General features: G+C 36.5%; 3 pseudogenes across 2 annotated transcripts; 1 reads left to right on the forward strand and 2 right to left on the reverse strand.

Moving 5' to 3' along the window:
* Positions 1-19,332: 19,332 nt before the first annotated feature.
* Positions 19,333-19,607, forward strand: LOC143617452 (18S ribosomal RNA; annotated as a pseudogene).
* A 980-nt stretch (positions 19,608-20,587) lies between these two features.
* LOC143617450 (GDSL esterase/lipase CPRD49-like) lies at positions 20,588-36,249 on the reverse strand (annotated as a pseudogene). Its single transcript, XR_013150838.1, has 6 exons — positions 36,140-36,249; positions 28,444-28,521; positions 21,862-22,002; positions 21,394-21,461; positions 21,168-21,311; positions 20,588-20,817 (listed from the first exon to the last, which is right to left on the reverse strand). The product of XR_013150838.1 is annotated as a GDSL esterase/lipase CPRD49-like (transcript).
* A 9,340-nt stretch (positions 36,250-45,589) lies between these two features.
* Positions 45,590-55,757, reverse strand: LOC143617448 (putative ABC1 protein At2g40090; annotated as a pseudogene). Its single transcript, XR_013150837.1, has 13 exons — positions 55,487-55,757; positions 51,226-51,368; positions 51,028-51,153; positions 50,849-50,944; positions 50,754-50,764; positions 48,240-48,329; positions 48,032-48,068; positions 47,749-47,967; positions 47,536-47,647; positions 46,598-46,689; positions 46,344-46,511; positions 46,017-46,128; positions 45,590-45,929 (listed from the first exon to the last, which is right to left on the reverse strand). The product of XR_013150837.1 is annotated as a putative ABC1 protein At2g40090 (transcript).
* Between the last annotated feature and the right edge of the window lie 16,332 nt (positions 55,758-72,089).

Genomic DNA, 72,089 nt, shown 5'->3' on the forward strand with positions numbered 1-72,089 from the left:
GCTTGCTTCTATCCCTCTTTTGGTGACCATGTATCCAAGGAATTTTCCTGCTTTGACCCCAAAGTGACACTTGGCTGGATTCAACTTCATGTTTTATTCATCCAGGATATCAAATGTTGTTGCCAAGTCTTCGAGATGATCCTCGGCCTTCTTTGACTTTACCACCATGTCATCTATATAGACTTCCATTGTGTCCCCCAGTTGGTCTTTGAACATCATGTTGACTAGCCTCTGGTACGTTCCACCTGCATTTTTTAGTCCAAAAGTCATTGCAATATAACAGTATATACCTGTGAGAGTCATGAAGGCTGTATCTTCTTGATCCAAAGGCTCCATTTGAATTTGTTGAAATCCTGAGGATGCGTCCATGAAGGTTAGCAGTTCATGGCCAGCAGTTGCATCCACCATTGAGTCAATGTGTGGGAGTGGAAATGGGTCTTTTGGACATGCCTTATTCAGGTCTATGAAGTCCACACACACTCTCCACTTTCCATTCTTCTTCTGGACTACAACTAGATTGTCCAACCATCTAGGATAGTGGACCTCTCTTATCATTTTGGTCATGAGCAGCTTCTGCACTTCTTCTTGTATGATAGTATTTCTCTCAGGAGTAAACTTCCTTCGCTTTTGATGTACCGGCCTGAAAGATTTATCTATACCAAGTTTATAAATAATTATAGATTTAGAGATACCTGTCATATCTTCATGCTTCCAGGCGAAGGTAGAAGCTCTTTTCTTTAGGAAGGATATCAACTCCATCTCAATATCCTCAGGAATACTTGATCCTAATAATACTTTAATCTCAGTATCCTGAGGATCCAAAGATACTTCCTTTACATCCTTCTCTCTTGCTTGCAGGACCTTCCCCGGCTGTTTCTGTAATTGCTATGCTTGAGTAGGCTTTGTAGTCTACTTCATTGATGAAGCATAACACTCCTTGGCATCTTGCTGATCACTTTTAATTTTGATAACTCCCCAAGGACTTGGGAGTTTACACATTGATGATATGTTGAGGGTACTGCCTTCATGCTGTGGATCCAGTGCCTGCCTAATATCACATTACAACAAGACAATGAGTCAATAACACAAAACTTTTGTAGAGAGTTGGTTCCTTCAATATATATTGGAAGTTTGATTTCTCCCAACGTATCCTTGGTCTTGCCACTGAATCCTACAAGGACTGAGGATTTTGGGATAATCTCTGTTTCCGGGATATCCATCTTCTTCAAGGCATCCATTTGGATAATGTTCACTGAGCTTCCTCCATCGACGAGTATCCTGCACACAAAACAGTTAGCTATACATAAAGTGATTACCAAACCATCATGGTTGGGATCCACAAGATCACATCGATCCTCCTCATCGAAGGATATGATCCTTTGAGTTGTTAAAGTGGAAGTGCGGAGAGGTTTTTCTCCGTTTTCCATATTTGTCTCTCTGGAACGCTTCTTAGCTGCTGAATACGAGGTCCCGCAGATGTCAGATCCTCCCGAGATAAAGGATACAACCTTAACTCCGGGAGGTGGAGAAGGTGCCCTTTCAAGTATCTTGACAGGATCCTGATTCTTTTTCTTGTTTCTTCCAAACAGTTCCTTCAAGTATCCTTTGTTGAGAAGGTATTGTGACATTTGAGCCAAAACAAGGTACACCTCGGTACGTATTTACTGATTAAGCAAATAAACGTCTTTTGCGTAACAAACGAACTATTTACAAACGGGTCGGGTTATGACCCAGATATCTCGGGGGGGGCATCTATAAGTGTTATACGATCTATGCAAGCTAAAATATTAGTAATATGGCCTTAGTTCGATAGCAAACAAGTTAAACGAAAACATGCTCGTTTAACTACCCGCTATAGATTTAAACGCGAAAGATAGTTACAAACCAAGCATTGTATCATCCGTTAAGCCGAAAAAGACTTTCCAAACACTTATTTGAAATGTTTTAAACGATCCGTGAAAATATTTTTAATTTTTACAAACATATAGTATGTTTTTATAATTTTACTCAAAACTAGCCGAAAAACACTCGTTTTCACACTGTTTAACGTACCCGATAAGTTTTTCGCGCCAAAAACCGAACCCGAACTAAATTTGGACTGGGATTTTCATATTTGGGCTTGAGAAATCAGAATATTGGGCCAAAACAGCCCAAAGGGGGCCCATATGGACTTCTGATCGGCAAGCCACCCCACCCCCCCATTTTTTTTATAAAACTTGTTACCTAAGCCTTTTATTCATTTCACTTGATAAAAAACAGGAGTCCAAGCAGCTTCAAGTCATCTTTCCAGAAATCTTCCAAAACCCTAAGGTAACAACTTAAATAAGTAGCTTTTAAACTTGTTTAACCTTGATTAATACCATAAAAACATGTCTTAATTGCTAAAAATCATTCCTAACCATGTAAAAATTCTAAAAATGGTCCATAAACATGCTTTGATCATACACATGGAAAGGAACCTGTTTTGGTAATTTTTTTGGCCATAAACACGAATTAAAGGGTTGAAACGGCGTTTTTACGGTTCAAAAGTTCGTTTTTGTGCACTAGCCGAAACCCTAAATTAAAAGGCTGTTCTATTGATGAAACCTGCTTGGTTTGTGATATAGGACTTGTATCTAGCTTTCATAGAAGCACAAGAACCTGAAAACTTGATTAGAAAGTCGGAAACGAGCCAAACCCGCTAAGGTAATGTCGAAACACTCGCTTACGGGCTATTTAGGTTAAAGTTGTGATTTGCATACTGTTAGGACATGAAATTTTTCAGGGACTTCAGAGACCACGTCAATGAGTCCCTGTTCAAATTTGGTAATTTTTCGACCATCCGAGAATATTTGGCGAATTTATTACCGAATTGGGATGTTTATTTGGGAAAAATAGCTAAAATACTTCAAAAATTATTAGATTTTTCTGGGAACTCATATTTGATGTATTTTGATCATATATGAATTTTGGGATCATTTTCAGAAGATTAAAGATGTTTTGTTTATATGCATTCGTGTGAATTTTTATAGCAGAATTTAGGCCGAAAAGAATATTGCATAAGATTTTTACATTCTGTAATTGATACAGGTTGTTTTGGGACATGATTTGAATATTCAGGAATTTTGGCGGAATTTTTGGAAATTTTTTGGGATAAACGGACGATTTTCAGGCGAAATATAACTGATAAAATGAATTTTTATAAATTAATAAATCAGTAAAAAAATTCCAGAAATATTTTTATAAAAATCTACATATTTTAATTGATAAGTGGATAAATTTTCATAATTTAATAATTAACGGTTAATTAATTATGTTAATTTAAAGATTAAACAAATTTAGTTTTCATAAAAACCGGCAAGTTCGCGATTAACGAACCTGCGGGAATATCAAAACACCAAGAGTGATCAAAAATCATATTTTTGGACTAATTAAGTAAAAACGAACTTTTCTATGAGAAACCTAGACAATCCGGGTGGATTGTGCGCGTTTCTTCTTAAATCAAACTGAATAAATGGAAACGGGCCCCGTGACTAATCTGGGACCCCAGTATGTGATCCTTCTTTATAACTTAATCATTTTGTTAACCAATACATTTACCCAAGCTTATTTTCACATAACTGTTTTCTGAACGCCTAAACGAACAACTTGGCCCAGCTGGGAAAACGGGAATCTGAGCCAAGTTTAGTTTTAAGTATTAGACATTGAACAGCATCACAACCTAAGCCTATTGCCACTTTCTGGGCGTTCTAGCTATACCCAGATTAGTTATACAGCCCAATTTAGTATTGAGATTATAATAATATTAAAATATTAATATTATTATAATATTGATTATAGGAATTACTAATAGCGGACCGAACAAACCACGAGCTGATACAGTACTGATTATCTACTAAACCGTGAGTTTCATGACCCCACTTCTAAACTGTTTTACGAACTTTTAGGGTGAAAAGCATGTTTGATTTCATATACATACCTGAAACATGTATTGATGTGAATTATCTAAGTGCTAATACACGAAAGTCCTCACGATCACAGTGATTAACTTCGAGCCGGTGGCTTGTGAATGGTACTATTGGTTTGACAAACCCAAACGGAATCGACTTGGTTGCCGTGTCACATAGCGCCGTTTTCACATGACCATATTTATACAAACAGGCTATGTAGTGTTAGACATAGCTACCGGGGCACGCTGTGGGCGGAAAGGGACCACAGTGGTTGATTGAGTGTGGGAAATGGATGCACGCAGCACATACAGTCAAGGCTTCACTGTAGCTTAGCATAATTACATCATTTACATATGTACATACTTATTTCATAATTACAAGTGTTAACTTGTGAATACTCATTACTGTTTTCTTGAAACTCGTGAAACTCACCAACTCTAGTAGTTGACCCGTTTTAAACTGCTTTTCAGGTGTACCTAAATCGGAATGATTTGGTGATCTGTTACTTGCCCAAGATGTGTGGTTGATGCTATGTGAATAGAAGCAAGGGCGTTAGTAGTAAGACCGTATAGTTAACGAACTAGTTTTGTTTGTATCGCCTAGTCTGTAAAACAATGATAGAACAATGAATTGTAATATATTGTAAATTAGTTTGTAATGTTTCTTTATAAACAATGTGTTGATACCAGAGGTGTCTTTTACATTCTCGTTTTACGCTTCCGCATTGTGCTAGTTGGGGTGTGACAGGTATCCTATTTCTTTCCAAAGTGCTATGCAATCTTCAGTGCAATGGCCAAGGTCTTCATGGAATGCACACCGTTTCGACTTGTCTTTGCTGGATCCGGGTTTTTCGTTTTTCTTGGGCCATCTAGCCTTGCCACCTAAATCCTGCATGGCACATATCACACCACCAATATCAATATTAAAACAATATTCAGAGATTTTAGGATACTCTTCATCATCTTCATCTTCTTCCACGGCATTTATCCTGGAATTATCCTGTTTAGAATATGGCCTTGGCTTGGAGAACTTTTGTGAAGAGTCTAATTTCCTGTTGGTAGACTCATACTTCAGGATAACCAAGTTTCCATGAGCCTTCTTGTCATCCTCTAGCCGAATGTATCTTAACGCCATGTTTCTGACTTCATCAAGATTCCTGCATGGAGTCATGACAAGGTCGTCATAGAAAGGAGAGTGCTTCCTTAGTCCCATCTTGGAGGCTTCGACAGCTGCTGCCATGTCGAGGTTGGGGATTTCCAAAGCTTCCCTGCTAATTCTGGTTATGTAATCCCTTAAGGATTCATTGTTATGCTGAACAATTCTATATAAATCACCCGTCATTCTTTCAAAAGATCTACTACAAGAAAATTGATAATTGAACAAGTTAATCAAATGGGAAAATGAGGTAAAAGTATTGGAAGGAATACTCAATAACCATTTGAGGGCTGGCCTTGTCAATGTCAAACCAAATCCCTTGCATAGGCAAGCTTCTTTGATGTCAATGGGGATGGGGTTAATCTCCATCCTTTCTCTATACTGAGCTACGTGTTCCTCAGGATCCGTAGTGCCGTCGTACAGCTTCATGCTGGGAGTTCGGAACTTCTTGGGGATTTCTACGTCACATATAGGCCAAGTGAACCTGGATAACCTTTGGCTACCTGCGGGAACTTCAGCTATGGGACGTGTATTATCCCTGGGATATTGGAAATCATATCCTACATTTTCTGCAATTCCTGGCTATCTCGGGAGATATTCCCTTATCCTGCATAGATCCACAGTTAGTGTATAAATTTGAATTAAATAAATTGTTACCGAGATCGTGGCTAGGTCTCTAGTATCTTAAGCCTTGACGACTGGCATTTCCATTGAGGGTATCCTCATGATAAGGTGACGTTTTCATAGGGATGTCATCTCCAACATGCACTTCAGAGGATAGCATGGGAGATTCTGACGAGAGTATGCCGGCTGGCATGGTTGAACGAGGCTGCATGTTGATGAATTCTGGCCTCGTTGGTCTGGTTAACTCCGAGGATACCGGAGGATGAGTTCCCTAGTATCCTGACTGCTGCTGAGATGGAATCCTTGTTGATTGTATCCCCAAGGATCCGGGATTCTGAAGGATAGATGATCCTGGAGAATTAAAATCAAGGACCCTGGGCATGATTGGAGTAGCCTCCTGCCCCGGCTTCTTTTTGATTCCTTCAATCTCCTTGATATAAGGCTAAATATATATAAATCCCTTGTATATTATTAATTTATTTGAATATTTTAGGTTCCGGGTTTCAATCATGTCGAAAAAAGGGTGAAAAACAAGCAACATAGGAGAAGGCTCGTCGCGCGGAACTTTGGGCTTAGTTTTCTAGAATCTTCTACAAATATTAAGTCTATGGGCTCAGATTTCTAGAATCTTCTACAAATATTAAGTTTATGGGCTTAGATTTCCAGAATCTTCTACTAAATTTAAGTTTATGTACCTTGAAAGTCTATATAAACACCCATAAACTTAACCCTAATCATAGCCTGAATAACCTGAAATCCATAGAAAAAAATTTGGAGCTCAAGAGGTGATCTTTTGGAGGTTTTGAAGGCTTGGAATCATACGGTGCGTGCTTATCATCCAAGGACGAAGACCACGGGCTTTATCGCCTTTAATTTTCCGTTCTTATTTATTTTTGCCACGAATTCCTTTATTATTGTTTTGCTTGAATTTATGATGTTAGGCTAAACAGTATATACTGCCTAGGCTTATGATGAACCTATTTTGACGTTGTGTTTTGACTTGGGATTTATTTATCGTTATGATTTTTATGATTTAGTAAAATGTTTAATCATATTAAATTGATGCATTTGGATATTTAGGATTGTTTGATTGATTGTTATTATTCCATAGTTGCCTAGATTATTGTTTGTCATTATGATAGGTTGCTATTAGGCCATCTACTTTGTGTTTTTGACTATTTTATGATTGATATGCATTAAGATCATAAGAATAATAATTATTAATTAATTAAACCTAAGTGTGCTGCTAACCTAAATCTGTAAGGTGCTCGGTTATTGATAGATCTTTATTATTTGATCTTGCTAGAGTTAGTTCTTCGTAAGGAGTCCGTCTAGGTTTGATTATTTAATTATTATCTATTGAATCAATTAAATATATTAAACTGCTTTTGATTTCCGCGCTGTAAGGTAGGATTTCGTATAAAGGTACTAAGTCATAAATAATTAGGTGACCGTAAGGAAACTTGATTTTTAATACTGATGTGCGTTAAAACTTATTAGAAACTCATAGGTGTCTCTTGAGAAGGGTCAGGGGTCCTATTCGGGTTTTCTCTTAAGCGTCTATTTTACGATCCCAGTCCATAACTTAATATTTTCCCGGTTAATTCATAACTAAAATTTTGGGGATTCTAGCCTAGGTAGTTTTCTCATCATCTGATTTACTCAAACTTATGCTTTTGTTTATTTTACTTGTTTTCTTTAATTAGTCTTAAATTAGTATTTTAAATAAAACCCCCCTTTAAACAAACAAATAGTCGTGTCAGTGTTAGTTGAGTCTAATTAGCTATTTACGTAATTTAAAGAGTCATGTGGATTCGATATCTGGACTTACTTAGCTGTACTAGAGTCGACCGGTTCACTTGCCGGTTAGTAGTTTTAGTTAAGTTAAGAGTCTAAAATTTATTACTTAGTGTCTAGATTAGCGTAATTTAGTTAATAATATTAAGACTACTTTTAGCACATCGCTCCTTAAATAGCCTTAAGTTGGTCTTCTCTTGCTGCTCCATATGAGTTTTGACCTGTTTCATCAAAGCAAAAATGTCACTGTTAGAGATTACCGGATCTACCCGTGTAGAGGATCCCGCATATGGTGGAAGTTCTCCTCTAGGCAGAGCGTTCTTCGTCGGCACTGGTGGAGGTCCTGGGTTGACACTTGAAGCAGCTGTGACCACCGGAGCAAAGACAAAACTAGCTTTTGGTTGTAAGGCCATAATGAAGGGATGAATGTGGCGGTTGATGAAATAAACGGATTTGAAGGATTATAGGACCGTTAGCCCCATGGTGGGCGCCAAATTGTTTTGGTCAAAAATTGACAACTGTGATTTTACAACCAAATTAGTAAAATGGGACTAGGTGCTTGTAAAAATGGCTTAGACACAGAGATTTGTTGCGAGGAAAAAACCTGTTATCCTTAGGATAACAAGAAAAAAACCCCGAGTGGTGAAAACTATCACCACCGATTTATTAATAACAAAGTGGTTACAAGTGTGGGGCTGAAACTCGATCGTGATTACAGAGAATGCGAGTACTAGTAAGTCTCGTGTGTCTAGAGTGTGTGTGAATTGATCCGAGTGGTGCTTTATTTATAACAAAAAGAGACTAAGAATAAGGCCTATAATTAAGGAAACAAATGACTAAATCTAATCAGCCATTAATTCCCCATTAAGCGCATTTTTCTTTTTGAGCACGCCCTATTAACTGCAACTCCGGATCTTTAGGCAATCATGGCGACATCTCTTGACCGGGTAAACAAGGAAAGGCTGCGAACATATTGTTAGTTATATAACATATTTAGGATACCTGTTACCTCGGAGGATACAGTATCTTGAAGTTAACCTGAACATACTGCTCGCCTAAGATACTGAAAATCCGAGTCCTAGTAATTTATAATTGCTTTGCCTAGAAAATTTCACAACCAACGAAAAAAGTCTCACTTTCCATACATGGCGTAAAAGACTGCATTGAAAATTAAAGGTAAATATCCAAATTGTTTATTTTGACCAATCTTATTCTAAAATCGTCCATAGAAATCTCATCGGTTCAATCATGTCTATTTCAAAGCCTTTTGGTCCTCCCACTTATTTTACACTGGTAACCAAACGCCACATGTACAAAAGCTTATAAGAACATTTCCTGACGGTCACTCTGTTTTCTGACATCTGTCACCTAGTTTATTTACAAAATCTCTGCGACGCCTTGATTTTTTAAAATTTTCCCGACACCTACTTTTATATGTATATTTTTCAAGAGCCAAGACCCATATTAGTTTCCTTTTGTTAGTCCAATAATTTTGTGACCAATAGTATTTAGTTGTATACCTTGAATTAGACGTGCACAAAAAAGCCGGTTCCGTACCTGATTCGGTGGAACCGACTCAGAGCTGGTTCTGGATCATACCCGATTTACTAGTATGCAGTTTGGAACTGACCATACCCGAAAACCCTACCTGGTTCTACTATTATTTCTGATATCGGTTCCTACACGGTTCCAGTTCCACCAGGTATTGCATTTAATCAACTCAAAAGGAGCCGTTGGAACCGGTTCCAATGGCATTATGATCGTTTATGACCGTTGGAACCGGGTTTTGACCTCCTCCAAGTGTATAAAATGTGGTTGGATCAATTGGTTTAGTACCCCAGGTCAAAAACACCAAAAAAAAAAACTTCTCAGTTTACACTCGTTTTACACTCACTATTCACATGCAGGGCCATTTCCAAGGATTTAAATACCTCAGCCTAGCCGAAATAAAAAGGCCCAGAGCCTTAACGAGTAATGAAATATATAAGCTAATTTTTTAAACGATGCTTAATGTTATAACAATAAACATAGAAAAATATATTATCAAAATCAAATACCGTAATAACTAACGATTAACCAATGATCAGTGAAACTCTCATAACATTGGGAAAAAAATAGCTTGGTCCTTGGTGGCTAGCTTTGTCAAACGTGGAGGAGCATGGCGGTTAACAGTGAACCAACAGTGGTGGTCGGCTGGATTGGTCGTTGTTCATGTAACGTCCTCGTTTCAGTAATTAAATAAATAAAATATTTCGGGTTTATTTTAATTGCCGTATCGAGAGATGTCAAACAAATTAATTAAATATTTTAGAAGAACGGATAAGTTAATAGAGTCTAATAGACTTAAAGACAATTATGGACCTAAAAGTCTTTGGACTTTACCTATTTAAACCCTTAAAACCCTAATCCCTATCATTTCACCATCATTCCATTCATTATCACACCTACCATACACACAACCAACCTCCTATACACAACCAACCTCCTGTACACACATTCCATCCTTCCAATTTCCATCCAAGATTTAGTTTAATCACATTAAAAGATAAATATTATATTCATTTCGTTCATTATCTCGTTAAGATTATTAACATATAACCGAGTCAAACCAACATAAACGAACTAAGATAAACGAGTTCAATCAACGAATAGTAATAATAGTAATAGATTTGGCAAGAAGAATAAATAATACAAACGGGTCTTCAACGAGCCCCGTAACCCAACAGTTTGACCGAAGACTAAGAACCCTAATCCAAATAAGAACGAGCAACACTAAACTGATCGGCAACCCAGATCTGAACCAAGAACCCGTCCTTGTTCTCCACGCTAAACACCAACAGCCCAAATACGACCTAGATCTGAGTTCCGGCCAGGGCGGATCTCCGGCGACCAGAGAACAAACACGGAACCTGAGGTCCGATATAAATGAACCAGATCCAGACCCTTAGGCTGGCTCGTTAAACCCATGAGACCCGAACCCAACTGGAAAGAGCAAGCAGCTCCGAACCGGCTGCGACTTATTTGAAACCTGTATGCGAATCAGGCAAAAACCTCGTGCGAAGTGTTTCCAGAATTCGAGAAACCGACCCGTGCGAATCACCCCTAATGCGAAATAAGTAATTCTCACGTCATGCGAATCAATCGGCATGCGAAAAATCTCGAGCGAACCATCTACAATCCCGTGCGAATCTGAGAAGTTCGCATCACCGTGCGAATCTGAGATGTTCGCATCCTGAGCGAAATCCGTGCGAACTCCGGCATGCGAGTGGCCACTGTACGAACTCAATTCCGCCTTCTTCCTCGTAATGATGGTCGTCGGAAATGGCAGTGACGGCGGTGGAGTGGTCGCGGTTAGGGAGAGAAAGGGAAGAAGCAAAGTGGTGGTGGTGGTGTAACCATGGAGCTGCGATGAAGGAGGGGGCAAAACCAAACCCGACCCGGAACCAGGTCGCCGGAAATGAGAGAGAGAGAGAGATGGAGGAGGGGGTGGCATCTCTGGAGGGAAATGGAAAAGAAAGAGTTAGGGTGGGGTGGGGTTATTTATATCTAGGGTTTTATATAATAATAATAATAATAATAATAATAATAATAAACGATAACAATAAAAGATTTGGTTAGAATGGAAATCGATACCCGATCCGTTTGGAACCCGCAACCCGCCCTATGCTAGACTAAGGGTTCATGGAACCTGTTCAAGTAACACTTGAACATAAAAGCTCGTCATATCAACGGAGGAATTGAAATGAGTATACAGACGGATGGTGAATTATAAAATATTATATAATGCAAAGAGTGAAGACGAGGATGTAAGACGAGTTAAGATTGTGAACTAAAATAATAATGAAATAATATAATAATAGATATGCATACAATAATAATAAACATCGTTAAGAGTGTAAACTAAGAAAGTAGGTCCAACACTAAAGTGAGGTTAAGTATAATAAACTGATATGAACAAATAAAGAAGGTTACGTGTCGGTTCGGTTAAACTTGAAAGTTAACCCCGTTAACTTAATAAAGTAAGTAAAGAAGCAAATATAGAGATTAATACGTGTACGTTATTAACAGTTAGTCGGGCACGGTTGAAGAAAGGAATTACTATTAATTCAGAAAGGAATCGACTCCAGGTGAGTTCTAGCCCCCTTTTTCCTTTAAACATTTTTGGGGCTGTATGCATACTCGTATGTTAAAGAATAAGATATATGCAACTTTAGCTAACGATATATATCTTGTAAGAACATGTTTATATATTAATTTGTTAATATATATTTGAATGTTTGAATGATAGAATCGAAAGGGTTAGGGAGCAAGCCCTACTAATGCTTGTGTAGAGTGTATGGGCGATAAAGCACATGCACGAGCACAATAAAGGACTAAAAGCCTATACTGTATTCGGGCACGTGTTGTGACGGTAATGTGGTCTAGTTATAAATACAATAAACTGATGATTAGGACAATAGGTATACTATGGTCCAGTTATGGACACAATGACTGGGTGGTCCAGTTATGGACACAATGAAAAGGCGGTCCAGATATGGATACAATGAAAAGGCGGTCCAGATATGGATACAATGAATGGGCGGTCCAGATAGGGATACAATGAACAGGCGGTCTAGATATGGATACAATGAATAGGCAGTCCAGATATGGATACCATGAACAGGCAGTCCAGATATGGATACAATGAATAGGCGGTCCAGTTATGGATACTAAGTACAGTAGCTATGAATTATGTGTGTAGATAGTACGATTGCATGGAACGATAACTTTAAATGCATTGATATACTTTTGTGAATGTATGGTCCAACTATGGATACTATTTGTACGGGTAAAAGTCAGTGGATAGAACAGAAAGAATGTAGGGGACAAGTCTTATCAAATACCTGAGTAGAATAATAATATGTATATTGATGTGAATGAATGATTGTGTGTTCGTGCGTAGAGCCTTCGGGCCTTATGCACGCGCAGCAAGTTAAGATAACAAATCCCTTTAATTGGATATGGTCGTTTACAAGTAAGAATAGAAGGCTCAATTATGAGCAAGTACGTACGGGACTAGTTATAGGCAAGTGTTACGTTGCGTATAAATAAAGAATGTGATTTAATTATAATTCAAAATTTAATTAAAAGAAAGAAACGTTAGAACTCACTCAGTGTGTAGCTGACTTTTAGTATGCATGCAGGTATCATCGATGACGTGGCAAGCTTGAGGCGCATACGAGGCTATCCATATTGAAGATCTAGTTAGAGATAGAAGTATTTTATAAAAGTTTAAATTTCGCTGCAATTTGTATAGACTTCCGTTGTAACAAACTAAGTTTATGAGTAAATCCCATGCTAAAGTAAGGCACCCGGGCTCGGGGCTTTACAAGGCTAGTGATTTGCTAAGCATCCAAGTTTCAACGGTAACTTCGGAATCGGTTTTTTCTCTTAGCAGAAGGGTATTATCGATGCGGAGAAAAAAAACTCACTTCGGAGTCGTTAGAGATGTGCATTTGCCTAAGTGATCATTTGGACGCGGTAGATCGTATACAAGACAAAGCAAATTTTGAAGATAAAATACCACTTGAACGTCCAAGAGGTGAAGAATGACCGTCTTTCGAGCTATCGGGTAAAGAAGACGAAGACAACTAAGAAGAAGAGTTTGAAGACGTTCGAAGAAGTTAAGATGTTTAAAATAAATTTGTATTTGTTCTAGTAATGTTTTATGTAACCGGTTTTTATATATTTTGGACCCCAATCGCTAATCACTCGATCAAATTTAATGTAACCGATTGTCCAAGTTTATATTAATCTTTCTATCTTTAAGGGGATGTTATGTTTATATTATTAGTCCTACTTTCTTTTAAAAAAGATTAAAAAGAAAACTTAAAAAATAATCTCTTAAAATCTAAAATAAAACAACATAAACTCATAAAGTCATAACTCATAAACAAATACAAAGCCACTTCATTTCGTTAGCGTAACGACGAACATTTTATCATACAAAGATAAACATTAAACTTAAAAACCAAAATAACAAACACCGTTCATCATCTTCATCCCACTCTCTACACCCATTAAGCTTTGTCACCTGGGGGGAGTGACAGAGCTGGACGACACTCCCGCTTTCATGGCGTCCAAACGTAGTTTTTCCAAGAAATACTTATTGGTATGTTTTCTCAAGGTGGAGTTCGACACCCGGCGGTCCATTTCCGAATATTGTGTCTATTTCGGAAATAATCTTATCTCGTGGTCATCAAAACGACAACCTACCATCTCACTCTAGTGCTAAGGTTGAGTATCGCGGACAACCAATGTAGTTGCCAAAATATGCTGGTTACGGAATGTTCTTCTAGAACTTTGGCACCCTCTTTCTCCCGCTACATTCGTATATTGTGACAATGTAAGTGCCATGTATCTCTCAGGTAACCCAGTTCAGCACCAACGAACTAAACACATAGAACTTGACATTCACTTTGTAAGTGAACAATTTCTACGAGGTCGCGTTTGGATCCATCATTCTCTCTACACGTTTAATCTATTATCACGTTCAAGATCAAGACTTTCTTCTTCTACTCCTTTCAATCATGTTCTGTTTATTGGGAAAAACGACCACCTAGCCACGAACGGTAAACAAAAATATTTGTTGGGTTTTCTCATGGGCAAAAAAATACCCCAACAAATCTCCCCCTTTTTGTCTATGAGAAAGAACTCACCACCCTGACGAGCGAGCAACATATCTTCAGTTTCTCCATTGCCAAAGCTTTGGTCAACATATCGGAACAATTATCATTGGTGTGAACTTTATCAAGTTCAAACAACTTGTCTTCAATACCATCTCTAATCCAATGATACCTCACATCAATATGTTTTGCTCTTCTATGATACATAGAATTTTTAGCAAGGTGAATAACACTTTGATTATCACAAAGAACCATGTAGCGTTGTTGCATAAATCCAAACTCTTGCATAAATATTTTCAACCACAATAATTCTTTGCATGCTTCTGTTGCTACCATATACTCTGCCTCGGTAGTAGACAAAGCAACACATTTTTGCAGTCTTGACTGCGATGACACGGCTCCCCCTGCAAATAACATCAAATATCCAGAAGTGGATTTCATATTGTCCTTATTTCCTGCCACATCAGAATCCGTGTAACCAACAAGCATCGGCTCCCCATTTCCAAATGTTATACCCAATTTGGAAGTACCTCGTAGATATCTAAGGATCCACTTAACTGCTTCCCAATGCTTCTAACCCGGATTTGACAAGAATCGACTAACAACACCTATTGCATGGGAAATATCAAGCCGTGTACATACCATTGCATACATCAAGCTTCCAACCGCTGATGCATATGGAACACCATCCATCTCTACAATCTCTTTCTCAGAACTAGGGCAATCTTTTTCAATTAACTTAAAATCTTTCATAGAAAACGACTTGCTTAATTCTTTCTTCAGCTGAACAATCCTTTCCACATTCTTGCCAACAATCAACATATCATCAACATGAAGCAATAATATTATGAAATCATCATCACCAAACCTCTTAAAGAAAACACAGTGATCAGACGCGGTCTTTCGGTAGCCTTGCTTCCCCGTAATTGACTCAAACTTCTTGTACCACAGTCTCGGTGCTTGCTTCAACCCATAAAGACTTATCTGAAGTTTATAAACATAGTCTTCTATACCTTTAACCTTAAAACCTTCAGGTTGCTCCATATAGATTTCTTTATCCAAATCACCATGAAGGAATGCTGTCTTGACATCCATTTGCTCAACCTCAAGATCAAGGCTAGCGGGTAAATCAAGAATCACTCTAATGGAACTCATCTTCACAACTGGAGAAAAAATCTCATCAAAGTCATAACCATTTCTTTGACTGAACCCTTTAACCACCAACCTTGCCTTGTACCTAGGCCGTGAGGTATGTTCTTCAGTCTTTACTTTGTAGACCCACTTGTTCTTCAAAGCTCTTTTTCCCTTAGGCAACTTCACCAACTCAAAGGTATTGTTCTCATACAAGGAATTCATCTCAGCTTGTATGGCTTCAATCCACTCTCTTTTATGCCTATCTTCCATGGCCTCTTTGTAATACTCGGGCTCTCCCCCATCAGTGAGTAAGACGTACTCACCAATTGAATAACGAGTAGAAGGTTGACGGTCTCTTGAAGGCCGCCTGAGTGGGACAAATGCAGGCATATCTACTGGTAGCTCGGGATGAATATCCTCATCCAACTCTGCCTGCTCTTGATTATCAACATTATCGGTACCATGTTGTTCGTCATTTTGAATACCATCTTCATGATGTGGCTCAGATTGCTAAGTAGGAATAGGATCCAAATCAATGAAATCATTAGTGTACTGAGGAACTACTTATGTCTTATCAATATCTTTCAAACTCTGATCTTCCACAAATACAACATCACAATTTCTTACAAGCTTCTTTGAAACCGGATCATATAGCCTGTATCCAAACTCATCTTACCCATAACCAAGAAATATACACTGTCTGGACTTCACATCAAGCTTTGATCTTTCATCTTTGGGAATATGCACAAATGCTTTGCATCCAAAGACCCGCAAATGACGATATGAAACATTGATATGGTCTATAATATATATATTATATAAATATTTCCTACGTTTTTAAGTACTTTTGAGCTAGATTTTAATGAATATTATTCTTAGTTGGATCATGTGTGATTTTTTAAGGTTCTAAGAGATAGTGAGCTAAAATTGAGTATTTTCACTAAACTTAAGACCGACGATTAATTAATAAAATATATATCTTATGGATTACTTGTGTGATTTTTATTATTCACCTTTTAACATAAACTATACTAATAATATTACTTATGTTATTTCAATTATTTAATAAATGAAATTATGATATGATTCCCACTTAGCCATCTTAAAATCGTTGAATGCAGTAACATCAACAAGTGAATGGATTTAATAATTCAAGTGTGCTTGAATTATATGGTGGAGCATAATAGAGTCAAAAGCCCATTAATGAAGTCACAAAATAAATTAAAATATGGCAGATCGATTGGACCAGGACTTGCAAAGGAAAAAAATTCTTGTAAGCCCACAACCCTAGTTATTGAAGCATAAAAGTAAAAGGTATATTAATGGAATCAATAATTAAGAAAAGGGTGGACGTTGAAGGCAAAGGCCAAAGAAGGGTTTCGACAAAAGGCCAGCCGTAAGGAAGAAGAGAAAAAAAAGAAAGGAAGGAGGCATTTGGTTCGAGCAGAGAGCGTTAGGGTTCAACACCTACTTAGCCAAACATCATTATTATTCAGTTGGATTTTATTGTTTTCTTTATGAATTCAATTATTGAACCTTATTTATTTGTTTCGCTCTTGAGTATGGTTGTTGGCTAAACCCTTAAACCACCTGGGTCTATGATGAAGCATCTTTGCCACTCCAAACCCTGTCTGGAGCATCATTATGCAAAGGAATACAAGGAGTAAGATTAATAACATGTATTGCTGTATTTAAAGCTTCACCCCAAAAGGAATTAGGCAACCCTGCATGTGAGAGCAAACACTTAAACCTTTCAATCAACGTTCTGTTCATCCGTTCTGCTAAACCATTCAATAGTGGTGTCTTTGGAGGTGGTCTTTGATGTCAAATACCTTTCTCTCTACAATAAGCATTAAAAGGACCAATGTACTCAACCCCCCCCCCCCCATTGTCTGTTCGAATACACTTGAGCTTCTTCCCAGTTTGTCTTTCAACTAAGGCATGAAACTGCTTAAACACATCAAACACTTGATCTTTAGACTTCAAAGTATAAACCCATACCTTCCTCGAATGATCATCAATAAATGTGACAAAATATAAGCATCCCCCAAGTGTTCAAATCTTCATAGGACCACATACATCCGAATGCACCAAGTCAAGTATACTTTCATTTCTATGAGGCAGATGACTATGAAAGGAAACTCTCTTTTGCTTACCATTCATACAATGAGAACACTTCTTCAAATGAACATCTTTCACACCGGACAAGGCAACTTTCTTCAATAAAATAGACATCCTCTTTTCACTCACATGAGCAAGTCTCTTATGCCACATATCGGTTACATCAGAACTCGTTAACGAATGAACCAAGTCTCTAGAAATCTTTGGATGTGCCATGTATAAGTTTGAAGTTCTTTCACGTCTTGCCATGATCAACGAACCACGAGTGAGTTTCCAAATTCCACCGCCAAAGGTACTGTGGAAACCATCATCATCTAATGTGCCCGCGGTGATCAAATTAAGTCTAATGTCCGGAACATGTTTTACATTATGTAAAACCAACTCCATCCCAGTATCAAACTTCAAGCAAACATCCCCAACACCAACGATCTTTGATAGCCCATTATTACCCATCTTGACATTCCCAAAATCACCAGGAGTATAAGATGAATAAAAATCCCTTTGTGATGTCACATGACAAGTAGCACCACTGTCAACATCCCAACTTGAATCATCACATGCTATGTTCACCCTATCATAATCACAACAAATATGAAATTCTTCTATGGCAGTGTTAATTTCAGAAGTACCTTCATCACCGTCGCCTTTCTTGTGATTACTCTTTTTATTGTTGTAATTAGCCTTCTTGTTCTTCTTTTTCAATTGTAAGCAAAATTTGACTGTGTGCCCTTTTCTACCACAATGATAGCACTCAAATTCTTCAAACTTCCCTTTGGACTTACTGTGGTGCTTTGCTCTATTACTGGGACCTCTACTATGGCTTCTCCCCCTACTTTCGGTAACCAAGGCATCTGAATGTGAAGAGAAACCTTGTGACTTTCTTCTCATCTCTTCATTTATAATACTACCTTTTGCCAATTCCATAGTAATAATACCGTTTGCTGCGGAGTTGGACAACGATGTCCTAAAAGTCTCCCAGGAATCCGGTAATGTACCAAGAAGCCACAAACCTTGTATCTCGTCTTCAAACTTAATACCCATACCTGCAAGCTGATTAATAATACCCTGAAAAACATTCAAATGGTCAGTAATATGCGTGCCATCACGGTATTTCAAGTTTATCAACTGTTTAATCAAGAACAACTTATTGTTCCCGGTCTTCCGAGCATACAACTCTTCAAGCTTGGTCCAAAGAGTACGAGCATGAGTCTCCCCACTAATATGGTACAAAACATTATCATCAACCCACTGCCGAATATACCCACAAATCTTTCTATGCAAAATATTCCACTCTTCAACAATTGTATCTTCAGGTATATCGGTAGTGAACACAGGCAAATAATAATCCTTCACATAAAGAAGGTCTTCCATCTTACCTTTCCAAACATGATAATTAGAATCATTCAAATTCATCATCCTACTTGTATTAGCTTCCATCGTTCAAACAAGTCTTAACCCAAGAACAAGAGCTAAAGCTTTGATACCACTCTATTGGGAAAAACGACCACCTAGCCACAAACAGTAAACAAAAATTGCGAAATTAATCTTCGTTTAGCTAAACTTTTTCCCGACCCGAATGAACCAATGAGGATGCAAACAAATAGGGTATAATTTAAAAGTAAAAGTGACACAAAAATTTAGCGTAGAAAACCTCTCAATGTGAGAGTAAAAACCACGGGACTACTAGAGCCGCTTCAAATCCACTATCACCAATAATGAGCAATACAAAGTCTTCTCTAGGTAAAACTAGAGGCATACACAAATCATCATATACTTGGTACAAATCAAGCTTCAAGTATATGAAACCAAATACAAAAGAGTAAATGAGTAAAAGGAGATAGGGGCGCGCTAGCGCTTGCAGCCGCGGTAATACAGAGGATGCAAGCGTTATCCGGAATGATTGGGCGTAAAGCGTCTGTAGGTGGCTTTTTAAGTCCGCCGTCAAATCCCAGGGCTCAACTCTGGACAGGCGGTGGAAACTACCAAGCTGGAGTACGGTAGGGGCAGAGGGAATTTCCGGTGGAGCGGTGAAATGCATAGAGATCGGAAAGAACACCAACGGCGAAAGCACTCTGCTGGGCCGACACTGACACTGAGAGACGAAAGCTTACTGAAGGGCAAGCACCAACGAATTACTCACTTCATTCACAGCGTGGGGGAGAGACAGAGAGGGGTCAGTAATAACTCACAGCCGGGGTAAAAAGGTCCTACTTCCTTACTCACTCAAGTCATTGCTTTGACCGGCCGAAAAGAAAACATTTTTTAGATACTTGTTACAGGCCTGGCCAAGAGCGCAAAAGAGCTTTATTTATAATTAGAGTAAGGGCACGCCATTTGCAATGCCTTTTCTTGCTTTCGACAGGACCCCCTTCCGACAGGAGAAAAAAGATTACGTCAATGCCAATTAATTGCCAATGATATAGAGTTTCTAGCGATTACGCTCTCTGGAACATCTCTTATCTTCACCAAAACACCAAAGGAATAAAAACCAAACGTCTTCTCTTCGTCTCTGTTGTTGTCAACAGCAAAGGAATACCTCAATTATTTCCTTTCTTTCTCTGTGTAATCATAATCCTGAATGAAAGAGAAAACAAATCTGTTTATATATCAAGTGATGTCGGCTAAGAACAAGAATTCCATAGTTCTTGTTTTCCACGTTACCTAAAGCCCACAAAAAAGGAATCTTGTGCCATAAGGGCCACGGCCCAAATAACATCACCAACTATTTTCAGTTTTTTTTTTCTTTTTTGTTTCTTATTATTAAGTAATAATAATATAACCCATGAAGCAAAAATATTTGTTGGGTTTTTTCATCAGCAAAAAATACCCCAACACTGTTTCGTCACGTCACGGTCATGGTTCCGTTGTATTCAGCGTTCTGAGAATCACGTAGATCCTTAAACATTGTTGGATCCTGTCGTTTTGGGACTTACAAGAGTTAAGGCTAGGAATAATTTATGGGTTAACGACGAGATGCAAATCATGGATTAAGGAATCGGGAGCGGGTAACAAACTAATAATTAATGGCACTTGGATTCTAAATTGGGGCTTATTTTTACATTATAATTCAAATGGTTGCATGCATAACATAATTAGAAGACTAATTTTCCCTACAACAATTCCATAATTACTTTAATTCAAATGCGGGTGTCTTGAAGCTATGAGATCGAGCATGCTCTTAAACCCACTGGATTTCGCTGTGAAAGGTCCAATCGGACAGCTTTAGGGTCGTTTTGCCATCTATCGAGACTAAATCATAATCCGAGTCTTCTGAGAATTCAGTGGGCATAGATTTCCAGTGTAAACTTGGTTTCCATTCTGCTTCTTTAAGCACCTTTAGTATTTCCTCAACTACTATCTTGCTTCCTGCACCCGATAAATGAATCCCATCCCTACAAAAACATGATTTCAATACATCATTTAATTAGGATCAGTGGTTTTAAATATAGCAATTTTTAGGGGTCACAAATTCACCCGAAAATGGTCAAACGTGCTGAAAGTCACCTGGAGTGTATTTTAACCCATGAAGCTCCTAAATCTTATTTCAAGAGATTTAATATTATTAACTTTCAGATAAAAACAGTTTTTGGGTCACGCCCATTATTTACATTTCTGGTGTTTTATTAGCTAACAATTTATAAGATTTAAACACTTCAGGCTCTGAAGCCTGGTCCTTTAATTAATATTTATTTGCATTTAAAAAAAAGATATGGAAAGAAATATGATATGCAAGAGCACTTACTTAATAAAGTAAGTCAACCAATCATCTTGTTTTCGAAATGCTGTCCAAAGATCAATTACTTTTATTCCCATCTCATTGCACAACTCGATGCAAGCTTCTGAGTATATCCGGCATAACTCATTTGTTCGAACAAGACCAAATTCACTTAAAGATGAGCTGTATGTACATGATAAATCAATTTGATTTAGATTTATTGCTTGAGAAAAAAACTACAAGAAAAGAAAACTTAAGAAAGTAGACCTCATCCACCTGTGGGCAAGTGAGGAAAATTATGCGCGTCATGTCTGAAAGACCCTGATTATCATATTGGTGTTAGTGTGATTTTGTGATATTGAAGAATCCTACCAGATAATCAGTTATAGTAAAACATGCTGTTAAGCATATAGTGTTTAGATGTGTTTTTGTTATTTGAAGTCCTAATTATCAAGTAACAAGATGTGTATTTCAGTACATTCCTTAGGAAAATATAAAACATTTTGAGAAATGGGAGTAAAACTCATCTAAATTAGCTTAAAACAGTGGATAAATCGGTTATTTAACTTATTTTAGTTTACCATTGAATAATCAGCTTCTTTGCAGCTGGTATAAAACTGCAAAATAATCATATAGCGAGACGCAGAAATGTGTTTATTAATAAAAAATTACAAAACTCATTATACGACTTCAAGTTGTGTTCTAAGAAGCTAGATCGTACCTGGAGATGAGTAGCAATTTTTCTCATGTTTTCAATGTATTCAGGCAGAGGGACATGGGGGCCTAAACCAGATGAGTGAGGTCCCATTGAATCATTACCACCAAAGTAAACAATGATCAGTGAAGGCTGGCTAGCAACATCCTACATGCATGATAATAACACTAGACGATTATATTCATACACAACATGATTTATAGAATGCAGGAAATGTAGATTTCGTGTGAGTTGAAGCTTTCTGAATCGTGTAAGAATTCACTTTCAATTAAACTATTTCGCCTTTAACGAACAAAAAGGCCTTCTCTGTGAAATCAAAAAGCGGAATCGTGTAAGAAAGTAAATTTCCAAAAGAACAAAAATGCCTTCTCTGTGAAATTAAAGCATGAAGTCGAAGATGATTCATTTATATAGGGGTTGAACCATCTCAACATTTCAATTCGTAGTTAGTTGACATTTATATATGCGGCCATGTATGTGTTGCCCAAGATAAAAGAATGAATGATCAATCAAAGAAAATAACAAGATAACAATTTGCAAAAAGTATGAATTCTTATTGATTTGGAAGATATATATAGACCACGTTCATGTCTTTTGATCTTATTCAAATTACAACTTCAGCCCTTCTACAATACATAAATATTAAAACTAACTAAAACATATTATTACTTAATTACATAACTAACCCTAGACTCTAACTTGGAGGGATTAAATCTAGCATTCACCCCCTTAATCACGAACAAGTAAGTCTTCAACGCCGAGCAGTTTCCTCATTGTAGCAAACTTGATCCTTGCCAATACTTTTGTCAAGATGTCTGCTCTTTGAAGTTCTCCACTTATATGTTCAACAGTGATGTGATTGTTTTCAACACATTCCCTTATGAAATGATAACGGGTGTCAATGTGCTTGCTTCTTCCATGAAACACCGGGTTCTTCATTAGCGCGATAGCGGATATGTTGTCGACATATAGAGTAACCTTTTCTTCCTTCCATCCTGTGAGTTCACTTAGTAGTCTCTTTAGCCATAGTGCTTGACATGTTGCAGCCGTTGCAGCCATGAATTAAGATTCACATGAAGAGAGTGCCACAGTTTGTTGCTTTTGTGTGCACCAAGTAATGGGAGAATTCCCAAAATAGAACACTACCCCCGTAGTGCCTTTTCCTTCTTCGGTATTAACACCATAGCTGCTATCATTGTAGCCAGTTATTTTACATCCTCCATTCCTCTTATAAATTATACCAAAGTCTTTAGTGCCTTTGATATAACGAAGCAATTGATGAATGGCTTTGAAATGGTGTTCTTTAGGTTCTTGCATAAACCTACTGAGTAAACCAACTGAATAAGACAAGTCTGGTCTAGTATGAAGTAGATACCTTAAGCATCCAATTAGACTTCTATATTCAGTGGGATCAACCGATTTTCCACCATTGGTTTTAGTCAATAGTGTACCGGGTTCTTAGGGATCTTGGTTTAATTACTATCCAACATTCCAGCATTCTTTAGAATTTTAGTAATGTAACCAGCTTGTTTGATAGTTATTTCATGATTGGGTAACTTCTATACCAAGATAATAAGCCAATAACCCAAGGTCACTCATCTCAAATTTTTCTTCCATTTGAGATTTAAACGAGTCTATTTCTTTCTTTGGTGATCCAGTTATTATTAGATCATCAACATAGACTCCAACAAGCAAAGTAGACGTTTTGCTTTTCTTCATATAGACGGCATGTTCCAATGTGCATTTCTTAAAATCAAGTGATTTTAGAATGTGATCACGTTTCATATTCAATGCACGTGGCGCTTGTCTAAGTCCATATAATGCTTTGGAAAGCTTGTAGACCTTTCCTGCATCTTGAGTTTTCACAAATCCTTCAGGTTGTGAAACATAGACTTCTTCCTTCAGTTCGCCATGTAGGAAAGCGGATTTTACATCAAGGTGATGTAATTCCCATCCATTATAAGCTGCAAGAGCTATAATGAGAAGAACCGTCTCTATGCGGGCTACAGGAGCGAAAACTTCATCAAAGTCTATACCATGCTACTGTACATGGCCTTTGGCTACCTAACGAGCCTTATGCTTTACTATTTTCCTGCTCGCATCTCTTTTGGTCTTGAATACCCATTTTAAGCCGATTGCCGGGTAACTTGGTCAACTTCCAAGTATTATTTTTATTGATTGAGTCTATCTCAGCTTGCATAGCCTCAATCCATTTCTTGTCCTTGGCTGCCTCTTTGTAATTCTAAGGTTCTTCTTCAACCAAGAAAAGTTTGTTAACATCAATGTTAACCTTTTTGGACTTTTTATACACATCTCCCAAAGGTTTAAAACCTTGCAATGGCATATGATCAAAAGGATTTAATGAGCTATCAATAGTTGGTCTGTATTCAACGACCTCAGCTGAATTTGGCTCATAAATGTATGTTGGAGGTGTGATAGGAGTATTTGGAGAATTAGGAGATAATGGTTCTTCATATTCTTGGTTATTATCTCTCGTATATTCAAACTCTTGAGTCATCGGGACTGTTTCATTGTTTTCTTGAGTAACTTCATTGAAGTTATCCTCAACAATGAAGTCTACCCATTCACGTTCCTCACTTCCAACTTCATTCATGTACTCCTCCCAATTCCATGATTCCTTTTCCAAGAATTTTACATCTCGACTGATGCAAATTCTTTTAGTATTGGGATCATAAAGTCTATATGCTTTTGATCCCTCATCAACACCCAAGTATACCATCTTGACACTTCTATCATCTAACTTAGTTAGATGATTTGATGGTACTTTAGCATATGCTACACACCCAAAAACCCTTAAATGTTTTAGGTTTGGTTTTCGACCTTTTAACGCTTCAAAAGGTGTAGAATTTATCAGTGCTTTAGTTGGGATTCTGTTTAATACATATATGGTATGCCTTACATCTTCACCCCAAAAGTTTTGAGGCATTGACATAGCCTTCATTATGCTACGGGTAGTAGATAACATAGTTCTGTTTATACGTTCAACCACACCATTCTGTTGTGGTGAATAGGGTGCTGTAAGTTGTCTAGCTATACCATTATCTTTACAGAACTGATGGAATTCACTGATGTGAACTCTCCTCCTCTATCAGTTCTTAACATTTTCAATTTGGTTCCAACCTCGTTTTCCACCATCCTTTTAAATTCTTTAAAAACTTTAAAAGCTTGATCTTTAGAAGTTAAGAAATATACCCACATGTAACGAGTACAGTCATCAACAAGTAAGAAAATATATTTCTTACCAGAATAAGTGGATGGTGATATAGGACCACAAAGGTCTCCATAAACCAAGTCTAATGGTTTAACAGATTTAAATTTGGCTTGGTTCGGGAATGGAGCTCTAGCGGGCTTTCCCAAGAGACATGCGTCACACACTTGACTTGCATGATTTATGCGAGGAATCCCCTGAACCAAATTCTTATGAGTCATTGACTTTATTGCATCAAAGTTCAGATGACCCAAACGAGCATGCCACAACCATGCTTCGTCATCTAATTTGGACAATAAACAAACGGGTTCACCAATTTTCAAATTGATGTTGTAAAGTCTATTCCTTGAACGTGTGACTTTCATAAGCAACATTTGATTATGATCGTATAAAAATAAATAGTCACATTCCAATAGAACTTTGCAACCGTTTTCTGTTAATTGTCTGAGGCTCAGAATATTTCTTTTCAAACTTGGAATGTAGTAAACATGAATATAATTCTTTGTTCCTTATTTTTACATTCCAACAGAATTGAGCCTCGCCCTTTAATTTCTACATACGAACCATCACCAAAACGAGCTCGTCCGGAGATCTTTTCTTTTAGTTCTCTAAAATGTTTTATGTTACCAGTCAGATGGTTACTTGCACCATACCATAGACTTTCATTTGTGGCCGTATATAGATTAGGCTTAATTTCATTTTCATCTAGGAAAATTTCTTGATAGATCTCATGTTCACTAAGAACCGCCATCAACAACGTGGGCTCTTCATCCTCTTCCATCAAGTTAGATTGCTCATGTGCTTGATCCTTTTGAGGACACGTGTTAGCATAATGCCCACGCTGCTTGCATTTATAGCACTTAACCTTACTCACATCTCTTTGAGTTTTCTTATGTTTATTGTAATGGGAATGTTGAGATGATTGTTCATCCTTATCAACATGTTTTCCCTTGCCACCACGCCAATTCCTTCGTGATGCATTGAACCTCTTCAGTCCATGATTTCCAAAATTTTTCCCGTGACCCTCACTCTTGCCATGACGTGTGAACAAGAGTTTATCTTGGGTGTCAGTCGCAACTCCTCTTTTGGATTTAATCCTTTCCTCATAGGTTTTAAACCTCCCGATAATATCATCCGCAGTTACTTGCTTTAGTTCATCAAATTGCTCAATCGAAGCAATTATATGCAAAAACCTATCGGGCATTGAGGTTAAGATTTTTCTTACTAGTGTGGTTTGATCTATCTTTTCACTACAAGTAGTTGCTTTACTAACAACATTTGTTAGTCTCAATGTGAAAGAATCAATAGTCTCATCATCTTTCATTTGTAATGTATCAAACTCGGACTTAATGCCTTGCAATCTTGCTTCTTGCACTTGCGGTGCACCAATATGTCTGGTTTTTAATGAATCCCACACCTCTATTGCAGTTTTACAGTCTGCAACTTGTAGGAGTAATTACGTTTGAAACAAGTAGGCAATAGCATATTTTTCTTTCTTGACATCTCTTCTTGTTTCACCATCGGGTTCTATCATCTCCCAAAGACCATTTGCATCTAGCATGGTTTTCATTCGAATTGCCCCTGTTGTGTAATTAGTAGATTTTAACATAGGGCATTGGAAATTTGAAAAAGATAATCCCAGCTCTTTATGTGTTACAATAGCATTAGTATCCTTTGGACTTTCCGACATGGTTTCCTTTAAAGATAATAATGAATATTATACACAAAGTATAAATTATACACAAAGTATAACAAGGTTTTGGATAAATAACTTTAACCTCTTAAACTTATAAGAACCGTCTTCAAAATTTTACAGCAAACTCAGTTCAGAAAAATAAAAAACGAATCCGTATTCGTATAAAATTAAACCACTACACTAACAGATTCCAGCGATCTGTACTCGGGTTTAATATATCAAAAGATTATAAATCTTTAAATTAGATGTAATTTGGTCCAGAACAAATAAATAAAAACACAACAGACGTGTTTCTATTTTTTCTTTATTCGATCTTAACACAACACAAAGCTATGTTGATTAATAACACCACAAATTACAATACACAAATAAAATTTGCGATTTGTGAGTCAAACAAGTGGAAGCCAAAAATGTCCAGAAAAAGAGTAAAATCGATGGCCCCCCAATAATTTGTGATTCGTTGTCACCAACTATCAAATAAAGTATTATCTAAATACTTTGGGGTAATTTTGGTAAAAATGAAGATAATATACCAGATTCGTGCTTCTTCTTTAGACGTTTGTGCAGACTTCACAACAAAAAGTCAAATTATACCAATTATAATTTAAACAAAACAATCAAACTGATTGATTTTGCTTCCAAACACAAACCGAATGTGTTCAATATTATTTTTAATAAACTAAATTTAACCAAAGATTCCAAAGTACGATAGCTAATTTGTTAAACAACTGATTACCACTAATAAAGACAACAACAAACGTTGACTTGGTATCAAAATTGATTCAAATTATTGTAATTTCAGTGAACGAAATTAACAATTTGATTAATTGAATTTAAGCAGCAAATAAGAATCACAAAAATCCCGGTAACAGCCGGCTTCAATCGCTAAAATTTTCTGGACAATTCAGAAAATATCACAAAATGTGAATCACGATTTGAATGAATTTGATTTCGATTCTTCTGTTGACGTCTCAATCAAATTCAACAAACAATTTGTAGAACCCAAATCGAATCAAAGAAAAAAAATTGTCGGCAATTTATTTCAATTAAGAGCAACTAAAATGGCTCTGATGCCAATTGTTGCCCAAGATAAAATAATGAATGATCAATCAAAGAAAATAACAAGATTACAATTTGCAAAAAGTATGAATTCTTATTGATTTAGAAGATATATATAGACCAAGTTCATGTCTTTTGATCTTATTCTAATTACAACTTCAGCCCTTCTACAATACATAAATATTAAAACTAATTAAAACATATTATTACTTAATTACATAACTAACCCTAGACTCTAACTTGGAGGGATTAAATCTAACAATATGGCAGTTACTGCAAGAAAACACTTTCTGTTGTAATTTTGTTGCTCTTGAGCAGTAGCAACTTTGTTGTTATCAAACAGTAGCATCTCTGTTTAAACGACACAGGATGTGAGCCGTACCAAATGCCCAATAGAAAGAAAATTATTTAAGGCAGTTTAAACAATCATGCTTACATGTCAATGCAAGTATGCAAATATAATATTGTATGAGAAAGATAATAAAACATTTAATTTTTTTTTTTTAATGAAAATATAGTTTAATTTTTATATGTCAAATATAATTAAGAGTTAAATAGCTTATTGGATTACATCGAAACATTTAAGTGTCAGTCGAAGATGAACCTTTGGGAAGATTTGATCGAGGACTTTGACAGCGCGTCTAGAATTCCATCCATTGTACCCGCGCAACACTATATCCGCCTAAGGTATATAAAAACACATTTTGTTGAAATATTTAAGTATTGTACTTGAAAGATTTTACAATCCTGCTATTATAAATTTAAGAAATTAGTTAACTTGAGTACCCTGATAATAACTAAATTTGGTTTAGCATGAATATATCTTTTTTCATATATATTATTATGAGACTGTTAATCAACTAATAGGTTTCATAAATATAGCATAAATTAATGAGACTGTTAATCAACTAATAGGAATTCCACAAGTGCACAATGTCGGATTAATCTTTTTTAAGGCCTGAAGCACACTTTAAAATTGGGCTTTTTTACCTAGTAAGCGTATTAGCCAGTCGAAACCTGCCCGTGGTCTTTTTTGAACCAAACTGTGATTCAAGTTTTAAGAATTTCAAAACAAACCAACCAACACTAACATCAAAAAAACTAACAAAACCATAGTCCATAGGCTGGGCTGGTTTGTGACATTTTCTTAATTTCTTTATTACATAGAAACATTATGTATACATATGATCTACTATAAATGTTGGGAAGTTATATTTTCTGAAGATATACAACTAAAATGATTGAATATAACTTATTTGTAAATTGTGCTATATTTGTATTTTAAAATTATGTTTTCTATATAAGAATGCAGTACTATATAAATTTGAAATTTTAACCTTTGAGAGGCCTCAAGCAAAAAGCCAAAAACCTTTACTTGTCTCATCTTTAAGCCTTTGTTTGCATGTACACGTACAATCAGATTAACGGTATGGGTGTGATTTCTGACAATGAACCTAACACAAAATTCAGGGGTTTGGGTTTGGTACAAATGGGTTCGAGTCAACCCGCTAACCCATTTATTTTCTAAACTGTATGTTATGTAATAAATTAAGTTATCTTAAAATAAAATTTATAACTAAAAAAGAAATTAACATAAAATTTTATAATTAAAAGGTCACTGTTTTATATTAATTTGTTTTTTTCTTTAAAAATATAAATAAAAGAACTAATTTGTAAAAAAGTTAGAAAAATAAAAAAGCTTTCGTGTCAAACGGTAATAAGTTTGGGTCAACACGCGAATATGCTTGTTGTGTTCGTGTTCACATGTTCGTCACGATTTTCACATCCGGGTCTCGTGTGACGACCCCTTCAACCAATGTTTTAAAAACCGGTATTTTATTCATACTGGATTTAGTTCAAAGATGCTACAACCTGTTGAACCGAAATATACCAAAAGGTTCAACCGGGTTGAATAATTTACCTTGTAATTCCATATAAATGCTTGTTCGTTTCATAAAATTCGTGGAATTTAATGGAATTGAAATTAAGATCCCATGACATGGCGTGTTCATTTCGTTAGAATTGGAATCCTAATTCCATTTTGGTGTGTTTGGTTATTAAAGTATTGGAATTCAATTCCTTCACATTCTTTTAAATAAAGGAATTCCAAATCCTTCTAAAATGTGGAGGAAATCTTTGATCGGTCAACGTTTCATGTGTGTCCGTGTTCAGGTCGACGCTGCTCTGAGTCGTAGCGCTTTTAGGTCGGCGCTACAGGTCAGTTCGCGTTCGGTCGACGCCCGGGTCGGTTTACGTCTGGTTCGACGCCCGGGTCAGTTCGCGTTTGGTTCAACGCCCAGGGTCGGTTTGCGTTTGGTTTGGCGCCCCGGGTCGGTTCGGTTCGACACTTTCACTTTGTTTCAACACTCCGGGTCAGTTTGTGTTAGTTTAACGTTCCGCGTCAAAGTGTGTTCGGTTCGAAAATCCGAATCAGTTCAGTTCAACTCTCCGGGTCAATTCGCTTTAAGTTCAACCCTCCGGCTCACTTCGGTTCGACGTTCCGCACTTCGTTTTGACGCTTCAGGTCAGTTCACTTCGGTTCGACACTCCGTGTCAGTTCGATTCAACGCTCCGCGTCAAATGATCTGGTTCGACTCTCCGGTTCAGTTCGTGTTCGGTTCAACTGTCGACCCGAATGCGATCTGTAGCATCGACCTGAACGCATTACTGAGCGTTGACTCGAATGCGATCCGCATCACCGAGCCAAATGTGACCCAGAACGTCGACCCGAATGCGAATCAATTAGTCTACCAGAAAGCGTTTCAAGGCGTCGACCCGAATGTGATCGAGCTGTCGACCCAGAACGTTGGCCTGAACACAAAACGGAACGTAGACCTGAACCGTCGACCTTGACCCAAGTGCGACACAAAACGTATTGCTGGACCGTATACTCGGTTGGTCAGCTCGAACACAACCGGAATGTAGACCCTAACGAACCCGGGTTTTTGACCTGAAAGTGGTGGGTTTGGCTAGAGATGTAGTGATATTTGTGGTAATATGTTACAATTCATTTGTCAAACGAGCACATTAAGAATGAAATTGGATTTCAATTCCTTTAGTTCCAATTCCTGTTGGAGTGTTCAGATTCCAAATACAATTATTTCAAATCCCAAATCCCATGCAAATTCTAATTCCAATTTCATTCCATCATGTGAAGCGAACACGACCTTAGAGATAATAATCTCCCTCCAAATAAATAATTGAAATTCAAATATTGTAACTCTAATTTATATTTAGATAGACTTAACTAGGTTTGATGATAGCTTATTTCTTTGGATTTATTCCTACAGGTTTGATTTATATTTGTGTATATATTGATCACTAAGTCAATGAAAATAATTAAATTGATTTCCATTCTCTTATTATGATATCAGCCAAGCTCATAATACCCCCCCCCCCCCCCCCCCTTTTATATTTTCCAGAAGCCATTAGCTCATTGCAGGCTTGTTTTCACACGTCACTGCTTCAACAGTTTATGAACCACTGTTTCAGCAGTTTGCTGTTTGCACAGTTTCTTTTTTCTTCTGGTAAACAACATATCCTCTTCATCATGGCAACAGTAAGAAGCACCAATTCCACCAATCGCACTGCCAACATTCTCTTTACACCAAATCAACCGACCTCCCATCCCTTCTTATGCAAGTGTTTCAAACAAGGACACTCTCTCACATCTTGTCGTGCTTTCAAGAAACAACACCCCCTAAATCAACCTTCCCTCACTCCCACGAAAGGCTGCAGCAACCCACAAGCTCACATGGTGGGGGTGTTTCATCTACACAAGGTTCAAACTCTCCTGGGCTTTTTGATAGTGGAGCGTCGCATCACATTACAAGCGACCCCAACGAACTATCCCTACACGCACCCTACGATGGTACCAATGAACTTGTCATCGGCGATGATTCATCTCTAACTATCACTCATGTTGGTTCTTTAATTATCTATTTTGAAAATACTCCTTTCACACTCAAAAACATTCTTTGCATCCCCTCAATTTCTAAAAATGTTATTTCAATATCTCACTTTTGTATTGATAATATTATACTAATCCAATTTTTCTCTTTCAACTTCATTATCAAAAACCTTCACTCCAACCAAATTCTACTTCAGGGAACAGCTAGTAAGGACTCTATGAACTTTGTTCAACATCTCAGCCTCATGCTTTTAACATCCTCCAAAATAAGTCCACTTCATGTCACATCGTCTTGGACATTCACATTTTGAAGTTTTAAACTTTTAGCATCTATTGTTCCTTCTATTAAAAACTCAAAAACTATATGCAATGATTGTTGCATTAATAAAAGTCATAAACTTCCATTTCATACTTCATCTCTTTCATCCACCGCTCCATTACAATTAGTCTTTTCGAATGTTTCGACATCTCCCATAACATATTTTGACGGTTTTAAATACTATTATATTTGTAGATCATTTTACTAAATATATTTGGATTTATCCGTTACAACCCAAATCCGACTCCCTCACCACTTTCATTAGACTTGTTGAAAACTATTTTCAATCAAAAATTAAGCAGTTATTCTCCGACAATGGAGGAGATTATATTAAACTCGCTCCCCATCTTGCTTCCTGTGGTATTTCTCACTTAACATCTCCACCACACACATCCGAACATAATGGCTATGCCGAAAGATGGCACCGTTATATAGTCGAAACGGGTCTTTTCTTACTTTCTCATGCCAAAGTTCCATTGAAATTTTGGCCCTTTGCTTTCACTACCGCTACTTAGGAATGAGATCGGTACCATACCGGTACCAACTGGTCCCGGTCCCGAAAATCATAAATTTTTGGTACCGGTACCGGGACGGTACCAGTACCAAAGGTAAAAAAACTCGGGAAATACCGGCACCGGTCCCGGTCCCGGTCCCGATACCGAAACTCAAAAATTTGGCACTGATTTGGTACCGACGGTACCAAATCAGTACCGATTTCGGTACCGGTACCAGTACCGAATTGCCCATCCCTAGCGCTACTTATCTCATAAATCGTCTCCCCACCACTACACTAAAAAATAATTCTCCATATTCTTGTCTATTTAAAAAAATTCCCAATTATGACAAACTAAAATATTTTGGTTGTCTAGCCTATCCATGGCTACGCCATACTCACCGCACAAACTTCACACAAGATCTACTCCTTGTATCTTTGTGGGATATTCCTCTTCTCAAAGCGCTTACCATCTCCTTAATCCTCTAACAAACAAAATCAACACTTCATGACATGCATGCACATTTCGTTGAAGCTGAATTCCCTTACACCACATTAATCCAAACCGACACACACCCATCCCCAACACCTGATTCTTGGCTTCATCTACAACTTATTCCCACACCTCAATCATTTACCCAAACTCCTCGATCAGCCACCAATACTTCTCCAACTGATCCTCCCATACACACCTACACTATACGACCAACACACCTGCCAAATAACACCCAAGAAGCCCTTTCCAAATACCAAGCTGCAGCTCCGTACCACCCTCACAGCATACCTCCTCTATACCACCTACACAACAAACATTCCCTACACCACCTCCACAACAGCCCTCAACAACAATAAACCCTAACAACACCAATATTTCCTCTTAAACCACTGATCAGTCCCACTCACGACCTATTAGGCAATCACGAAACTCAAATCCAAAATATTCCTTCTATTTTACCGCTCAATCATTCCATGAACCAACCACCATCACTCAAGCTCTAAAACAGCCTCAATGGCGCAAAGCCATGGAAGAAGAACATGATTCTCTGCTTCGTAACACTTGGTCCCTCGTTCCTCCTGATTCCATGCCTAATATAATTGGTTGCAAATGGGTTTACCACACTAAATCCAAACCTGATGGGTCCGTTGATTGCCTTAAAGCACGTCTTGTTGCAAAAGGTTTCAATCAACACCCCCGTCTTGACTACAAAGAAACCTTTAGTCCGGTGGTCAAACCGGCCTCTCTCCGTCTTATCCTAACCCTAGCCGCTTCCCATAATTGGTGCCTATGCCAATAAGATATCAATAATGCTTTTTTGCAAGGCACTCTCACCCAACCCGTCTACATGTCCCAACCTCCCGGATTTGTTAATCCATCATTTCCAAATCACGTTTGCAAATTACACAAAGCCATTTATGGCCTTCGTAAAGCTTCTTGTGCTTGGTATGACGAAATCAAATCCTCTCTCCTCTCAAATAAATTTAAACCTACCATCTCTGACTCTTCTCTATTTATCAATCATTCATTTACCCATCCTATCTATATTCTAGTCTATGTCGATGACATCATCATTACAGTTCCTAATTCTTCCCTCGTTAACTCCTTTATCTCAACTCTTGCTAATCGTTTCTCCTAAAAGGATTTAGGCAATTTCTCATACTTCCTTGGTGTTGAAGTCATTCACCACTCCAATGGTTTATTCCTTTCACAATCTAAATACATTCTTGATATTCTCGATAAAGCCAACATCAGTGAATGCAAACCGACATCCACACCTATGTCAACCTCGGCCCATCTAACCACCACCAGCATACCCCTCTACCTTCACCTACTGATTACCGGTCATTTGTGGGGGCACTACAATATTTGGCAGTAACCCAACCGGATCTTTCCTACACTGTAAACAAACTGTCACAATTTATGCACAGCCCTACCGACATGCATTGGGCTACCCTTAAATGGTTACTACGGTATCTACATGGTACAATCCACCATGGCCTTCTTATCCATCATGACTCCCCGTTACCGCTTCACTGACGATGATTGGGACGGTGACAAGCAAACTTATAGGAGTGCCACTGATTATATCGTTTATCTTGGATCAAACCCGGTAGCTTGGATCTCAAAACGACAACCCACCTTAGCTCGTTCCTCCACTGAAGCCGAATTTGGAGTTGTTGCATCAACAACAACCGAAGTTCAATGGATCATCAATCTATTATATGAACTCGGGTTTAAATCCGTTACCGCTTCACGCCTTCACTGACGATGATTGGAATGGTGACAAGCAAACTTATAGGAGTGCCACTGGTTATATCGTTTATCTTGGATCAAACCCGGTAGCTTGGATCTCAAAACGACAACCCACCTAAGCTCGTTCCTCCACTGAAGCCGAATTTAGAGTTGTTGCATCAACAACAACCGAAGTTCAATGGATCATCAATCTATTATATGAACTCGGGTTTAAATTTGCGGTCACTCCTGCTATATATTGTGATAATCTAAGTGCTACTCATTACTCAGCAAACCCAGTTTTTCATTGACGAATGAAACATCTAGCAATGGATTTTCACTTTGTTCGTGAAAAAGTACAAGAAGGCTCAATACGGGTTACTCATATCAAAGGTGATGATCAACTAGCAGATGCACTAACCAAGCCTCTATTGAAAGACCGCTACAGGATTCTCCTATCCAATATTGGACTTACTTTAAGATCGTCCATCTTGCGTAGGCATATTAGAGATAATAATTTCCCTCCAAAGAAATAATTCAAATTCAAATATTATAACTCTTATTTTATATTTAGATAGACTTAACTAGGTTTGATGATAGCTTATTTCTTGGGATTTATTCTTGCAGTTTTGATTTATATTTGTTTATATATTGATCACTAAGTCAATGAAAATAATTAAGTTGATTTCCATTCTCTTATAAATAAAGTTTCAACTCAAAAATTAACCTAAAAGTACATTAATAAACATCATACTTGAACCAAGTATCAAACATGAACAATGGTTGAGTCAGATAGAAAGTTTGTAATTTGTATACGAAATTAGTCGATTATAAAAGATGTAAATAAGCCAACATTGGATTTGCATTTGCATGATACAACGTTGGTTGATTAACAAATCATCGTTTACCATGTTTACTCATTTCAATTTTATCCCGCTATGTTAAAAGTCATTTTTTAAAAATATGGTCCGCAAAAATATCAACTATCTTTTGGATTTAAAACCGGTTTGCTGGTTTAAACCGATAATTTTAAAAAAAACCGGCGGTACGATGCAAACCGCCCAAAACTACCGGTTGACTTACAAAAATCCGATATAACCGGTTCAACCATCCGGTACATAGCGGATTTTATAACATTGCGTTTAACACCCATAATTAATTTAAAGTAGTTAAAACTTATATTTTATAAAAACTTTGATAATACTTCTAAACTATTAAACTTATTATGACACATACGGTTTTTGGATCCAGCTAGACATCCAATTCGATTCTAAATAACACAAAAAAATGCAATTATTTTGGTTAAAGGGGGCGAAATTTGATAACAGTACAAAGTACAATTACTTACCTTACGAGCATAGATGTCTGCGAGAATGGCACCCCAACCATCATTGCTGAAACTCATCTGAACGATTGATGATCCAAACAGTACTATCTTGGCCTCTCTGCTCCAACCATCGTAAAGCTATTTTAATCTAGCAGCCGATCAATCACGCAACTTTTATGGTAGATGGGCGTTATATATATAGATAGAAAAGAATTGAAGAATAGGTGATGGCTATATTATAATTTTTAATTAAAGTGTGAGCACTATGGTTTTTAATGGTTTTTGTTGCATGTAAAGCACGTATGAGATCCTTTTGGACAAATCATTTTTATATAAGTTTTTATTTATGATTTTTATCTATGTAAAATCGTGTCGATAACCTTTTAAGCATATCACAACGTACTATGTTTCTTTGGGTATTCTTTTGATTGCTATACCAAGTATCAGTCGTACCGATACCGTAACAAACCAATACCGATAGAAACTGAAATCTCGTTGCATTGTGCTGGGGAAGTCGACTAGTTTATTAATAGTCATAGAATCCTTTAAATGATTTTTTTTAGCTTAGAGCAGTAGTCATTTCAATACGGGTTGACATGACTCGTATTTTTATCCGTACAAAATTATCAACTCTAGCGTCACACATTTAAAATCGTGTTACCCGAGCACGGCCAACACGTTTATCTAAATGTGTCAAATTGGTTAACAAGTTGATGGGAAGTGGGAACTAAGTAATCAAGTTGTAAGCATGTTAAGCAACTTAATGGGTTGTAAAACTAATTATACAAGTCATTTTAGGAAAGCGCTAACAATAAACAATAACTCCCTCCCAAACACAGCTTACAACTTTTATCCTATTGTGCTTTCTAAAGAACAACTCTTCTCAAAATATCACTCGAAAGGTGAAATATTTACTCATGGGTGGGGCAAGTTCTATTCTGGTTCATGGTTTCTTTTGGCTGTATAGTTCATCCAAGGGAGAGATCGATCTTCAAGATAGAGTGAATGGTCTTATCAATACAAACCCTAGATGTTGTTGGAGCAAAGGATATTCAACAAGGGAATTCTAATGCGTTAAAAGAGGGTGTTATTGCTCAATTTTTAGTTCATAAGACCATCCCAATGCTAAGACTGCTTGCTATGAGCGCCAAAGGAGGGGGAACACCGCCGGGGGGCGCGGAAGGGAGGGTGCTTTCTGGACGACCGGCGCGGAGGAGGGTGGGGTGGGCCCCCTCTTTCTCCATCTCTCACACACACATTATTTTATATATATATATATATATATATATATATATATATATATATATATATATATATATATATATATATATATATATATATATTGGGGTGTCCAATGGGCTTTAAACCATAACAGGCGGGCTCGAAGCCCCGTGACCATGATGTGACGATGATGTGACACACTGGAGGGGCTTCGACCACATCGCGACACATAGAATTTTAGGGTTTTCATTTATATATATATATATATATATATATATATATACAGGGGATGGTTCAAATGAGAACCATAGTTTTCTAGAAAACCAATTAGTTTAATCTTGAACATTGATCTAATTGATCAATGCTTAATATATACAATGACATTTAAGTAAATAAAATCAAATTAAAGGTGATTAGTATAATAGGGGAAGGGTAAATATGGTGGAAGCCAATAATCTCAAAATTTACTCTTATTTTTTCTCTCACTTAATTATATATTATCTAGTATAATTTAGAAGTTTGCTGTCATAAAAGTTTTTATTAAATATTTTATTAGTTATGTTTTGTATTTATGTAAATTATTTTGATGATTAATCATTTGTAACATCTTGGTGTGTTGGTTGATGTTAAGTGTGTTAGTGTTTGATAATGACAAACTACTCAAGTTCAAGACCCATATGGAGCAACTTTTAACATTTCATTTTACTTAAGTGTATGTAGACTCCTTCAAATAGATTTTTTTTTAAGTTTCTTCTTTTTATTTTTTTAAATATTTTATTTGTGTTTTTTTATTTAAATATGTTAATATAAATAAGAGTTTTTGTGTCACAGTACCTCATTGGCCCACTTGGCCATTTTTTTTGTTATGATTTTGTTCAGGTACCGTAACGAATGTAACGGAAACCGGTCAAATTCACGTAGAGTCGTCGCGTTTTGTTTTAGCTCAAGTGCTGTAACGATCGTAACCAAAACCGACCTAATGCCGATTTTTTTGTTCTAGTACGGTAACGAACCTAACAGAAACTGATCGAATTTGAGTATACTCACCGCCTCAACGCTCGAGTTTTACCAACCGACTCCAGCTCATTGGTCCACCTAAATTTTTAGAATTTTTTTGTTTTATATTTGGTTTTAGTTCTGGTATAATAACGCACGCAATCAAAACCAACCGAATTTGCGTCGACTTATTGCCTCAACGCTTAGGACCAACGACACTTGGGTTTACCACCGTCGGGTTTTACCAACCTGCCCCGGCGCAACGTGCCAGGTAAAACACTAGTTTGTTATAAACAAAATCCAACAAGCTAAAATATGCGTAAAATACAAAAAGTCAGTCTTCATCTACAAAAAACTTACATAATAAACAAAACTACATATATGTAATTTGTAGAAATACACATATGTATCAAGTTATATATATGTAACTTGGCACGCTACACATATGTAACTGTTGTACGTTTCATATATGTATATAACAAACCAAAAATCCAAAAAATAGAGAAGTGTTAAATCGAATGTAATTATTAGATTGAATAATTACTGCAATTAATCTAAATAAACCTCATACATATATGTATCTCTATATGTGGAGCGTATATACAAATCCCAAACAAAAAACTAATTATAAAAAAACAAATTTTGCTACAGTACATACATGTATTTACAAGAAAGTTGCAATCACTATATCCAAAGACAACAAATGTTGATTTTAACAAGAAACACCTACGTACAAGAAGAACCTAATATTTGTGAAAAATGGAAAATAATATTTGTCAATCAACACGTACAACACATTTTGCAAGTCTTACTGAATTTTGTGCAATTAAATTCGCCACAGCTAGTAATCAACAGAATGCTGCAAAGAAAATAAGAAATTGATTTGTAAGACACATGCAATCTGATTGTTTGGGACCTAACTAAAGTAATCACACAATCATAATCACTGTACGTTGTAATTTCCAATTTTAACCTTCAAAAGATCACCAATCAAGAAAAAAATGGACCAAAAAATTGATTAATTTAACCTACCTGTTCGACAGGACGGTGAATTAAAGGTGAGATTGGAAATTTCTTTGTAGGTATTTTGGAATAATCAAAGCATAAACCCTAACAGGAGAACTAAATAAAAAATAATAATGAACGGGTTCTACTAGGGACACCAACCACACGCTCTAATGCATCGCGTATAGAGCTATACGCGGCGTATTATGGTACGATTTGACGTCCTAGCCGGCAAAAGCTACGCTAGGTTGTCCAATCGTACCCTAATACGCCACGTATAGCCCTATATTATTGGAGCCACCCGGCTCCCCTCCCTCTCCATCCTTTCTTTCTTTTTTTTTTATTATACCCCTCACCCTCACCGTCTTCATTCAACCAACAACACAACAACACAATTTTTGGTATATATACCCACAATGTCGTGGTTCAACCATTTATTTCCGGCATCAAATGAGGAGGAGCCGGGTTACGTCGCTAACGATCAGCCTGGCATGTCGTGGTTACGCGACTTGAACCAGGTTTCGTTTTATATTTATTTAGTATGAAGTCGGTAGTTGTACATGTTAGGATAGAGATTTGGTGATTGGTTTATAATTTATAGGGACTTTTGAAAAACTACTATATAGACATCACCTATATGAGCCTATTATTGTTCACTCAACACGCCGCTACATTACGTTTTGTTAGAATTAAATCGGTTATTATAGTCAGCATGAATAGTTTTACGGTAACCCTAGCTCGCCGGGCCTCTCAAATTTGAACCAGGTTTCCCGTACTATTTTCGTTATTGTTAAATTTTTTATTACAGTATTACTAGTATTATTATTAAAATATTAATATTATTATTAAAATGTTATTATTATTAAAATATATTATTGTATTGTTATTATGAATGTTATGATTATTATTGCACATTATTTTTTTGTTATTAAAATATTATTATTATTAAAATAATATTATTTTAAATATATAATTATGTTATTATTATTTTAATACTATGATTATTATTAAAATATTACTTTTTATATTATTGTTAGTATTAAATTATTATTATTATTATTAGGTATCTAGTGTCATTTCAGGCCGCGTGCGTCAGGTATGTCAGAGATTCAGATGAGGATGTCAGGCGCCGACACGATATGTTCGGAGGTATGCTCTTAAAGTGTATTGTATAATAATATAATATAACATAATAATAACAAAATATAATGTTATTATTATATTCAATTAAATTATTATTATATTATATTACATTATATTATATTATATAAAACGGACGTCGGTTATGTTGGTGGGTTTTTCTATAAAAACCCATCAGTTTTGTCTTATTATGTTTTTTTTTCCTTTTTTTTCTCTTTTCTTTTCTTTTGTTATTATCATTATTGTTATTTATGATTATTATTATTATTATTAATATTATTTATTTATCAATAATATATTATTATTTGAAATACGGCAAAGGGCATTCGGTTGCATGGCTTATTTGGAAAAATTGACATTGCGAAACGAACTTTCAATTTATTAGGTGCTTTCGTTATGGGCATCTTGAATCAGTTACAGGGCTTACTTGGGAAAACTGACATTGCCAAACGAACTTTCAATTTCTTGGCTGCTTTCGTTATCGACATCTCGAATCTGGCTCTTCGATTTCTTCAAACTCTAACTGCCTTGACCGTCGGCCTCCACCACCAACCGTAGTTGTCTTCACTTCAACACATATCCGTTGTCACTAAGCTTAAGCTTATTATTATTTTTATGTTTAGATGGGGGTATTGTAAGTTCATCATCTTGTGTATATTAAGAATTATCGGCTTATATATATATATATATATATATATATATATATATATAACTCTTATACTAATAATGGTGTTTTAATATTCTTGTGTAGTAGATGTGTAGTAGAATAATTCATTGCTACAACATAACCAGCACCAGATTGAGATATTAGCTCGGACTTACCTGAACCGGTTAACACGTTTGCTAACGTGGATTTAGGTTCGGTGTTGATGATAATATTAACACGTTTGCTTACACGGTGATAATGAAAGCTGTAAGCAAAAGTGTTAATATTAGCATCAACTCCGAACCTAAATCCATGTCAGCAAACGTGTTAACCGGTTCAGTTAAGTCCGAACTAATATCTCAATCTGGTGCTCGTTATATTGAAGCAATGACCGAATTTCCATTTTACTGTTCAAATTATGGACTTCGTTATCGCTACCGTTAGCGGATACCACGGATCCGAGAGATTCAAACCCATCAAACTAATATCTCAATCTGGTGCTGGTTATGTTGAAGCAATGAATTCTTATACTGCACAACTACTACACAAGAATATTCAAACACCATTGTCAGTATAAGAGTTATATATATATATATATATATATATATATATATATAAGCCGATAATTCTTTAATATACACAAGATGATCAACTTACAATACCCCCATCTAAACATAAAAATAATAATAAGCTTAAGCTTAAGCTTATTGACAACGGATATGTGTTGAAGTGAAGACAACTACGGTTGGTGGTGGTGGCCGACGATCAAGACAGTTGGAGTTTGAAGAAAATCGAAGAGCCAGATTTGAGATGCCGATAATGAAAGCAGCCAAGAAATTGAAAGTTCGTTTGGCACTGTCAGTTTTCCAAAGGTAAGCACTGTAACTGATTCAAGTTGTCCATAACGACAACAGCCAATAAATTGAAAGTTCGTTTCACAATGTCAATTTTCCCAAATAAGCCCTGCAACTGAACGCCATTTGCCAAATTTCGAATAATAATATATTATTCTAAAAAAACCCCCTAATACGCCGCGTATAGCTTTATATGTGGCGTATTAGTCAGTGTTTTAGCAAAAAAATGGGTGGCTGTAGAAAACCCGTAATGAACACTAGGGTAATACATTATCATAAGCTAATCGATCTACACCAGAGAAGAGAAAATCCTAGATGCCACGTTTGAATCGAAATCAATAGGCTAATTGTGGTATAAGATTCTTCGTTCGTTCGTGTTTAACAATTAGGACTTAATGCCTGGAAAGATATTGAGATATACCAAAATACATGATGCAAATTACATAAAAACCCTTTATCAATAAAAATAAAATGTAAAACACAAAATTCTATGATTGGTTTTCAAAGTTTTTAGATAAATGAGTGGTTTTCATTTCAACCCTCCTATATATATATATATATATATAGAGAGAGAGAGAGAAAATGATTCAAATAAAAATAAAGAGTTTCCTAAGAATGGTAAGAATAATAGATTTTTGACATGTGGCATTATAACCTATGGTGAAAGAATAATTCTAGGAAACTATGTCGGTTATAAAGGTGAAAGAGTAATTCTAGGAAACTATGTCGGTTTTTGGTAATTTTAAATCTCAACCATTGATTAACATGATCCAATTGCTATGATTTATTCATAGTATTCCTAGAAAACTACTTCTTTTTATTATAACCCTCCCATATATATATAAAATATGTTATTATAACTAAAATTATATTCCACTATACTATACATTCACACGTGAATATAATTTTACTAGATTTTATCCCCCGTATTACGGGGGTTGTTTTACATTATTTGTTTTTAATATTTATATATGTATATTTGGATTTTAAGTTTATTATTGTAAAAAGTTAATAATTAATATACTTGAGGTTTGATGATAAAATGATTTCACAAATAAATGATATGTTATAATCCGGTTTAAAAGCTATCTGGGTTGTTGATACCCATTACCCGTTTATTTTTTTTATTATAAAATTGTTTATTAATTATAAATAATATCTTTTTTTAAATAAAATAGGATATTAATTCTTAGTATATCCATGTTTTATAGGATTTTCATATCAAATATTTGATGAGATTAATTTTTAATATAATGAGATGTTATAACTCGTTTAAGAGCTATCTGGGTTTGGTGAGACCTTTACCCGTGAATTCGAGTCAAATGCGTGAGAAAACTTTATTTACAAATAAAGCAATCTGATGGCTTGAGAGAATGGTTGTTTTACATTTTTCGTTTTTTAATATTTATTTTTTTGATTTTAATTTTCTTTATTATAAGAAAGTTAATAATATACTTAGGGTGTGATGATGAAAGGGTTTCATAAATAAATTACATGTTATAACCCGTTTAAAAGCTATCTGGATTTTGTGACCCATGACCCGCTTATTTTTTTACTATAAAATTGTTTATTAATTATAAATAATATCTTTTTCTTTTTAAATTGGATATTAAATTTTAGTATATCCCTATTTTATAGGATTTTCATATCAAATAATTGGTAAGATTAATTTTTAATTTAATGAGATGTTATAACCCGTTTAAAAGCTATCTGGTTTTGGTAAGACCCATACCCATGAATTTGGGTTAAATCAATGAGAGACCTTCATTTAAAAATCAAGCAATCTGGTGGCTTTCATAAAAGGGGGGAGCGACTACATCACGACACATAAAATTTTAGGGTTTTTGATTATCTATATTATAGATTCAATGGTGAAAGGAATACACCAAGTTCCCAAAGGTCTACCATCAGTGCATTCACTAGTGAATACACCAACGACACACACCTTTACCGACATGTGTTCATATAAATAGATAAATTTATTCAATACGCCATTTTGTCGATCACGTAGTCAGTGTGCAAGATTAAGAATAGTTAAATCCTAAAGCAATTGTCCTGCTGGAACATGATCTACACAAAGGGTTTAAAGAGCTTATATGTTTTTCTTCACATCCATACTATCACACAATGTCATATAAACTAGTATTATTATTGACAAATAAAATGATCCAATTACAATAAAGAGGCAGGTAAGCGAACAACAAGGTACGTCGCTACCCCCCTTTTGAATAGCAAAAACAATCCTACAAAATCTTCTCAGTTGTGGATTTGGTGGGGAATATAAAGTGCATGTTTGACAAGGAGCTTTTAGGGGCTTCAAGCTTTTAAGAAAAAGCTCATACTCAATTAAAAGTCTTGTTTGATTGAAGGGGCTTGAAGTTTTTAGGTCATGAGAAAAAGCTTGAAGCTTCTACTATTAGCGTTTTGAAAAAGCTATAAGTTTTTAGTATCTTAATTACATAAATAACCTTCCAAAATAAGTAAATTTAATGTTATTTTTTTTAATTATGCCAATTTTGGTTATTTTATATATTTTATTAAAAGCTCTAGTTGCTCTGCCAAACATCTAAATATATCTAAAAAGCTAAAGCTATCAGCTACTAGCTTCAAGCCACCAGCCATCAGCTTCCAGCTACAGCTACCAGTTACAGCTACCAGCTAGTTTTGCCAAACATACCCAAAAGCAGCCTCTTTCTATCAAGTAAAACACAGAGCAAACTTAGAGTCTTCGGAGAGTTTTCATGTAACTAAACATACACAATCTTCTCAGTTGTGGATTTGGTGGGGAATATAAGCAGCCTCTTTCCTTTGAGTCAAACATAGAGCAAACTTCGAGTCTTTGGAATGGGAGAAATGACGGAGTTTTGATTCGGTTAAGTTTTGATGTAATGCATGTGTTGTTTTATCCTCTTATTCTTGCTTGGCTTTAATAAAATTGCCGTTCAAAAAAAATGGAACAATGTCCATGAAGTTTCTCATTTGGGCCAGCTTCTTCCTTCTTTCGATGACACCCTGAGTCCTGAGATGTTGATCAACTGGTAAGATCGATGCATGTCCTTTGCCAGTGGAAACGCATATCCGATTCTCACTTAGGCCAGTTCGAAGGATATCTGGATGAACGGACGAATCAGGGCTTTAATCCCGGGTTCGAACCCGACAGGGAGCAAGTGTTCACAAATTCCATCGAGTTCCCACCCACCAAGAGGTACGGCGGTTAAGAAGTCAACCTTAAACATGGCCCCTAAAAGGTAGGTTTGCATGTGGTTTTTTGCCGTTAAAAAAAAAAAGATAAAATCATTTTATCTTTCTTATAACCAATTTTTCCTTTTACCTATTTTTCCTTTTTATCTTTCTTATAACCAATTTCTTATAACCAATTTTTCCTTTTACCTACCTATGATATTTATGGTGTCACTTGCTAAAGAATTATGCATGCATTTAAATATCCTAGAGGTTGAAAATTTAACCATGGGAATCATAAATACTAGAAAACAATAAACCACTGACTTCTATTTACATCACACATAAATGCCAAACAACAACACATGCTCTTATCTCGTCTTTTTCACCAAAAAGAGACCAACATTTATATATAACAGCTCATTTATGTACTTATCTGTCAAAACAAATCCAACCTATGTCCCAAAGATAGCAGGAATCAAGAAGAAAACCCCATTCCTTACATCAGTAAAAGATGTTTTTACCTTGGTCTTATGCAAAATGGCCCTGAGTGTTTTTAAGTATACCTTCACAAGCTCAAAGAAGTCTTAAACTGTAGGACCCACAAGGCTATTCGCATTAGGATGAACCGAGCTTCTAGTGAGATCTCTTCAAACCATACACTTATCAAGCTAAATAATGTTTTAGCATGCAATAATTTCTCCTCAATGACCGCCTCGGATGAAACTCTGCCAATAATCAAGAATGACTCCAGAGAAGGCCTTTGCAACTGTTGAAAAAGAAGACATTTATAACAGCTATAAAAACATTAAAGAAAAGAAGTTTTCATTTTATGAAGATTTGAATAAAGATATACCAATGCGTTGTTGACTGAGCGTAAGCAATCGTTCTTTCATCATTAGAAGTATGACACGTGGCAGTCTATGCAGAAACTCTGTGACTTGAGAAAAATATTCAGGACCGTATATCTGCAAAACAAAATATATCACCAAGACATTCTTTTATTTAGTTTTTTGTGTTATTTATGATTCAAAACTATATTAATAATAATAATAATAATAAAAATAATAATCACCAAGACATGCTTACAATTTGGTCATTTCCCTTTTTTAGATACTTTTTATAACTTCGGCGTGTTTGCCATATTACAAGTCGTTTATAAGTAAATGGGCCGAAAGTTTACCTGAAGATCTGATTGATCATTTATGGCCAAATGGTCAACAGACGGGTCAATAACTTTCTCCCACGGTTTCATAGTAAGAATGCTTGTAAAAAATGTATTCAAATCTTCACCAGCCCCAAATTTCATGCAGTTTTCCTTAATTCCTTTCACATCAGCCAATACCAAAGCCTGTAAAAAGTTCACATATCTTTCATATCCTAAAATATGCCAACAAGAAAAAGAAAAAGAAATAATAATCAAGAAGAAAAGTTCACCTTCCATAGCGCAGCATAGTTGGTCCTCGTGTAAGTGTCGAGTTCTTTATAAAGACCATGGTCAAGAAGTACCAATTGTGGTTTACGTTTTCCTTAACACAAAAGCAGGGGCGTATTAAACATTTATCAAAACCCAATTTAACATGACTTAAGTGATAAAAATATTAAAAAAGAATATAACGCAAGTAAAATGAGTTTTGATGGGATAACTTATAAGAGGCTATTTCAACCTATTACCAAGAAATGAGATGGTTCAGATTAGGGGTGTGAACTACTAACATGACCTGAACCAAACACGAATTTTGCGGGTTTTGGTTTAGTATAAATGAGTTCGAGTAAAACCTGCGAACACGTTTAGCTAAACGGGCCGTGTTCGTATCAACCCTGTTGGTTTGCGGATTGACCCTTTATTTATTTGTTTTTTTAATTCTTGTTTTATGTCAAAATTTAAAAGTGAATATAGAAATTTATACAATTCTCATAATTAAAATATAACTTTTTTATATAAATGTGTATTTTTCTGTTGCAAATTGTAATTTTTATGTAATAGTTACTATTAGTAAAAATATTTTGCGTTTAACGGGTCATGTTTGTGTCAACTCGTGAATATTCATATAATGTTCAGGTTTATATGTCCGACATGTTTATCAAGTCGGTGTGGGGTCGGAACCACCAACCCGCAAACACCCCCCTAGTCCGGGTTACGCTTTTCTCTAACGGGTCAAATCTGTAAAAAATGTTAAAGCTTAACTAAAAATGAAATGGGTTGAAAGCGTATCAGTACACTTATAACCTCCTAAATCACTTTATTAAAAAATTATAAAGTAACTTCAAAGAAATCTACATTTGAAGAGAAAACACGCCAGTATTACAAATTTACAATTATTTGGGATTTACGGTACAATAATTGCAAGTAGCATATAAAAATTAAAACTTACCAAATATACTACTTCTATCCGAAGGCAAAACACGAACTATCAAATTAGCAGCATGAGGATCACAGTGCACAAATCCATGTTTAAACATCATTTCAGCAAAAGTTTGACTAACCTACATAGAGTCAAACTCAAACCAACCCTTATAAACAATCAATAATTAAGCAGCATGAAACTTACATCAGATTATTGAAAAGAAATGTGACATCCGCTTACTAATTTTGAAATGTCGTGTGGTCAAATACCAAGTTTTTTTATGCTCTTTAAGTCGTTGACTTGTGGACCTTCTATAAACTCCATGGTCAACAATTTTGAAGTGCTTAGACTCCAATATATTGTAGGGGCATACACATATTCTGCAAGATGAGGAGATAACCTTCGAAAGTTATCCATACATTTTACATTGTTCTCGGCTTCAATCAAAAAATTCAGCTCCTGATAATAATTATAACTTATTAATAACAGATTTGAAAATTCATAAACAAATTTAAAATCTAACCTTTGGTGAAGTTTCTCGTACTTCATCGACCAACCACCTACATCAAAACCAATATTTTAGATCGTATACGTGAAATGTAGGTCTTGAAATCAATTTAATATATTTAAATCTAACTTTCAAGATTCATTTTGTGTTATCAGTAGTTTACTGATACTATTTTTAGTACTTCTTGTTTTGTGTCACAATTTATATTATCTGGACAATACACCTGTAATCAAAAGAAGGAAAAAAGCGGTGCAAAGTGTTCACAATCATTTCAACGGACGCAAAATCAGCAGCTGCAGTATCTGTCATGTGTGTATTGTTAGGAACAAAGCGGCGCGCGGAAGCGAAACAACACACACATGCACAACGATAAACACGCATGAACGAAAATATAAACGACACAAAAATTTAACGTGGTTCGGTCCCCGCGAGGGGACCTACGTCCACGGGCTGCAACTAGGTTTTCTTATTAGCTCAGAACCAAGATTACAATTACATGATGGGATATATATAATAAACAAGATTAGGGTTAAACATAATTAGGAGCCAAAACCGGGTCTCCTAATAAAACCGGCCCAAAGGCCTTCATAACCCAACAATCTCCCACTTGAAGGCCTTGCGATAAATTCCAGCCTGCCATCCAAGTAAATCTAACAATCTCATTCATCCAGTAACTCTAGTAATCTTCAGTAATAGAAATCTACCAAGCCTCCAGTTCCAAGAACAAGCTAAAACTTCAACAAAAGAAGTTCTCCAAGCCTCCAGTTCTCTAGGAACAAACTAAGATTTCTACCAATCCACACCCTGGTTGCATCCGCCCTTCTCATCAGTTACCTGAAAGGCCTATTGAAGCTCCCGAGAACTCCAATCCGGTCATCACAAACCCATCCATGACAAAACCCGCCAATGGCTCATCCTCAATCTTAACCGACCCTCACTTACCCACACAACCGGCTTCAAAGACTTCCAGAGGATAAACACTCTCCAAATCAGCAGACTATACCAGGAGAGATTTTCACATTCGGATTCCTGGTCCTCCGAACCCAACGTCCCTTTGGAAACAAACCTAGAACACACCGCGTGCTCCCACTGTTGCCAAAACCCCGAACATGTTCAGACCTCCGAATACGCTCAAGCTAACATCACTGTGGCTCCAGGCTTCATGTCTGCAAACTGAAACCCCTTAGCTCTACCCGATTTAGCGAGCCAAGACTTTATAACTCGAAAGTTGATTCTCTTCTTCCGACGATACAGAGACCGTATCTTCCAAAGTCTTTAACTAAAAGATTCAACAAATGCTTCATTGAAGTGAGTAACAAATAAAGCATACCATAATCTTGAACCCAAGAGTCGTCACCGCCTTCACTGAGTCCCAATGCATCAACCCCAGATACATTCTCAAAAGCAGAATTCCAAACCTTTCGACATCGACCCTTAAAATGTCTCACCTCTACGCAACCTATCAAGTCGACTATGCCCAGCTCCCACTGTCTCTGTTATCCCAACCCATGCCACACCAACACTCCATGAGATGAACCCCACTCGTACTATCCCGGCAAATAACTTTACCCAACACGAGATTATGAACCTCTCAAATGGTGTACCACTGATCACCACCAAACAAGATATAACTTCACAATTCCAAACGAACAAGAAGTAATAATCACAGTTTCGAACCAGCTAACAGGCAAACAGCTATAACAACAGTAGAACTTTCATGAAATCAAGCGGTACCAAGGGTTCTATGACCGTACACACGATCAGTTAACTCAAACCCTAACCGAAAGATCATCCAAACGAGCAATAGTTTACATGACTTGCCACTAACCTCATTTTTTTTTTCACTTATGCCATCACCAGCACACCCGCTGGTTCCATTTTCTCCAAGTTTATCCATCACCAGTACTATATCCAAGTTCACATGACAAACCAATCAACCAAAATCCATAACCGTCAACATTCCGATCATAACCATCTCGTCTTCAGTTATAGCAATAACAAACGAGAACAAATCGGAAACAGTGAACAGACACAACAAGGGCACGGGCCATAACTTGACGGTTGTTCAACAGAACACTGCCAAATAAACCGATTTGCTCTTGCAATAACCGATAAATCAACTAACTGTAAATAAACTATATAAAGTTACCTCAGACTAATCTCTTGCAAACAAATCTGAACCCGAACCTAAATGGTCTTCACAAAACCCGGTTCCCTAATTTACGGTTGATAATAAATAGTCAAACCCTAACTCAGCCTGACAGCCACCAATCTTGACTGTCGATCACTGATGAACACGAACCAGAAATTAACCCTGCGATCTCCAAGAGTTATTCACGGTGACGGACCTACCCAACCCTAATCACCAAAAAACAGATTCGAACCAAAACCTTCTGCTAAATCGTTACCAGTGCAACGAACCGTGTGTCCAACAAGCCAAAGCTCTGATGCCACTTGTTAGGAACAAAGCGGCGCGCGGAAGCGAAACAACACACACATGCACAACGATAAACACGCATAAACGAAAATATAAACGACACAAAAATTTAACGTGGTTCGGTCCCCGCGAGGGGACCTACGTCCACGGGCTGCAACTAGGTTTTCTTATTAGCTCAGAACCAAGATTACAATTACATGATGGGATATATATAATAAACAAGATTAGGGTTAAACATAATTAGGAGCCAAAACCGAGCCTCCTAATAAAACCGGCCCAAAGGCCTTCATAACCCAACATGTATGTTGTACCTGAAACAACAAAAAATCAAATGATGATTTTAAAATTCCATATAATCATAATAAATATTTGAAAAATTGTATCAGTTTTAAGACCTTCACGGCAACTTTTTGTCCCTCATGTGTACGAGCAACATGAAATTGTGCAAGTGAAGCACTTGCAATCGGAACAGGATCAAACTCATCAAAAACCTGAGAACAAAAAGAATAAGTAAATAAATAAATTTAACAAAACATGAAAAATAATATGATTAATGATTTTATGTTAATGACACCTCTTCAGGGGGGGCACCAAGCTCTTTCTTGACTACCTGACAAACTTGATCATATGTAGAAGTTGGACACCTATTCAACATTGACTCCCTCATAGTTTTTGCATATTCTAGTGGTACCAAGCAATCCTAAACAAGAAACCGATAACTATCAATTAGAAGATTCAATCACGGGCATCGCTGAAAAGGGTCGGGTTGTACCAGTTGACCAAGCTTTATATAAATTCCACCATTTTTGAAGCATAGGTCTTCAATCCTGCGCGCACTCCTCGTGTGAACTTCATGCACAACTTTTTCCCTCTCTTTACTACCTTCCGGTAGTCCCATTAATGAATACTCGTAATCTGATGGATTAAAAGATTACATTCAGTCAACTATATTGGATTAAAAGCCTTGTACATGATACACTCAAGTTGATGGACTGATATTGAACTTATAGACCATAAGTTGTATGTTTCTCAAACAAAAAATTTAGCCCAATAGTAACCAAGTTTCCATAGTCTTCTACTAAAGTCAATAAAGTTTTTTGCTCTATAAAGCCACTCAAATTTATAACTTTTTATAAATGTTTTAGCTTTACTATAATGAAGTAAGCCAAATGAAACATATATGAGTATTGATTACTAATAAGCGATTATTTTAACAATTTAACTTAATATAGGAGGTAACAGTAAAGAAAAAATGCACCAAATAACAAAAAGTTTCATAATTGTTAAATATAAGACAAAATTTGAAGAAAAACAAAAAAAAAAAAACCTAAAAGAAAATAACCACTAAATAGTAACCCAGACTCACATTTATAAGAAAGTTGCATATAATTAAAGCATCTTTATCTTCAAAATCAAAATAATCCTGATCAATTATCTCTGATCCTTAACAACAAATAAAGATGTGCAGGGGCGTTTGTTAGGAACAAAGCGGCGATGAGGAAAGGAATCAACACACAAACTAGCACAAACGCTTAAACACGCGTAACAGAAAAATATAAATACGACACAAGAATTTTAACGTGGTTCGGCCCCAGTGGGGGGCCTACATCCACGAGCTGCAACTAGGGTTTCTCTTTATTGGCTCAGAACCAAAGATTACAATTGCATGATATGAATATATATAGGAGAAAACTAGGGCAACTAACCTGTTCTCCAAAAAAACATAAATGTGCCCTAATTAAATTATTAGGCCTAATTTGAACAATCATTAAAACAGGCCAAATAAGGCCTTCACACCCAACAATCTCCCACTTGAAGGCCTTGCAAATACTCCAGCCCGCCATCCAAGAAAATAATCACTGTCATCCAGTAACTCCAGTAACCTTTAATAACAAAAATCCACCAAGCCTCCGGTTCCAAAAACAAGCTAAACTTCAACAACAGAAGTTCTCCAAGCCTCTAGTTCCCTAGGAACAAGCTAAGATTTCAACCGATCCACCTAGTTGCAACGACCCTAGCATCAGTTTCCCGAAAGGCCCATTGAAACTCCCGAGAGCTTCAATCCAGTCATCACAGACCTAGTAATAACAAACTCGCCAGTGACTCATCCTTAATCTCATCCGGCTCCCACTGATTCGCACCACCTGCTTCAGAGACTTCTAAAGGAAACATACCACTCTCTAAATTCAGCAAGTACCCAGGAGAGATTTTACCATTTGGAATTCCGATTTTCAAAACCCAACAGTGATTTGAAACAGTACCCAAAGCACGTCCCGTGCTCCCATTGTAACCAAACCCCTAACCTGGTTTAAACCTCTGAATACGCTCAACTGGCATCCCCGTGGCTCCAGGATTCACACTTGCAAAATGAATCCACTTAGCTCTACCTGATTCAACAAGTCAAGACTTTACTACTGAAGATGGTTCACTTCTTCTAGCGATACATAAACATGTACCTACCTAAAGTCTTCAACATATTGACCAATACTTCACTACACTGGGTAACATGAAATGAAGCACACCTGAATCTTGAACCCAAGAGTCTCACCGCCTTTCACTGAGACCCAATGCATCAAACCCAGACACATTATCAGAAGCAGAATTTCCTATCTTTGGACATCGACTCTAAAGAATGTCCACACCTCCATTCAGCCTCACCAAGTCAACTATGCCCAGCTCCCACTGTCCCTGTTATCCTAACCCATTGCCAAACCAACACTCATGAGTCAAATTCGACTTCCACAGCGAAAAGTATTCACCAAATATCAATACAAAGGTCCCCTCAAATGTCAAACCACTTATCACCACCGAACAAGAATAGCTTCATTCTAGACCAGCTAATAGGCAAACGGTTATAACAGCAGTAGAACTTTCATGGAAATCAAGCAGTACCAAGGGTTCTATGACCGTACACACCGACCGATTACGCAAACCCTAACCAAAAGATCATCCGAACTAGCAAGAGCTCACATGACTTGCTACTAATCTTTTTTTTTCACTTACGTCGTCAGTCGTCACCAGCACACGCAACAGGAATACTTTACCTGTAGATGAATTCTCACACATGATTGGCAGAGCCCCTATCATACCACAAACCATGGCCTCCATGATACTAAAAGCAACGCTCTTCATCAATCAATACTGATCACCTCCTTGCTTTCATCTCAAAGCATTCCAACCCATTGGTTTCATTTTCACAGGTTTATCCCACGTCAGTACCACACTAAGTTCTCTTGATAAACCCACCAAACGAAATCCGAACTGTTAAACCTTTCGATCACGACCATCCCGTCTTCAGTTATAACAACAACAAACAAAAAATATAGATCGAAGACAGTGACAGGCACTACAATAGTGTGGGCCTGAACTTGACAGTTGTTCTACTGAACACTGTCAAAATAACCGATCTGATCCTACAATATCCATTGTAGCAAATCTGACCCAAAACAATTATTCTTCACAAAACACGGTTCCTCAAAACACTGTTGATAACTAACAGTCAAACCCGAACTAAGAAACAAAACTAATCCTAACCTTAAACCATGTCGAATTCCAAGAGTTTTAAAAAAACCAAACCATAATCGACCAACTTGCTCAAACTGGTGGCTAAACAAAGGTTAATAGCCATGACCTCCGATTGAAACATAAAAAACCTCCAAGGATTTAGAAAAGTTGGTACCAATCTCGATCAAACCAAACAAAATAATACCTTTATTCTTTTATGTTGTTGCGACTGAACCAAAAGAACACCGCAAGAAAAATAGATCCCCAGGTTAGTACCTAATGCCGATCACATAAAAGAAATAATAATAACCCTAAAGAAATACAAACCACCTATTTTGCAAAGTTGCTTCTGACATACCAAAACTTTGGCGGCTCCTCCAAGGCAACACTCCAACAAAAAATATATTCTTGGTTCTCTTTCACATGGCCAAAAATGTATTTTCTTTTTCGAGCATATATTCTTCAAGGGCCTTAATCAGCCGCCACCTATGGTATCTGATTAAACAAATGAGGATAAACCAATTTCTGCAAATCATCTCAGTGCAAAACTATGTGTAATAAAGAGCTAGCCAAAGCTCTGATACCACTTGTTAGGAACAAAGCGGCGATGCGGAAGCAGAACAACACACAAACTAGCACAAACGATTAAACACGCAATAACAGAAAATATAAATACGACACAAGAACTTTAACATGGTTCGGCCCAAGTGGGGGGGGGCTACATCCACGGGCTGCAACTGGGGTTTCTCTTTATTGGCCCAGACTCAAAGATTACAATTACATGACATGAATGTATATAAGAGAAAACTAGAGCAACTAACTTGTTCTCCAAGAAAACATAAATGTGCCCTAATTACATTATTAGACCCGACCCCATATACATCTAATTTGAACAATCATTGAAGCAGGCCAAATAAGGCCTTCACACCCAGCAGCATTAACCCATTGCCACATCACCAACAACTGGCGCCAAGCACCATTACACGAGGAGGAAGATGGGCACCAAAGGGGGAAGGCGTCATTGCACTGGCGGGCATTAGGAGGGTGAATGGCGGGTATAATGGGGCACAACTTTTTTAACCAATGACACTCACCTATTTATAGTTTAGTAAAAAAAATATTTAAATAACTTGGCTAAACCATTAGCATATTTAATGCGTAGACGGTGAATACCCATCTGCCTACGTGGCAGTTAGTTAACCCTCTCCACCACTTGCAAAGCTTACTTAGGGCTGGAGGTGGCCCCGGCCCCCCGGTTTTTTCACGTAGTAGTGTAAATTTACCGGTTTTCACCCGAAATTTTTTATGCGTAATGTAAATTTACATTTAGTCGTTTTCGGCCGAAAATTTGAGTCCGGCCCCCCATAGTTTGTGAATTTTTGTATACATTTTGAGTCCGCCCCTGCCCCCGACGTCTTAGTCCAAGCTTCGCCACTGCTCTCCGCTACATATGGTCTCAAGAACACAAGTTTAATGTAAAAGAAATTAACTGCAAACTAACAAAAATGGAACAAATGAACAAAATGTACCAAAGGCAATGGCGGCGGCGGTGACGGAGAGGCGAAAGAGGCGGATTGGGACGGTGGTGCAGAGCTTGAGGGCGGTGGCAGGGTCGTCGGAGTTTGCAATTTTAGCGGCACCAACTCCGCCGCCCAAGGCGGTGGCTGCAAACACAAGTTTCAATCTTGAACGCCAAGCCATGTTATTCGACCCACGATTTTTCTTTTCCGGTGGCCTTTGTTTTTTTGGCGCTAAGACGGTATAATTAAACGTGAATTGGGACAAAGTGGGTGTTGGTGGGTACAAGATTTTGTGAATGTGGTGTTTTGGGATGTTGATTTAACCGAAGCCATGAATGAATTAAGAAAGGCTGAATCATCAAAATTTCCGATTGGGTTTTCTTCGTTTCTGTTTTCTCTCCCTTTTTTTCTTTTCTTCTATAACTTTTCCTTTCCATCTATTCTCTCCTTTCCTTTCTTTTTCCTTTTTCTTTCCCACCAATTCCTTCATGTTTGAAAGAAAAGAGATACCACCTAACTCTGTAGTCCCCAATCTTTTTTTTTTCACTTCCTTTCTTTAATAAAACTATGGAACACAACTTAATCATATTTTCTTTTCTTTCCTTCATAAAAAAAACTTAGGAACACAACAACTTTATTAGTTTTATTTCTTTCCTTTTCTTTTCCATCCATAAGTGAACTCGGGAACAGATAGGTGGTGTTTGGGATTCCTTATTTTTACCTCATTATGACTTATAACTTATGATAAGTTAAAAAGAAGTGTTTGGATTTCTTTATTATGTGAAAGGAAATGTTGATAAGTTACACATTTGTAACTTATTACTTCTCCTTATAAGTTATAAGGAGGTAAAAATAAGAAATCTCAAATACCCCCTTAGTTTGAAACTTATAAAACAAGCTAAATTTCTAAAATGAAATATCCGAAATAAATCATCTAGAAAAAAATGAATTTTATTAGCTTTCATGATTTTAAAAATTGGTTCATAATAATTTCACCTTAAAAAATTGTTGTCATACGTCTCGCCTTTCACACTGTTTTCATTGTATCCTCATAAAATATTAAAAAAAAACACTTTGTTAAATTTTTCCGAATTTCAAACTGATGTTTTTTGGCTTTTGATTAGAAGGGCGATACGAGTTGATTGATGTAAACTTGTCTCAAATGGTGCTTCAAACGACTTTATTTTTTGCAAGTTCAAACATCCGAATTGTAGCACCGTTTTATCATTTGAAGAACCGTTTCGAGGTAAGTTTTACATCAATCGACTCGTATGCTCCTTTAAATCAAAAGCCCTAAAACATTATTTCAAAAATCAAAAAAAAAATAACGGAGTTAAAATTTTTTAACGGGGTTTAAGGAAAAAAAATAATGTGAAAGATAGGACCGGTCGCAACAATTTTCTGAAGTAAAATTATTATCGGCCAATTCAAAAAAGTGGGTTTAATAAAATCCAACTTACCTTTAAAAAAAAGCCAAGATAAATTATTAAATTTGTAACATATTGGAAAAGGAAAGTAGACCAGACTTTATGCAACAATAGCCTACTCAATGACTCCAAACCCCTCACTTTTAGCCCAAAATATATGTAGAGGTAAGGTCCTTTACAAGAAGAGCAAAAATCCACATCTGCGGAAAGACCACAACAAGCAACATAGCCACCCACGGAAGGATAGAAGCGGATGGCAGAAATACATAGCCAACCACGAATGTTAGAACCCTATAAGGGGACATATAGTACACAAAGGACATACGTGCATGACGAGCCTATCAGGAGAGGCCAGCACCGTACTGTCGGGAGACAAACATTCCACCCACCCAGCTGTCTCAACCAATCAGGGACCTGCAATGTGCCAAGACACAACGAATAGAAGGTTCTGAAGATGATGACAGCAGACCAAATCTTCTCTACCCCTTTGGCTATAAATAGAAGGAAAAACCCAATGGTAAAGGCATCATATTCACTCATGCTAACACTCATAACGTACCATACTGATTCTCACGCCGGAGGGTGGTTACAAGAAGACCCCCCCCCCCTTAATTCCCTTCTCGTAACGAGATCATGGTATTTTATTTTGTAGGAACTGTTGGTGAAACCCTGAAGGATTCGGCATCATTTCCACATTCGAACGAGATACTAACTTGACCGATCTAGGTTCACTTAGTGTTTCTTCATTGACGCCATTCGTGCTAGCTAGAACAACTGAGAAGTTTCAATCTAATCATGATAGGTCCTCACCAACCCCCACCAGCTACCCCCCCCCCCCCCCCGGTCCGCAACAAGAATAGGACCAGTCGCGGGCCTTCAAGTCACGAATGAAATCATCCTGCAGACAGACGACCAACAATTCAATGAAAACTCAAGACAACAAGACTTGTCATTCCAGGCCAGAAATAACGACACCCCCGCACCGTTAGAGAAGCAACCAGGCAAGCCCCGTGGTTGAACCTGTAGAATGGCTCAGGCGGGAACAAGAACGATTGGTTGAAGAACAAGAGAGAATTCTCAAGAATACGAACGCCCAGATTTGTCAACCAAATAAACGTCGTCTTTAATATTTTGTTTTCTTATTTGCTAATGTTTTTATATATTAATTTGACGAATTAATTTTTTGGGTTTAAACACTCAAATTTTACCAATGGTGTCTACATCGTGACGAACGCAACCGATAATAACCGAATTCGTGTCGACTCATCGTCGTAACGCTAGGGTTTACCAACATCCGTGTTTCAACGATGGGGTTATGCCAACTGCCCTAGCGCAATTAACGCGCCGGGTAGAAAAACTAGTTAGTCTATAAATACCAAATGGTTAAGCATTGCAATCAAGCTTTTGAGTTCTATTTCTTGATTAAAAGATCATTGAGGAGTAATCCAATATTGGTTTGCTAATTGGTTCTTGTTTTCATTATCAATTTACCACTTGAATTTACATATTAAAAACAAAGGTTCGTAGATTTTAGATTTTGTAATTCCCTAGATAGCTTTTCGAAGCATGTATCGCTTTCGGAATAAAGTACTTCATGGGTGAGTATCAGAAAAGAAATAATCTATATTTTCAAGAACGATATGTTTTTATGTGAAAAATAAGTGTTCAATAATGTCTTTTATGAATTTGTTTGGACAAGGTCAAACCATTACATTGATTGAGATGAAACGTCAAGCTTTTTTTAAAAAAGCATGATAACTGAGGTGTAACAACAATAATTACCTTAGTTATAATAGTGGAAACTATGTACTCCACTGCTAAAGTGGTCAATGTTACATAGTTGCCACTAACACATGATGTCACTAATGATCAATTGCCACGATGATGTTAAGTTGCCAATGCATGGGTGTTGGGCTAAGTTACAATGGATCTTTAGTTACCACTCATGATCAGTAGCAACTCCCCACATATTATCATCCACTTCAGAAAAGACAATTTCTATTTAACTTTTAGCTGTTTAGCCGGGTACAGTTATTTCTACAACAACAACAATCATACTCAGTAAAAAAAATCTTCCCAATAGTAAAGCTATTAACAGGGTCCGGGAAGGGTGGGATGTAGGCAAACCGTATCTCTATCCAAAGAATAGAGAGTTTACTTCCAGAGAGACCCCCAGCTTTAAAAGTATTTGTATGAAGCCGTATAGAAAAAAACATAAGTACAACACTAGACCTCTATATAACAAAGAAAAAAAAATCACAAATTAATATGCTATAATAATGCTAATAATAATAGTCTAATATTAAATAGATACATGGAAACGTTACTAATAGTGATGAATACTAAAATACTATAGAATAATGTAAAAATAAATATTATAATAGTATATCATTTAGCCCTTGCAAATAAATATATGGATACTTAAAAACATATTACATTAGGTTGAACTTAAAGCAAGAAGAAAATATGAGCAAAATAATAAACAAGCGACACAAACAAAAAGGGAAAGAAAAACCCCTAAAATACATGTCTAACATGAAACTATGCATTGCCCTAGAGGTCTTTAACCATAATCCTACATCTCCAAGAATTTCTATCCTCGGCCATGTCGTCGGAGAGGTGCATATCTATCAAATCATGTCTAATCCTCGTATCCCAAGTCATTTTGGGTCTACCTCTACCCCTCATCCCCTCTATAGTAATATTTTTTACCAATCTAACAGGAGTAGTCATCTGTCTTCTCTTCACATGTCTAAACCATCTCAATCTCCCATATCTCATCTTATTTGATATGCAAGTCATCCCTAATCTCTCCCGAACAACGTCAATTCTGATTTGGTCCAACCTTGTGTACCCACACATCCACCTTAGCATTTTCATCTCTGCTACCTCCAACTTTCGCGAATGTGTCTTCTTAATGGCCCAACAATCTGATCCGTATAACATGGCAGGTCTAACTACGACCCTGTAAAATCTTCCTTTTAGTTTAGCTGGAAATCTTGCGTCGTATAAAACTCACGTAGTTGCTCTCCATCTGCACCAACCTGCACGCGGTGGGCCACATCACTATATATTTCCTCATCGCTTTGTACAAACGAACCTAGGTACTTGAACTTCTTTATCTGCGGCACCACTTGGCCTTCACCGGTGATTTGCACCTCTTCGTCGTCGATTACCCCACCAAAGTCACAGTGGAGATACTCGGTCTTCGCACGATTAATCCTTAAACCTTTCATCTCTAAAGCATATCGCCATTCCTCTGGCCTCATGTTCAAATCTTGTTTTCTTTCACCAACTAACACAATTTTGTCTACGAACATCATGCACCACAGGACTGGCTCTTGAATTGACTTTGACAACTCGTCTAAGACTACTGCAAAAAGAAATGGGCTCAACGCTGAGCCCTAATGAAGGCCTACCTCCGCCGGGAAGAACTCAGTATCCCCCACAGGCACCCGGACGCTAGTTGCAGTCTTGGCATACATATCCATGATTATCTCTATGTATTTCCTCGGAATCCCTTTACCCTCTAGGCTCTCCCAAAGCAGTCGGCGTGGCACACTGTCGTACGCCTTTTCTAGATCTGTGAACACAATATGCAGATCACGTTTCTTCTCCTTATACTTTTCCATCAGCCTTCTTAGGATGTGTATTGCCTCCGTAGTAAACCGCCCTGGCGTAAAACCAAATTTGTTAACCGTGACTTGAGTTTCCCATCTAACTCTAGCCTCAATAACTCTTTCCCATAGCTTCATAGTGTGGCTTAGTAGCTTGATACCTCTGTAGTTCACACAATATTGGGCATCTCCTTTGTTATTACAGATAGGGACTACGACGTTGCTCCTCCATTGATCTGGCATCTTACCGGATTTGAAGATAATATTGAACAATCTAGTTAACCACGCTACCCCTTCCTCTCCCAGACATTTCCACACCTCAATATGTATATTATCTAGGCCAACTGCCTTAGCCCTTCCCATCCTCTTAAGTGCAGTCCTCACCTCTTCCTGTGTGATACGTCGACAGTAGCAGTTATTCCATTATTGTCGTTGTGCGGTTGTGCTTTCGTATTCCTCTTGGTAGGCCCTCCCATTGTTGAAAAGGTTGTGGAAATTAGTTTGCCATCTTAGCTTGATGTCTTGTTCCTTAACAAGTACCCGCCCATCCTCGCCCTTTATAAACCTCACAACCCCTAGATCTTGCCTTCTATGCTCCCTGGCTTTGGCAATCTTAAACATATCGTGTTCCCCTTCTTTTGTGTGTAAGCGTTCATACATCCGTTTATAGGTCGTGTTCTTTGCTTCCTCCACTACTTTCTTTGCCTCTTTTTTGGCTCTTCTGTAGTTATCCCTCAAACCCACGCGCTCCTTATCATTCGTGCACCTCATATACTTCCTAAAACTTTCTTGTTTGTTCTTTATCTTGTCTTGTACAACCTCATTCCACCACCAAGACTCCTTATGCCCACCTTTCTTTCCTGTTGTAACCCCAAGAGTCTCTTTCGCCACGTGAGTAATTTTGTCTCCATAGCTTCCCACATCTGATTCGAGTCCTCATCTAGTCTAGACAAGTTTGACGAGATAAGCCTATCCTTAAACAACCGGAGCATGTCATCCTTCAAGTTGCCCCATTTAATCCTTGACGCACACTTCCTCTACCGCTTCATCAGCTTATTTCTCAAGCCTATATCTGCCACCAACAATCGATGTTAAGTCATCACATGTCTCCCTCGGTATCACCTTACAGTCCTTCCACCAACGCCGGTCTCCTTGCCTCAACAATAGATAGTCAATCTGCGTGTTGCGTCTCCCACTACTAAAGGTTATCAAATGAGATTCTCTTTCCTTAAAGAACGAGTTTGCAACACCTAGATTATGGGCCACTGCAAAGTCTAGAAGATCTAGCCCAGTCTCATTCCTATCACCAAAACCGAAAACCCCATGTATGGCTTGAAAACCATTGCTATCCTTGCCAATGTGTCCATTGAAATCACCTCCTATACAAATCTTCTCATCCTTAGGTATGCCCCTCACAACTACGTCTAAACAATCCCAAAATTCTCTTTTTTCCTAATCCCCTAGTCCAACATGTGGTACATAAGCGCAAACTATTGCCACTACTTCTCGCCTAGTACTAATCTTAGCACCATAATCCTATCATTATGCCTTATCACCTCTACCACACTAGTGTGAAGTTCCTTAGCCACTAGAAACCCCGCCCCATTTTTAGCCCCGTTCGAACTCGAGTACCACAACTTATACCCATTACACTCGGTTCCTCTATTACCTCTCCATCTAGTCTCTTAAAGGCATGCTATATGAACCCTACGCCTTTTAAGCACATCTACCAACTCTAGCAACTTAACATTTAGGGATTCTACATTCCAATAAGGCAAACGTAATGTATATCCCTTATCATTTCCTTAACCTACACCCCTCGTTTCCGAACAGTGGCGAAGCTTGAACTTAGTGACAGCGGTGGCCGAATCATGGACCTAAAAATTTTTGGTTCGACGATTCGGTTCGTGTCGGGTGGGCGATTCGGGTCGGTTTGGCGATTCGGGTCGGTCGGATCAAACAATATGAAATCTAAATATCTATTTTTTTATTCATTCAAATGATTGTTCTTACAATAATAATAATAATAATAACTAGATAATTTTTTAACCAACCAAAGACTTAAAATATTCATGATAACGCGAGAGGCAGGGTGCGGTTACTCAATGTTATCCAGTGAGGCAGTGATTTTGAGTTCTATACTGAATGAATGGTAGGTGGGTTTCAAACCCTAACCCAATGGCAATCATGTTCATTTTTGTTGTTGTTGTTTAAACAACTTTATTATTGTTACAAATAGTCTCCTTCAAGTTTGAGTTTTATATAAACAAAGCTTTTAGTATTCGACTAATATTTGTTTAGAAAAATGTGAGGTATTATAAAAAAAAAATCAAACGCTGGGATGTTATAAAAAAAAGTTCAGTGATGACCAGTAGCTTTTTGGAAAAATACCTTGGGGTAACCGCGCTCAATACCTATAAAAATTTTCGAACAAAAATCATGAAATTTACCCTATTAACCGAGAAAACGGCAGTGGCCAGGGTCACCCCCGGTCCCCATAAAACTTTCCACTGTTTCCGGACATGGTCTCAATTGATCGGCTCCTACGGTCAATGGTAGCAACTAATAACAAAAGTATAAGTGATAGAACACAATAGATCACCGAAGCACTACGTGCAAAAGTACTCACAAGTCACAACACACAAATTTGTGTTATAATAAGATAGTATTTATAATTTGTATTATTTGAATAGTAAATTTATAGGTTAAAGAATTGTTTTATTTATATGTTATTAGCCTGTTTAAGATATAATATTAGAATATTTATTAATTTGAAACAAAGTTTTAGGATGCGTGTATTGAGTAACATGTTTGCCACAAAACTAAAATTAAAGCGGTTAGTATGAACACCGGTTCCAAGCAAGCCAACCCAAACTAAACCCCTGTTCCCTCTGTAAGTGAAAGACCAGAAGTCCAGAACGATCGTCGGAGATGCTGTGCTGAGCAAAAACAAACTCCCTGGTAGCTTGAAAGTAGCCTAACGTAAAAAGTCGCCGACTGTCTTACAATCCCGTTGGCTCGCTCCTTCGGTTTTTCAAGCGGTGGCGTGCTGGTGGTTTGTGGAGAACCTGTGATGGAGATAAGGGAGGACTGGAGAAGAGAAACTTACCTTGTGCCGTACGGAGAGAAAAGTCCTATGTGGAAACATGTACAACCATTTCTAATACAACATTATTATTTGTTAAGGCATATGAATGAATATTAAGATAATTTATAAAACATACATCTTATTGAACTTACCCTATGAATTATAGGAAAGATATGAACAATCTGAGCCTTTTTTAAATTACTAAGACCTAGTGTTTTTACCAGACATATCGCATAATATGATCAACAAATAAACTCTCGGGATACTTAGCACTACAAATGTATACTTGTAAAAATGAATAAATGTAATGCCTCGGGTAATGAGTCGATATAGGGATACAAGGTTCATCGAAAAGTAGTCTATGGATTCGTCGAATACGTCTAGACATCTTCATAATCACCAAGAAGTGACATTAATTCCGAATAGATATCATCATCATAAGTAGCATCCATGGATCGATTATAGCCATTTTGCATGTTGACTAGGGTATGACTATCTTCATGGTAGGTGTTATGAGCATCCACTAGTAGAAAAACAAGCTTTAGACGCGTTTGAGTTTTCTTTTTTGACGCGGTTAACACCCAAAACCGCATCTAAAAAAAGGTTTCATAATATCACAAAAATCTACTTTGTAAAAAAACTGCGTCTAAAGCTACAAAACTGCGTCAAATGATACGGGGCTCATTTTTAGCCGCGTTTTTGGTAAAACCGCGTCTAAAGCTCTAGGTTTTAATTAACCATAATACACTTGTAATCTAATTACCTCATTGACACACAACCGTCAGTTTCCTTTTTGCTCTCTTCCATCATCATTTACTTATTGAAGAATTAACATAAGTCTTTTAGTCTATATTTCGCAAATTGTACCTTATGTTAGCCCAATTTAACATAAGTCTTTTAGTCTATCTATTCAAATCAGTCAAATTACTAGGGTTGTTCATGAGCCGAACTGAGTGAAGGCTTGCTCATTTACACCCGAACCGAACCGAACGACTGAAATTCGAAACAAGCCAAAATCGAACCAAGCATTTTTCGATCGAACATCAAGCGATTTTCAAGCATTATTTATTTTACTTTCACTTAAAAATTTTTAATAAGAAACAAGTTTGAAGGTTATAAATAATATATTTTGTAAACAAATTAGTAATTTTTAGCCAAACATATCGTATGTTGTAATTATTTAGGAGAAATAAGCTTGAACTGAGATATAATAAACATGTAAATAAACTTCTGGTATTCTGAAAACTTGAAGTAAACAAATAAAACTATAAAATTAACAAAATTAAGAAAATTTATAAAAGATTTAAAAAATTATATACTGATACTTTTATTCTTAAAATTCAAAATTATGGATAGACTTTTAATGCTTTTAAATACATAAATTTTGGATTATCCATTCCAAATTCAATAAAAGATGAAATTTTAAAATTTGATACTTTATCATGTAGAAAGATATGTTTTATAAAAAAAATATAAATAATAGAAATACTATGTGAAATAAAAAGGCGGTGGGTAGTTAGAAAAATGTAAAGAGGCGGCAAAAAATCGGTTCATACGTAAATAGATCAAAGTTATCAGACCTGGTTACTTATAATAGGGTTGGTTCCTGAGTCCTAAGAATGAATGCCATTATAGGGTCGGGCAAGACCTGAACCGATTAGACCTGATTATTTACAATAGGACTGATTCTCGAATCATGAGAATGCACGAAATGGGGAATCGAAATAACTACTACAAAATAACTATTACATAAGGTTGTGTGTAATGGGCGGCGCTGTTTTTTTTGTTTTTTGTTTTTTTTAGTGATATTGGGCCTAAGCGATAAGTGGTGGTGTGTTGGGGGGGTATAGATTTGTCGTCGGGTTTGGGTTTGTCTAGGGTTGAAAAATAATAATTAAACATTTTTATTGGGTGGGGGGATTCAAAAAGGGGTAGCGGCGCAGCTTGCTGCCCGCTTACCTTTTATTTTAATGTAATAATTATCTTTCGGTGACATTTATACATGATATTTATATTGTTGATATTCTAACAAAAAAATGGTGCAAGACACGGACCCGTTTTTGGTATTTGACCCGCATTATCTAACTATACTCTATGACCCGGTTTCTATAGCCATTTCACAAACTCTAACTAGCCACTTTCTCTCCATTGTTCCGGGTAAGATGTGCTCTTTGCATGCTTTGTAATTTAATAATTTTATCTAACTTTTTTTTTATTGTTATTCAAATAAAGTTTTCTATGGATTGTGTATTACATGTAGGGGTGAGCAAACATGTTAGACCTGTGATGCCCGAGCCGGACTCGTTTAGTGTTATTCTTAGAATCCGGAAATCGGCTTTATTGTAAATAACTGGGTTTCATCGGTTCGGGTCTCGCGAGTCTTACCCGGTTTATGCTCACTCCTAATTACCCGAGTTTCTACTACCGTATTTTCTAATTTAAACTTCCTTCAGATATGTTTAAAATTTATAATTATGGATGGAGTTTTAATGATTTTAAAAATTGAAAATTTTATGTTATATTAAATATATTTATACATTCCAAATTTAATAAAAATCATAAATCTTAGTTTGTGCTATTTGTAACATGATATTTTAAAAAATAAAAAGATATACCTTTCTTGATTTCAAAATAATAGATCACGTATTCATTATAAGTTTACCATGTATTTAGTAAAAAAAAAGGAAAAATAGGTGGGCAGTTCCAAAAAAACAATAATAAAGAGGCGCCAAACATTAGCAATCCAAATTCCAAAACCCTAACTAGCTTAATTCAAGCAGTTATTTCATGCAGTTAATTTCACATGTTCGATTACATTCTCCTTGATCTGTTCGAGCCCTAAAAAACCCCCCCTCAAATCACCACGTTTGGAGCTAAATTTTGCAGCGATTTTGAATAACATCCATCTGGTATTATTTTCTGCATAAAAAAAGTATCAATTTTGCTTTGCTCTTTCTGATTATTAATTTGTTTTCTAATTTTGTTCAAAATTGTTGATGGGTTTTTCTTTTTATCGATTCAGAAATGATTTCTGAGTTGTGGATTTATAAACCAGCTTTTTTGTCAAGCGTGTAGGTACACTTCTGGCTTTTATATTCAATTTGAATTTTGTTTAAATAGATATGAAGTAAAGGCCATTGACAAAGAGATGTTGTTAAGGTTAATTATCTCGATCTTAAGTTAAGGTTAACCGAAGAAGCTAAGGTATATACTAATGTATTATATATATTATTATTGTAATAGTGTCGAAAATATTAATACAATAGTTTGCTAATTAATTTGTAGGAAAGAAGTGAAAAGGCAAGTTCAAATGTACAAGCAAACAAACACCCACACAAGTTAGGACGCATGGGATATAAGGGTTTGAAGAAAAAAATGGACACAATATGGCCTTCACTCGTGAAAAGTCGTCCAGAACTTTCTGAAATAGGAGACAACCGTTGTCAACAGTGGGTCGCGACTAGAAGGGATAAGGACTCAGAAAATGGTGATGATGACATTGGTCAACAGGATGCAACAGTAAGAAAAATGGTAAGTAAAGTTATATATTTATTTCTATATATTAAATCTGTCGAATACTTGAACATTTATATTTTACATATAAGTTTACTTTATAATAGATTGCTGCTGAGAATAATATGAAACATGATGGAGCTTATGGTAATGGGCAATCTGATCCATTAATTGACACTCTTGGACCTGAGCATGGGGCCAAACACGGACGGTTTCATATTCTATAGTTGACATTATATGAATATAAGTCTTTTTATAAGTATGTGTATATATTAATTTATGTAATATTTGATGTTGAGTTTATAGGGAAATCACATGTTCAAGGAGGGTATTTTAAAGATTGTAGGGAAAGGGTGGACAAGAACCTAGAGGTGAACGTGAGCCAGAAGAGACGAAGTGTGTGCGCAAGCCCGGGTTTTGATGGATCCGGTCCAGGTGGCTCACATATTGTATATTCGGATATAGGTAATATAAAGTCTTACAATTTAAAGCTTATATATAAATATATTTGTTTATCAAAATCTTATATGGCTTTGCAGAATATTTGTCAATGTGAAGGACATATCTCCGGTCTATGTAGCTTTCATGAAGATAAAGAATACTTCCTTGCACCATATTTGGACGGGCATTATATTTATGTATATTTTTTACTTATTAATCTATTTTAATTAATTTTTCCTTATTTTATTAGTACTTAATTGTTCTCTAAGATAATGCTTTTTTTTTCTTTTTTTTTTGAAGCAATCATTGGTCCCTATTCATTATTATCCCCAAAAAGCCACGAGTATATATTTTAGATTCTCTAATGATAGCGGGAAAAAAGGATTAATCTAAATATCTTCTTTTGAAAGTAATTCGATCTGCTTTTAGTGAAATCAATTTTACATGGACAATGATTCTGGTATGATTCATATTTCTTAGTTGATATTTTTTTAAGTTTAAATAATTAATTGTTAATTTATTGTAGTGTCAACAACAACCATACAATTGGGAATGTGGTTTCATGGTGCTCAAATATATGTTTGATTTTGTGTATACTTATCAAAACAAATTTTATGACCTTGTAAGTATTTTACATTTTATATTTGTTTGACTTTCTTAAATACTAACTTACTCTATTTTATTTCTTTTTAAGATGGTGCACGACATGACGCTTGTTACTGAAACAGAGATCGAGAACTTACTTGAGAACTTGATGACAGGCTTTGTTACAAAGTTTGGTATAGTTGATTAGAAGTATTTGTAGTTTAGATTATATTTTGATTAATTGATTGACAGTATCTATTGTAAACTTATGGATTTAATGCATTTTGGTTTAGCTGAAAACTATGTTTTGAAGTTTACATTGTAAATTTTGGATTTATTGCATTATGGTTAATTGTGTTATTTTGGTCGATTAATTTGATTGTGAGCGGTTTAAATAGATTTGGGAAGTTAAATTCTGGATTTGACGCCATAATTGCAAATTATAAATGCTCGTTTGACGCGGTTTGCGAGTGGCTAAAAATATTTTTTTGGAAAGACGAGTTGCTTATTTGCCGCGGTAAGGAGGTATTCAACGCGGTTTAAAAGTGTGGCTAAAAATGATTTTTTGGAAATTAGAGTAGAGCATTTGATGCGGTTTTAAGCATTTGACGCGGTTTCCAAAACCGCGTCTAAAAAGAAGTATAGCTTTTGAGGCCCTATTTTTTGACGCGGTTAAAAACCGCGTCTAAAGCTCATTTTCACCGCATCAAAAGCTCGTTTTTCTACTAGTGATCCCCAATGGGAAGATGCGGACGGGGAGATACTAAAGAAGAACTTGAACCACCACTTGAAGACCAAAAACCATTTGTTTTGGGGTGTGCATGAGTCGGTTTTGTGCTCAGGCTCACAGGCTGAACCAAAAACTGAAAATCAATTTTTGGGTTTCTAAAAATCACACGTTTTATGTTTTCTTGGTTTTGTCATTTGGGCTTGAATTTCTGGGCTGAAAATGGCCCAAAACAATGGATTTGGGCCTGAATATTTTTGTTAATTAAAGATTAATTGAATATCACACATTTGGGCCCAAAATTAGGGCTACATCAATCCTTTATAAAGGACTTAACAATCAAAATTAAATGTTATAATCAATAAATTCAATAACTAACATTCAAATAAAGTTTTTGAAGCTGACATATTAGACTGATTCTCCTTATATCCACACCCATAGAATGATGGAACTTGTTTTGATGCGAACCCTTGATTAGGATCTTGAAATGCATGCGATGGTTGCATGGTGATCAAAGCATTTGCTCCCAACTGATTATTATTTTCACTCTCTTGATTTCTTTCTGGATCCGGTAATACTCTTTGTCTTTTCACGCGTGAGGATTCATCATGATTCCAGCTTGTGTTTTGAACTTGTTGATCCGTTTGATTATTATCATCATTATCATTATCTTCAAGAGTTGATCGGGTTGACATATATCTTACACAACACCCAATCGGTCAACTGCATGAAAAGAACCAAAGTTGCTTAAAAACCAAACCAAATGAAATATATGAAAAATAATAATACAAATACTAGTATACTACATCTACATGAGGTTAAAGTGTGATATATACCTTGTTGGCATGGCTTCCATTTGGCATATTTGGATGACTGTAGGTAAACTCCTGCATTAGCCATGGCGTTTTCTTCTTCTTTTCGTCGTGGAAAGCCAAGCCTCTTTTCGTCCCGACGTTTCGCCTCGTCACGAAATCATAAACCGGCTTCTCTCTCTGGGTGGACTTCCAGTGCCTAAACTTCTTGGTTTTTCTATTCACTTTTGTCCCGGTCGGGTATTTTCGCTCTCTCTTCGTAAAAAAGTAACAGTTGTCTTAACACGACCGATAACGTTCTACAAATTATCAAGAAACCATCGGTCAAGAACGATTAATAATTGATTGTTGTTACGTATACAGTTAATTAATATACATCATATGAATATGATTGATAACATTACACAAGTTATTAATACTGACCTTTAAGTTCTTGAGGATGGTGGTCGTAAACATTAGCATCGTACATACGGCATCGAGGGTTTTCTCCTGATAAAATCTTCCGTTTGAGCCTTTGAGGTAATCAATGAGTTCCGTCTCGGTTGGACAAAAGCGATAACCGGGTTCTAACGCGTCTGTGTAATCGGGTGATACTGGTGGGTGTACGGAACGACTCGTCGTTGTTCTTCGGCCATCTAAAGTCGTAGAGCGATGGAGCAGAGGGGTAAAGAATAATTTGAATAGTTGAATATGAAGATACTGCTTTATTATATAAAACTATCAATGGAAATTTAAATTTTAAAAATTGATATTTTATTTATTTTCTTTAGGCCAAAGTATCGGACATGCATAGATGAAGAATATTTATATGTATCATAAATCATGATAGGCGGTAAATTTAACGTTAATTTAACTAGGGGTGTTCTTCGGGTTTATATTTCGGGTTTTGGGTTTTTCGAGTCGGGTTATTCGGGTTTCAAAGTTTTAATCTTGACGTGAAACCCCACCCAAATCACTCACGCGTTTTTCGAGTTCTGGTTTTTTTAGGTTGGGTTAATCGGGTTTTAAGTATTAAAGAAAACAAAAATCCAAAAAATAATAAAAACTATAATGCTAAAAGAAAATACAACAAAAATGAGAAAGGTGTTAAGAAATATAATTCACTGATCTTATATTTGAATGGTTAAGATTAATTTAAGAATAAAAATTAATAAAAACGACATTAAGGTAATAACCCGTTTATCTTTCTAAACATGCGAGTCATATGTCAAGTCATCCATTATTTTAAAACGTTCATAACTTTTTCATACGATATTTAAAAAAAAATCACCACAATAACAAACGTTTTTTTATCTTTAATATGAATGTCATATTGTTATATAAAAATAAAAAAAAAATAGTAGGTTTTTTATATTGTGTTATCGGTTGTCCATTGTGTTTTTTAATTGGGTTTATTCTATACATTGTGTTTAGATTTTAATCATTATATTTTTCAATTGGTACTCATATTAAAGATAAAAATTAAAATAAAGATTACGTCATTGTGTCTTTGTGCTCAACATTTGTCTTTCTACTTATTATTGTGTTTTATGTAACACCCCGACATTAAGCGAAATACGCCCGGGTGCAACGTACATATCACCCATAAGCTCGTAACACTATTAATAGTGGCAATATATTTATTTTATTCCATAATTTCGCAAGTACACAAATAGTTTGATAATGAGATAAACAACATTACATCTAAATGAAACAAATATTATTTATTGAAATAATCCTAATGTATAACTAGTTTTCTTGTCTTGACATTTCATCGTATTAACCTGCAGCACGTTTAAAATAATATATTTTGTCAACAACACATGTTTGTGAGTTTTCATAAGTTTTGTGTGTGAGATATATGTATGTATGTATGTGTGTGTGTGTGTGTGTGTGTGTAATGCGCGATTCAACAATCGTCATGCAATAAATATTCAAATATAATGTAAATGAAATCAAATAGTGTCGTCCTCCCGTTCATTTAGCCGAAGCCATAGAAGTTGGAGAAATGAGAACCACCTTACGTAAACAACCGAAGTCTTAACGTTAGACGGGGCAGGTACATCCCGTCGGACCCTCCCACTATGTGTATGCATTTGCGTTTGCGCACGTAACTTCCACCATAAAAGCAATATACACGTTGCACATAATTCACGTATAATCATAAACAAGATGCGAGAATAATGTTAATACGAATGATATGTGTTAATCGGTTTGTAAACAATTTCATAATTAATGAGATAAAAATTTGTGACATGCTACATTCCAAAAATATTAAAAGCGTTAAAAAGTGGTTATGAAAAACTCACATGTTAAATAAGTAAGAAAGAGTAAATAAGCGAAGATGTCTTTAAACAAGTGAATCGACGGGGTTCGGTTCAATAAGCGACCCTACATAAATAGATAACTATGATCAAAATAAG

The sequence above is a fragment of the Bidens hawaiensis genome, unplaced genomic scaffold, assembly GCF_021521415.1.
Source record: "Bidens hawaiensis isolate Kalapana, Puna unplaced genomic scaffold, B.hawaiensis_p1.1 tig00054840_1, whole genome shotgun sequence".
Taxonomy (NCBI): domain Eukaryota; kingdom Viridiplantae; phylum Streptophyta; class Magnoliopsida; order Asterales; family Asteraceae; genus Bidens; species Bidens hawaiensis.